The sequence below is a fragment of the Rosa chinensis genome, chromosome 4 (assembly GCF_002994745.2).
Source record: "Rosa chinensis cultivar Old Blush chromosome 4, RchiOBHm-V2, whole genome shotgun sequence".
NCBI classification, from domain to species: Eukaryota; Viridiplantae; Streptophyta; class Magnoliopsida; order Rosales; family Rosaceae; genus Rosa; species Rosa chinensis.
Window position 1 is genome coordinate 46169935 of NC_037091.1, and position 72089 is coordinate 46242023.

At 41.2% G+C, this 72089-nt stretch overlaps 3 protein-coding genes across 4 annotated transcripts in view; all 3 read right to left on the minus strand.

Moving 5' to 3' along the window:
- Positions 1-9659: 9659 nt before the first annotated feature.
- On the minus strand, positions 9660-10366 carry LOC112199854. The gene is made up of 2 exons (XM_024340827.2): positions 10130-10366; positions 9660-10039 (listed from the first exon to the last, which is right to left on the minus strand). The coding sequence occupies exons 1-2, from the start codon at positions 10275-10277 to the stop codon at positions 9903-9905; spliced, it is 285 nt and encodes a 94-aa protein (XP_024196595.1). The 5' UTR covers positions 10278-10366; the 3' UTR covers positions 9660-9902.
- An 8401-nt stretch (positions 10367-18767) lies between these two features.
- Positions 18768-21369, minus strand: LOC112195754 (cytochrome P450 71A1). Its single transcript, XM_024335945.2, has 2 exons — positions 20391-21369; positions 18768-19438 (listed from the first exon to the last, which is right to left on the minus strand). The coding sequence occupies exons 1-2, from the start codon at positions 21309-21311 to the stop codon at positions 18827-18829; spliced, it is 1533 nt and encodes a 510-aa protein (XP_024191713.1). The 5' UTR covers positions 21312-21369; the 3' UTR covers positions 18768-18826.
- Positions 21370-66774: 45405 nt separating this feature from the next.
- LOC112200526 (LEC14B homolog) overlaps positions 66775-72089 on the minus strand; it is a 5846-nt gene continuing 531 nt past the window's right edge. The window contains exons 2-10 of one of the 2 annotated variants that reach the window (XM_040518946.1): positions 71778-72089; positions 71518-71637; positions 70803-70880; positions 70170-70340; positions 69737-69814; positions 69125-69345; positions 68148-68303; positions 67611-67671; positions 66775-67222 (exon numbers count right to left, since the gene is read on the minus strand). The exon at positions 71778-72089 is cut by the window's right edge and continues 162 nt beyond it. In XM_040518946.1, the coding sequence (XP_040374880.1) occupies positions 67031-67222; positions 67611-67671; positions 68148-68303; positions 69125-69345; positions 69737-69814; positions 70170-70340; positions 70803-70880; positions 71518-71637; positions 71778-72089 (1389 nt within the window). In that variant the 3' untranslated portion in view covers positions 66775-67030. The remainder of the gene's footprint in view (positions 67223-67610; positions 67672-68147; positions 68304-69124; positions 69346-69736; positions 69815-70169; positions 70341-70802; positions 70881-71517; positions 71638-71777) is intronic. The other variant, XM_024341563.2, reaches the window with a different exon arrangement.

Here is a 72089-nt window from a genome sequence, read left to right on the forward strand (position 1 = left end):
AATTCATAACTAACTAAAATAGAAATAACTGATGCAGATTTATTTTAAAGGTAGCTATCTAAAATAACTTTTTAGCTATTTTGGCTAAAATTTGACTAAAAATGGCTAGCATTGTTATAGATGTTCTTCATAGTGCAAATTAGAATGGTTTACAGTTTTACACCATTGATTTTTATATAATTAAGTTATTTTGTCAACCAAAATAATAATAATAATAATGGTTTACACCCAAAGTTTCACCAAAATTTGAACTTCCAAAAATATCTACGAGAAAGATAAAAGTGTTTTAGGGAATCAGAAATTGAGAGATAATCGCTGTGTATTCTCATTGATAATAGGGGCATCTTTATATAGAGGATTACAATGAATAGAATCTCAATCATACAAGGAAAGTAATCGTACATTGATTAGGAATCTAGATCCTTCTAATTGAACCCTATTACCACTAGGTCAAGTAACCTAGAGTTTGGGCTAAACACAAATTAGGTTTTCCTTGAACACTTCCCCTTGTGTTGCCCAAACGCGGTGCTTCTCCCGTTGCCTCATTAAAAACCTTGCCGAGTAACAAAAACCCAGTGGGACAAAAATAACCTCGGTCGAAGGGGAAAAAGAGCACAACACACCCTTCACGTTTCGAGACCATACGTGTAGACATCTCCCCCTGATGACAACGGTCATGGGAGATCGGATAACTTCCGTAAACGATGCTACCAACACGTTTCTCGAAAGTGGAATCTAGGCAATGACTTAGTGAGCAAGTCTGCCATACTGTCCTCTAGTTCAAATTGATCTTGAGGAGATTCTGTTGTTGCTGATTATCCTTGGTGTTGTCGCTTTTGATGTAGCCTTGCTTCATTTGTTCAAAATGAACAGCATTATCCTAAATGCTTGGAGACTCATCTTGTGGTAGACTTCAAACCACAATTGTTCGAACATGCGTGATTATGGATCCAATCCATAAGTATTCACGAACCACTTCGTGAAGAGCAATAATCTCTGCATGGTTCGAAGATATAGCGACTAAGGTCTGCTCTGTAGACCTCCAAGATATCACGGACTTTTCCCATGGTGAACACTTAACCAGTTTGGGATTGACATTTGTATGGGTCAGAGAGATACCCAATATCAGCAAAACCTTCCAAAACACATGTCGTTTTGGGATGGGGATAGTGAACGCAGGCCAATGTGGGCGGCGATCCTAGTGTGTGATGGGTCTGAATCCATCATCTCTCTGTAGGGATAGAACAAGCCCATATCAATCGTACATCTCAAGTACTGAAAGATATCTTTTACACCAATCCAATGGCGTCGCGTTGGCGCAGAGCTACATCTAGCTAACAAGTTCACAACATATAAGATGTCCGGTCTTGTGCATTGGATAAGTACAATAATGCGCCTATTGTACTAAGTAAAGCACTTCTGCCTCTAGCACATCTTCGTCATCATCCTTTCGACGAAGAGGATCCTTTTCAGGATCAAGACTATGGACGATCATGGGGTGCTTGAAAGCTTGACCTTGTCAAAATGCCTAAGCATCTATCGACACGATGCTCAAGTTCTAAACCGAGACATAATCGTGTTTTCCCAAAATACTTCATCTCAAACTCGGATTTCAAGTGTTCAACGGTTTCCCTTAACTCTTTAAGGGCTTCTAATGAAGATCATGTCTAACATGAACCGCAATAGAATCTGAAACTTGTTATAGAAACGCGTGGGCATATCCCTTCCCAATCAAGTAGTCACATTAGTGAGCGTTTCAACCTTATTGTAAACGCGCTTCGTGGTCTAGAACCTCTTAACTTGGGTAAATGAAGTTCGCCATGAACCTTCATGTATATTCCGTATATAGATCCCTATAGAGATACGTAGTGACCACATTTGTAAGCTGCATGTTCAGTTTTTCAGAAACTACCAAATTGACAAGGTAGTGGAGTGCAATGACATCCATTACGAGAGAATATATCTCATCGTAGTCGATTCCAGGGCGTTTTGTGAGAAGCCTTGCACCATAAGGCGAGATTACCATCTCTTTTTCTCATCATGCTTTCTAACGAAGACCCATTAGTCAATAGGTTTTATGTCAGGAGGTGTTAGCATCTCTAGCTCAAAAACCTTCCTCTTCGTTAGAGAATCCATCTTAACCTGGATCGCATCTTTCCATTTAGGCCAAATCTCTCTACATTGGCATTCATTCATCAACGGAGCGTGGTTCGATATCATCTGACTCAACAAACTCATGCACAAAGAAATACGCAACTACATCACCAATTATGATGGAGTTTCTATCCCACGTCTCATGTACACTAGTGTAAGTTTCATAGAGCTCTATATTCTCAGGAATAGGTTCTGACGTTGAGGCGTCCCCAACGATAACCATAACCTAGAAGATTCTCATGAGGCGGATTTTGAGTGTCGATGATTCAAGGATTGGTTTGTGCCAATGTATCATTCGAACCCACGGGCCTCCCACGCATCCTAGCTGGCGCCATGGCCTGTAACGCCAGAGTGCCACTCTCTTTGGCATTGGCGCCATACCTACCTCCATGTAGGGTGGCGCTATGTCCTCTCGTAGGGACGTCCTTCCTTGCAGACATGTTTGCAGCATATTTGTGTGATCTCGTCACTTTAATAGGGATCAAGATGAGACATAGTGGGGACAGACCATGACAATTCCTGTCGTTCCTGTTGAACATCTATGTTCTTATCTCCCCCGAACGACGGGAAGACTGTTTCATCAAAGTGACATCCACAAATCTAGCGGTAAGGAGATCGCCTTGCAAGGGCATTAAGAGGCGGACGATTGTTGGAGTCTCAAATCCAACTGAGTTACCCATTCGTCTGTAAGGACCTATCATAGTGCATTGTGGCAGCGCAATGGGCACATAAATGGCTCACTCAAATGTGCGTAAGTATAAAATAGTTGTACCCAGTCACTAGCTGTAACGCAGGGGCACATTGAGTGGCGGTAGGTCGTAGACGAATTAGCATAGCTGCATGCGATATTGCATCACCTCAAGCGGATATTAGGAGAATGGTGCGCATTACCAATATCCAGACTATCATCGTAGTCGTTTCCGCGAGACCAATTGGGGTGTACATGGGAATATGATGTCCAACATCAATCCCAATGCAATAACCATCGAAAGTCTTCTATGTAAACTCTCCAGCATAGTCAAATCCAATTGACTGAATATGATGATTTGGGGAGTGAGCCCGTTGTCATATGATATGTGTTAGGAGTGTAGCATAAGCAGCATTACAAGTGGACAATGGCACGACACGTGACCAGCGTGTTTGCGTGTCAACCAACATCATGAGATATTTAAACGTCCGTAAGTTGGTTGAATCAGTCCATAGAATCCCCATGGATTTGATGTAAGAACAGAATGATTATTTTCATATCCTTTGCGTAGGACGGTCTCAGTCCTAATTTCCCGAATGAACTGGCTTTGCAAAATGAGCGAGAGGCTTTAGAAGCGACCAATGAGGATTTTGGTTAGGCCTGAGCGTCTGTAGCGCTATTAGAAGCAAAATGTGTGACTACATCTCCCATCATGGCGTTGGAGCCATGGAAATTAGCATGTATGGCGTCATGGCCACAAGGAGGAACAACCATGGCGTTATGCTCATGGTTGGCGCCTTTTATGGCGTCATCAGATTCTTGCTTCGTTTTGCTCAAAATGATGGATGTCCGAGTGAAGTCTTTAGTAGACGGATCATCATATCATGACCAGGATGACCTATCCTGTCGTGACAAAGCCAATATGTGTCTAAATCCAAGAGATCTTCTCTCATAACTTTATTGGATTTAATAGCTCGAATAGTGACATAGAGTCCACTAGAGAGACACATAAACTTCTCTAAGATGCGCCTTTGTTCGCAATCGTTAGACGTATTCGCAAAGGAACTCATCTCCATTCTACATGCGTTTTCGCATGGAATCCATTGGCTATTCATAGGGTAATTTGCCCTAAGAGCGTAGAGAGTGACAGTAATTAAGGTGCCATTTGGCAAGTGAAACTTGGGCTATTCCATGTCCTTGAATTAATATTGATGGCCCAGCCATCGCAGTCACAAAGTAATATGCTCAGAATCAAAATTGAGTCATAATGAAAAGAACTCGAAATTTTATTCATAAGCCAATCATTGTTTCTTTGATCAAAGAAAATCTAATCCAATAAACATGGCAATCGCCTACATCTCTTGAAAAATAAAAAGACTTAATCAAAATCGCCAGTTTCTGGGTCTTGATCCTTATAGTCTTCCACCCTTAGATCGAGATCGCCATCTTGATCTTCTTGTTCCATGTAATTTGCTTCCCTTGCTTCACGATACGTCTTGTATGCATTTGCAATATTCTGGGATGATGTACATGCTTTGGCCCAATGTTCAGTTGATCCACATCGAAAACAAACATTATTATGGTCAGGCGCCATTGGGGCGCGATTTGGACGACCAATGCTCTTGGTGGCGTTACCTCCATGGTCGGAGGCTCCTCCTCTCTCTCTCTTCACAAGTTGACCTCTACGGTTCCGTGCACGCCTCTCTTGGCGATTTCCTTCCTCTTTAGGGTGAACATATGAACCAGAATGTCCAGAATTGTCCCTACTCTTAGGGTTTCTCTTCTTGCGTCCTCTATTGGGGGCGCGACTATAGTTAGACTCCGGAATAGACTTAGTTTCCACGAGTCTAGCATTATAGTTCTTCACAAGAATATTGTCGTGCTTTTCAGCTACGTTCATGGCGCCAATGAGCTCATGAAACCTTGTGATACGTCCTGCATTTACATCAATCCGATAATTCTTTGAAATCATCAGTGCAGAGACGGGGAAGGTAGAGAGAGTCTTCTCGATCAACATCGTATCAGTTATGGCTTGGCCACAAAACTCCATCAGAGACTTGATACGAAGAGCTTCCGAGTTATAATCAAGCACGGACTTGAAATCACAAAAGCGGAGGCTATGCTATCGCATTTCTAAATCAGGAAGCAGGGAGTCACGAACGTTGCCAAATCGCTGCTCAAGTTCTACCCATAGCTTTCTTGGGTCTTCCTCATTGAGGTATTCATTTTGGAGCGCGTCATTCATGTGCCTTGTCATGAGAATTATGGTTTTAGCTTGTTTTGCTTCGAAAGCAGTAGCTTGCTCAATGGAGAGCACGTTCTGACCAGGCTCTTGGATGGCTCCCAGAAGTCCATCAGCCTTAAGATGTTGGCGCACATCTCGGACCCACCTATGGTATCCTGCGCCAGTTGTCTCTAGTTGAACGAAGTTCAACTTGTTCAAGTTACTCATCCTGAAAAACAACACAAGATTATGGTTAGTTTCAGAGCGAAAAGGCTACCACGAAAAACTATTAAATTTCTGAGCGTAGTCGCTTCCAAGAAATTAGGGATTTTCTGAGCGTAGTCGCTTCTAAGAAAATCCGATTCCAAGAGGGGTTTTGGATTAGATCGAAACAACGATGTATATGGTCGATCGTTTTCTTCTCAACAAACTCTAAGTTTGGAGGACTCTACAAACTCCAAGCTTGGAGTGAGCACGAACCCCCACAGTTCGGCTTTTGGTCTCCCCTATGAAGAAGAAAGGGGGGTAGGAGAAGGGATGATGGAAGTCTCCGAGAAAAGAAGAAGAAATTGAAAAACTTTAAAAACGGGAACTTTTAGAAAAGTTTACCTTGAAAAATTGCAGGAAATCTTGACCAAAAAGTTGGCCGGAAAAATGTCGACGGAAAGTTACTGTAGTTGCCGGAAGTTGGCCGGAAAAATGTCGTCGAAAAAGTTACTGTAAATGACCGGAAAAGTTGCCGGCGGTCGTTGACTGGAGGGTTGACCGGCGTTGACTGGAGTTGACCGGATAGTTGATGTGGCACTGGTGCTGACTGGCTATGACGTGGCAGTGCTGATGTGGACGATCTCTGTGCTGACCTGTGTGGGTCGAGGGCAGCGACTGTGGGCCTCAGGCCTGCTTCTGGGTCTAGGGCTGATCTGCTGGGTTGGGCTCTGCTTCTGCCCTTTTTTTTTCTTTTTCTGCCGGTTCGGTTGCAGTCCTTTCTGGTGGCAGGTTCAAGGTGTTCTAGGCCGGTTCCGGTGGTGAATTTTCGTCTCCGGTGATCTGGGGTCCGCCTACAGCTTCTGGTGAAGTTTGGTAGCAGTTGGCAGGGAGGAAAGCTTCGAACCGGGCAGAGGGACTTTCGCTACTTCCGGTGGCCGGTTCGGTTGTTTTCCGGCCTGTTCCTGGGGTGGGGCCGACGGTTCTGGACTCCTGGAGTTGGGATCTTCGAGGTGGGCGGCGGTGGTTTCTGGGATTTGTAGGTTACGAATTTAGGGTTTCAGGGTTAGAACTTCGTGCTGATAACGTGTTTTAGGGAATCAGAAATTGAGAGATAATCGCTGTGTATTCTCATTGATAATAGAGGCCTCTTTATATAGAGGATTACAATGAATAGAATCTCAATCATACAAGGAAAGTAATCGTACATTGATTAGGAATCTAGATCCTTCTAATTGAACCCTATTACCACTAGGTCAAGTAACCTAGAGTTTGGGCTAAACACAAATTAGGTTTTCCTTGAACAAAAAGGTAATTAACAAGAATATTATCTGAAATGATTAGTAGTATAATAGGGTGCTAACTATTTATTTTTTCAATAACACAAATTTTGTTTTCTTTAAAATTTCACATGTAACCCTCTAACAAATTTTTCTTCTTGTTGAATGTTCAAAGGCAAAATATATTAAGAATAAATGACAAAGACCAGAAATCTCTCGCATTCAAATCAGAACTGATTTGCGGTTTTTCATTCTCCCCCAGTCCCCCTCAACTCCTAGCTAGTTCTCTTTCTTAATTTTCAACTCCTATTTTTCTTTCATTTCAATCACACATGCACATCACAGTTTTTTTTTTTTTTTTTTTCGATAACAACATGCACATCACAGTTACTAGGACTAGTTTATAGAATAGAATATGGTCCATGTACAGAATGTGAGGCTGTAGTAAGATCTACAGACCGTTCCCAATGAAGAAGATCTGACATTGAAGAATTCAAACTCACAAATCAATGCATCTCCATCATCATAAATTCGTTTTGGTTTTTATACTTGCGTTTCAATTTTGTATACGAAACTAGGAGTTGCGAGTACACGTGCATATGAATGAATGGGAACGCAACGTCGCAACTTGTATGTGATCTTCATGAACAGGCAACATTGGTTGTTTCAATTTTCAAACTCTGTCTGCAGAAATGTCAACAAATCATGTTTTAGAGTGGCTTGTATACTAATCTCGGAACTGAAACATATATTTTAGATTAATCAATCCACTTGGGGGCTTTGTGCTTTCCAGTTTCCACTTGGGCAGTTAACAATGGGGATCCATTGCATATCCAACCCTCCTGTAACACACTGTAGTGTAATTCAACGGTCAAAATATCTCCAATTCTAGACTATTTAGGGTTCATAACTTCATATTAACAAACACCAGCTAAATTTGAGATTATTTGACCATTTAATATTACCAGCATTATATAAAATATGGTTTATTATAAGGATGATCTTTGAATTTTAAATGATGAATGATGGGATCTGACGTGTATATTATATGGAAAAAAAAAAAGTGTATTCAGTTGCGCAGTACTATTTGGTCTAGTGACATAATCTCTCATTCGTAAGTTGGAGATTATGAGTTCGACTCACGAAAAGCTAGTTATAGCATTTGAGTTGTTTATTTGGCTAAAAAAAAAAAAAAAACGTATTCAACTGCTTCCGAACATTTATAAAAATATTGATAGAATTTTACAGGATCCCTATACGTCCAAAACCAAGTGTTGTGCTTTGATAGGCAATGCCACAGGCATTTTGAAATTATGAATCATTAACGGGCTTAAACTCATGAGAAAGCCCACAACAAATGTGTATCACATGTCTTAAAGACACTCAAATGCCAGTTTACTCATATGAAATTATGAACCATCTTAACTAGTCTTTATAATCATTATCAATAAAGTATAAAACCATACTCATAGATAAGATGAACATCACACTTGGAACCAAATGATAAGCTCACACCTCCCTCCTCTTTGTCTAGTTGGTCTCATTCGCTTCATATATGAGCTCGATTCCTACGAGAGAATGATAACACAACAGATTTCAGGGGATGGTTTCTCCCAAGAGCTTTCTGCACAATGCTTGTCAAGCTCGTAACAGTGACCAGTAATGGTCAGGAGCGATAGTAATGGTCCATGGTTCCATTCCAAGATGATCAGTGATTCACACTAAACAAGTTCGCTACCTTACCCAAAATACCAAGTATATATCTGCCTTCTTCAACGCTGGGATTCACAGGCAGAAGGACCTATGTGAGGCCAGCAGACTTTAGAGTTATCAGATTTTGAGCTAGCTCCATATCATGCCTTCCATTCCGGAAAGATCAATTCTACTAGGTTAGGTAAATTGGGATGTAGGACAGTGTTGTGGCTCACTGTTCTCCATACAGCATGAACTCTATGACAAAATGTGCACTTCAAGCATTGAAATGAGAGTTTGTACTGCTAAAATACAACAAACGGGATATCCCTATTTGCTTCAAATGCGTGCTAATGGTAGTAGTGTTCTACTGTCAGGCGTTAACCACATGGGAAAGTGGAAACCATCATGTGATGAAATTTTAAGGTCACACATATGTTTCCTATACTCAGGAGAGGAACCGGGTCCAGAAAGCCCTCAGAAATAGGTAAGGGAGTTCTCACTGGCTTCCTCAGTTTCTTTAGAACCAATATATGTACAGACAATCTTGCAATACGTAACATTGCATAACTGCATTTGTACAGGGGGTTCACATTTTCCCGCTCTGCTTTACAAAATACACACACACACACACACAAAGGAAAGTACTCCAAGGACATCTCTGTAGCAGTGAGGTTCTTACCATCCGTGGTCTAGCAAGCACTTGCTCAAAGAGTCGATTTATTGCTCACAGAAGTGTCTAAGCCAAACCAAGGAATTTTTGAAGGGTAGGCTTAACATTATAGATGCTTGCATCACTAACATAGTAATGAACTTTTCATCTCAAACGCAATCATATGGCTATCAACCACGACTCATAGCAGCGTAAACAAGACTTCTAGATTTTAACGATGAACTTTGGTTCTGCATTCCTGTGACAGTAGAACCATACGAGGTTAATGACCATGACTACTGTCATGAAAGTTAAAACAACAATAATCACGCTGCCTCCCTCAAATTGAAAGGTACATTAAACTTCCCCCTAAACAATCTAGGAAATCAAATAGTTTTACAATTCTAATTGAAAGTAAGTTCTAAGAGGGCTGATCTCCCACTCATCACTAATCATGCAATTCTTGCTTATAAACTGTTGGGTAGAAATCCAACTGATGAGTTTGAGTATTCTTCACTTTTCAATGAAGTACGACCCCTAAGACAATCCGATGGTGGGTGATCCTGGATTAGTAACAGAGAATGTGAACTGCTTATTCTCATCCACAACATCAATGCAAAACAAGTTGATCAAACCAGTAATGACACTAACCACTTTTCAGGTTTGTGCATATAACTTCAGATTATTATACAAAGCCTACTGAAAATCAAAGGCAATAACTACCAAGGCGGCAATGCAAACAATTATAATCAAACCTTACACTCATACAACCATAACCAAACACGCATTGCATTTCTATATATATCAAGAACAGTACAATTACTACATTATCCAGCATTGCAGTTGTAAAAGTCTCTCTAACAACTAATCGCTTCATGAACAAGCATTTCATTTCTCATATATATTGATTTAAACATCATCAACCAAAATCAGATCTGAACAGACCCACTGTGCCACAACTGACATCATCGCATAGAAACCTCAAGCAGTGACTGGAGTAAAGGATCTTCATGAAACCTGACTGAACAGAAGCCTCCGGGTCGTGGCCACCTTCTTCCCGACCGGATCTTCGCGGGCACCCGAATCCGACTCGTCGTGATACCAACCAACAGTTCTCTGGGCTTCCAGCACAATCTGCGACAAACCTGAACCCAATTCCAGTACAGAATGAGAAACCCAGAAAAACCCAGAAGCAGAAAAAGTCAAAGTGAGAGAGAATGAATGAATGTAGCAACCTTGCTTAACGGTCTGTCTGTTTTCGCGGATCTCGTGGATGGTGGCTGAGATTTTCCAGTAGAGAGGACGACCCATGTAGAAGACGACCAGAAGAGCCAGAGCTAACATTACTACGCGGAACGTGATCCTTGCCGTGGGCGACGCCATTTTCTCTCTGCTTCACTCTCAGAGACGAGAGTGAACTTCTTCTTCTGGTAATAGATTTTGTTTGGTGTGAGATTTGGGGGTCCAGATCACATAGATTTTATAGTCGACACTGGGTTAATTTGGAAATTTCAGATATGCAAATCTGATATTTCATGAAAGTATCATTAATTTGGAATTTTAAGATTGTACCAAAAAAAGAAATAGACACTGATGGAAATAAAACTGTTGCTAGCACTTTAATTTTTGTTGAATTAGTGATGATGATTTACATTATAATTTTATATCGTAAGTGCATTCAGTATAATACTTGAAGTATAAGTGAATCGCTCAAAGTTTACATTAGACATAAAAGCAAAGGTAACTAACCGATGAGTAACATTATTTAACAATCTAGGTTTCGTGCTCAACTGCTCAAGAGATATTAAAGGGATAGCAATGAGACCAAGTGATAATTTGGACGATAAAATGATATAGATGCTGATGCGCAGGAGGAGTATCACATTACTCATGATCCGGTGCGTGAGTATATATGAAAATAGTAAGAACAACGGAGCTTAAAGTTTAATGGGTGATCGTAATACTGCTAATGATTTGTGAAGTTCATGGATTAGTGAAGGGACTTGTGTTGCCAAAACAATTGAAGAAAAAATGTTAGGACTTTACTGTGTTCGATGTTAAAGTGTTGATTTGAGTTTGGAACGATCGATAGATCGAGTTGTATGTTGGTGCCAAGGATTATTATTACTTTCCAATCCTATATGTTAGGACTTTGCACTGTTCCGAGTGTTATATAGTTGTTGGCACAAACTGACTCGGTTAGGACAAGATTGGTGAATTACAAGATTTGAGTCGTGTTAACTGTGCTTGGTGATGAAAACAATCAAGAAAGGTTTGACAGGTTGCCCGAGTAGAAAGTTGAAAGGGAACTTCAAAAGCTATACTTCAATTTATAGAAATTTGTTCAAAAAGAGGAGTGAGCTATGTTTGATGTGCATTGCAGTTTACTCTTTCTGGAGAGTAAGAGATGATAGGATCTTCGAGAATGAGTCCAAAGCCGCTATGCTGTTCCAGTGTTCCTTAATGCATAAGATGCGAGCTTATATCTTTAAACTCGAGTCTACTGCTCATCTGAATCTCCTTCTTGAATGGAGACCTTCCTTGTTACCTAGTGTAGGTATAAGGTTTGTACTATGTGTGTTGGCATTCCCATACAAAAGATTGAAGAAGCCTACAAACTGGTCTCGAAGAATATCAGGTAATTGCATCTCATGCATAAGCACAGGATTGCAACATGCATGTGTTGCAATCCCCGAGTCAGTCCTAGTTAACCCTACGTTTTTGGGAGTCTGATTTTGGAAAGTATTTTTTGGTTTTTAGATGTTATATTATAAAGATATTTTCCAACTGATAAAATCGTGCTTTTGAAATCTTAGGTGATTTAGAATTTATTTATTTTAATTGGATATCTTTTATTAAAAAATTTTTCCTAGTAGGAGTCCAATTAGGGTTAAGTCTTAATTGTTGAGCATTTGTTTTCTCCTCAATATATTCAGAAAAGCAGCGTTGATTTGGGGGTGATTTTGATGCAAGAATTATTGTGTGTCTTGCTTGCTTAGAAAGAGTTCCATAGGAGTCCATGAAACACTTATTCCGTGTCTAAGTGTTTCATTGTTCATTCACCTACATGCATTGATTCTCTCAAGACCAGTAGAGAAGTTGTGGATGCAAGAAGAGTGACAATTGAAGATCATTCAAGTGAAGAAGGCGTTCAAGGTTGAAGACAAACATCTCAATAGTTAAGTCTAGTGATTGTAGCCGAGCTAGTGCTACTTGAGTTTGTAAAGAACATATCCTTCATCATAAGTTAATAGTTCTTATTTTGGGTTCTCAAGAGTAAGAGCCCCGCAGTATTTTTAATCTCATATTTGAAGTTTTCACTGCGTGACCAAAAATCCTATGTTCTGTTTGAATTTTTGGTTTCTGCTCAGTAAGGATTGAAACGTGCCTATCAATTCCCGTTTTCCAGAAAACACGTTATGTTCTTGTATTTTCACTTGGTATCAGAGCGGGTTCTAAAGCTTTTTAGTTGATCCGAGGACAGGATGAAACGTGAACATGACAGAGCCTCTAGTTCCATAAATTGCCCCCCTTTGTTTGATGGTGAAGATTACTCACAATGGAAGATTATGATGAAGGCTTTTCTCTACTCTCAGAATGAAAACATGTGGAATACAGTTGAGACTGGATGGGAACACCTAATCAAGGCAGAAGACTCAAAGAAAGTAGAAGGGACATCTGCAAGAGTTCTTAAGCCTAGGAAGGAATGGACAGAAGAGGAGGTTCGGAATAGAAGTTGTGATTTCAAATCACGAAATTCCTTATTCACAGCTTTATCCAAGAAGGAGAGGATGAGAAGCAGCCACTGTGACACAGTTAAACAGGCATGAGATCTTCTTCATGTCATATATGAAGGCAACAAGAAGGTTAGAGGCTAGAAACTTCAGAGACTTGTCTTGGAGTTTGAAAACATGCAAATGGGGGAGGATGAATCAATAGATGAATTTCATGCTCATCTTCTAAATGTGACAAATCAGTGTCACAGTCTTGGTGATCCATTTGAAGAGCATCGGATTGTCAAGAAAATCATTAGGTCCCCTTCATCAAAGTTTCAATCCAAACAGACAGCTATAGAGGAGGCTCAAGACCTGGACACCTATTCTCTCGACGAACTGGTAGGTAATCTCAAAACCTTTGAGATGAGGATCAAGCCCGAGAAAAAGGTAAAAAATGTTGCTTTCTCTTCTGTTAAAAAGAAAGATGATGTTGATGATGACTATGTGGATTTATCGTTGTACATTGACAAAAGAGTTCAAAATATTTCTAAAAAACAAAAACTCCTTTGGAAATTCTTCGAAAATTTTTCCTAACAAACCTAAATGCTTTGAGTGCGGTGGTATGGGTCATCTTGCTGCTGACTGTGGCAACAAGAAATATAATTCTCGGAGTAACAGGGCATTGAAATCCACTTGGAGTGACAGCGATGAAGGCTCTCAATCTAAGAATGAAGAGGTAAATCTTGCTCTTACTTCCTTTCTTAATATTGATTTTTCTGATGATTCTGACTTGGAAGATGATACTCTTGATGAAGAAACAAATGAAAAGCATAAGCAATTGTATAATGCTTCAAAAATTGTTCTTCGAAAAAAAAACAAACTTGAAGAAGAAGTTGAATCTTTAAGAGTGGAAAAGATGAAAGTTGAGCAAAAATTTGATACTTCTTTAAAAGAATGGGAAGAAGAACGTACTGACCTTGTTGATAAGATTAAAGTTTTGCAGGGTGAGGTCAAATCTCAAGATTGGGACAAGGAGCATGATGAGCTTATTAACAAAATCAAAATTTTGCAGGTTGAAGTCAAGGCTCAGTCCACTCTAAATGTTTCACTAACCCTTGAAAATGAGAAATTGCAGGATGAGCTGTTTAAAGTCAAGAAAAGCTTCAACAAGTTTTCCATAGGGTCCGAAAAGGTCTCCAAGATGATTGGCTTTGGTAAAGCTCACGGCAACAAAGAAGGGTTAGGTTATGAAGGTGAGTCTTGCAAGCCTTTGACCTTTGTAAAAGGTGTAGAATGTGTAAATTCGTTGGGTTAGTCACAAGATTCAAATGACAACGATTTTGGTCCCAAGTTGGCCAAAAGATCATAAGCAAATTTAGCCTTGCAAACCCATCATAAAGTTACTCAGGTAAGTTCTGACAAGCACACGTCTGTGCATCAGCCCAGGTATATTCACAACTCCAAAAGTTTCACTCCCACTTATCATTATTGTGAAAAATTAGGACACATACGTCCTAGATGTAATATGCTTCGCCAGGTCACTCAAAATCAGAGGAAAGCATAAAAAGTTAGCCCAACTGCATTGCTACAAGCTGAGCTAAAAGAGCTTCTAAAGTTGATTAACAGGATTGCAGATATTATTGCAATCCCCAAAGAGCAGAATTTGAAGCAGAAGCAAATTTGGATTAAAAAAAGGTTCTACTAATTGTTTTTATGCTCATATGGATGATCTTGATAATATGCTTGAGCTTGTTGTTCGTACTGAACATCATTTGGCTGATTCGTTTACTAAGCCCTTAGACATAGCTCAATTTGAATCACTTAAAAGCACCATTGGTGGGGGCTCTAAGTATTGATACTCTCACTTCGCTTGATCCATTTTGCATGAATTCATAGTGTATGATATCATATTAGTATAGGTGCATCACTCTTTTTATTTCTGCTTTCTGGAAAATTAGGATTGCATGTGTGGTTTGTATCCCAATATGTCTGACAGATCAAATTGGACTTAGATTGACAAGTGTTTTGATATCTTCCTTGCATATGATTGTGATGAGTTGAATAACATGTTTTGAATTGGTTCTTGCATCACTCTGCTTAAGCATGAACAACATATTTTTCATCACTTTGTATTCTCACATGCACACATATACTCCTTGTGGTGGTACGTAATTCTCTTGGTTGATTTGATCTTAGTTCCCACGTATGAAGTGAGTGCTTGTAGTAATTGCTCCCTGGTAAAAAGGTACAATTATTTGGAGCAAGACCAGGCTATTCCCGAAGTAAACAGGCCTCGGTCGTGGTGAACGATATGAGGTTTGAGAAGAAAAGGGAATGGTTTGGTCACCCCAGTGGATTGTGAAACTATTGACTCAAGTTGATGTGTCCTTTGGGATGTCCTTGTTACATCTGGTACCCTAAAGTCAACTGACTTGGGAGTTGCTGGCATAAAACTTGCTACATGAGTCTTAGTTTTCTTCTGAATATATATATATATATATATATAATATATATATATATAGTGAAAATTTCATAATGTGTGAAAGGCAAAAAGAAAAAATATTGTGCCCACACGGTGTCATAAGGAGAGATTTGAGTTGATTGTGATTATTTTGTCACTTCTTATGTGTGTTCTATTTTCTTTGATTCTAAGATTCTTACAAACCCCACTTTGAGCTATGTTCACTTACACAACAAAGGTACAGAATACTCGATCATCTTCTTGGTTACTTTGTTGTTGTCAAAATCTCTTCACTCATATGACCTTAACTTATTACTTTCATGTTTGAGGATTGGTGCTAATACTCTTGTGTAAAAGGCTATGCGTTTGTCTCTGTCAATTATACAAGGATACAAACCAACTCATTGTGTGTTTGCATTTCATTCTTGCATCTTTCATAACATGATCACACTTTGGGGGAGTATTGATACTTAGACTACCTTCCTCTGCTTGATTCTCCTTGGGGTGGTTTCTATTGAGCAACATCTCCTGGTGATCCTCCTTCTGCATAGCTTCCACTACTCTTTTCAGTTGTCTTTGTCATTCCTAGACAAAAAGGGGAAGATATTTGTGAAATTGATCAACTTGTGCTTTGAATGTTTAACTTGCTTGACATTCCTATGCCTTATCTTTAACTGTTTTTTTTTTCAAAGTGTGTGTGTGATAAGTGTTTCAGGAATTGGAGGCTTCTTCCCAAGTAAGGATCCTCAAGTACTTGTTGAGGGGGAGTTTGCATTAATTAGATGTGTTTTGTATAGGAATGCCAAAAGGGGAGATTGTAGGTATAAGGTTTGTACTTAGTGTGTTGGCATTCCCATACAAAAGATTGAAGAAGCCTACAAACTGGTCTCGGAAAATATCAGGTAATTGCATCTCATGCATAAGCACGAGATTGCAACGTGTGTTGCAATCCCCGAGTCAGTCCTAGTCAACCCTATTGCAATCCCCGAGTCAGTCCGAGTCAGACCTAGTCAACCCTACATTTTTGGGAGTTTGATTTTGGAAAGTATCTTTTGGTTTTTAGATGTTATATTATAAATAAATTTTCTAATTGATAAAATCGTGCTTTTGAAATCCTAGGTGATTTAGGATTTATTTATTTTAATTGGATATCTTTTATTAAAAGATTTTTCCTCGTAGGAGTCCAATTAGGGTTAAGTCTTAATTGTTGAGCATTTGATTTCTCCTCAATATATTCAGAAAAGCAGCGTTGATTTTGGGGTGATTTTGATGCAAGAATTTTTGTGTGTCTTGCTTGCTAAGGAAAGAGTTCCATAGGAGTCCATGAATCACTTGTTCTGTGTTTAAGTGTTTCATTGTTCATTCACCTACATGCATTGATTCTCTCAAGACCAGTAGAGAAGTTGTTGATGCAAGAAGAGTGATAATTGAAGATCATTCAAGTGAAGAAGACGTTCAAGGTTGAAGACAAGCATCTCATTAGTTAAGTCTAGTGATTGTAGCCGAGCTAGTGCTACTTCAGTTTGTAAAGAACATATCCTTCATCATAAGTTAATAGTTCTTATTTTGGGTTCTCAAGAGTAAGAGCCCAGCAGTGTTTTTAATCTCATATTTGAGGTTTTCACTGTGTAACCAAAAATCCTGTGTTCTGTTTGAATTTTTGGTTTCTGCCCAGTAAGGATTGAAACATGCCTATCAATCCCCGTTTTCCATAAAACACGTTCTTTTCTTATATTTTCACCTAGCTAGCTTGGTCGTGGTTAGTTATGTGTTCTAGTTAGGGCTCCAGAGATTGAAGAATGTTTGATGTCCCGCTTTCCATTTGTCCAACCATCTAAAGCCATGCCATCACAAATCAAACATAGCACCACAAACGTATTTATGCATGTATGTGTACATAAAATCAACTTTGAAACTACTTAATTATGAGCAAATTAGCTTTTATTAATTAGGGGATTATCATATATAAAACCTAATTGCAGAACTAGCTACCTTATATGCCAAGTTTCAATTAGCACCTTTTCTAAATTATTGTACAGGACGATATTAACAGGCCTGAAGATGCAAAGCTTATATGCGTGTATGTGGAAAGGTTATTGATCAGACTTGATGCTGAACACCAGCAAAGGTAGCAAAATCAAAGGGGAATAAGATAAATCAACTTCAGTTACGTTAGTACAGATTTACTACTATAATCCAAATGCAACTTGATGGATTTCTCTGAACGCATTCAACAACTTTAACCTCTTAAGTAACTTCAGACTGCTTAAATCATACAACAAAATATTTTTACAAACTTACTTATGAGTTATAAATTCATAACACAAAAGATACCGAGATGAGTACTAATCAACAGTTCAACACCACCGAAAAGAAGTTGAAAAAAGATTATGGCTTTAATATCCTTCAAATTGTATACTTCAAGTTGTTTGGAATATCATAAGTCATAACCCATGTTTGCCGTTATGTGAGTCAGCTGCCATGTCAGATTGTATTCTTGACAACGGTCACAAACATACACTGTCAATTTACAGTAGCTTCAACTGATGAGCATGTCAATTCAGTTAAAAGGATATTGAGGTACCTGTAGGGTACATTATCCACTGGCTTGTTTTATTTACTTTTGCAAATGGTGTTCCATATATAAAGGCTTTTTGTAATGCTGATTGGGCTGGGGAAAGTAAATCATAGAAGATCAACAATAGGTTTTGTTGTTTTCCTTGGTTCCAATCCCATTTCATGGCAATCAAAGAAGCAGGGTTCAGTATCAAAATGTTCCACAAAGGCTGAGTATGTGTGACTTACCAACATAGCTGCTGAAGTTTCTTGGATAAGCCATTTGCTGTGTAATCTGCATATTTTTGTTCCTGAGCAACCTCTCTTTAAGTGTTATCCCTCTGGTCTTGCTTTCTTTTCTAATTAAGTTTTTCATTCAAGGAGAAAGCATTTGGATAATGATTTCTACTTTGTTCGAGAGTGAATCCAAAGGAGTGATCTGTTGCTAGAATATGCTCCTACTCAAGATCAGACTGCAAACATTACATAGTCCATGTTTTCAAGGACCATTGTTCCAATCTCAGGCTCTACCCCTGCTGAGATTGAGGGGCGGTGTTGAGTAAGGCTATGTGAGTCAGCTGCCATATCAGCTTGTATTCTTGACAAATGTCCACCACCAAAAGGGACTAGAGGTGGCAAACGGGCCGCTAGACACAAGCACGGCACGGACCCAAGACAGTTAAAACCGGCCCGGCACGGCCCGAGTACGTTATTCTAATGGGTTGGGTTGGGCTAAGGAATATTGGCCAATACTCGGCCCGAGCCTGTTATGGGCCCGACACGACATGAGCATGATGTATTATGGGCCAGTCCATCACAAATACAAAATTTCATTTTGTTTTTAAAAATATTAGAAAATTAAAATAATGAGATTTCAACATTAGACCTTTTTATTCAAAATCTCATGACAATTCCACCAATGTTATTTCATTAATGTTATCAAAGTAGTGAAATAAAACATTATATTCTTGTTTTGACATAAGTATTTTTTCTAAATATTAAATATATGTTTATTAACAAAGACTAATATCACAATAATCCAACTATAGAATGAAGAAAAAAAAAATGATACACATCTACTTATTGGAAGTCTTGGACCACTCCAGATCAAGAGGACATCCCAGTTGTTTTTTGTCTAAAGAAAAAAGATGCGCTTAAATATAATTCTGTTTTACATAGGAAACTTCTGGATGAGGGGATCAAGTGGAGAATGGAATGGGGACAAGACGAAGAGGAGCTTTCTTATAGAGAACGAGTCCATACACTTCACTCATGTCTACGGCCTCGACCGATACATTACCACTAGTCAACTTCCAATCAAACCAATACAGAAGATTGGCAACCATATATTCAGCTGCAGCCAGCGCAAAGGCCTGTCCGGGACACCCTCTTCTCCCACCACCAAATGGGACAAATTGGAAGTCCTGACCATTGAAGTGAATCAAGTTGTCCTCAAATCGATCCGGGAGGAATTCCTCTGGCTTGTCCCAGAATGTGGGGTCCCTTTGGATTGCAAATGTATTGACAAGTATTCTTGTTTTCGCGGGGATATAGTAACCTCCCAATGTTACAGCTCTGGTTGTTTCCCTATGTATAAGAGTGGTTGGGGGATGTAATCTTAGAGTTTCTTTGATGACACATTTTAAGTAGTCCATTTGATTGATATCATCCACATCTACTTTTGCCTTTTGTCCTACCACTCTTCTTACCTCTTGTTGGACTTTTTCCATCACATTTGGATTTCTGACAAGCTCTGCCATTAACCATTCCAAAGTTGTTGATGTTGTATCACTTCCTCCAATAAACATGTCCTAGAATGATTAAGAAGTCAAATATATATATATATATATATATATATATATTCAGTCATATGGATCGAAGTAGAAAAACACACAAACACACACACACATATATATATATATATATGTATATATATATATACAGGCCCGATCTACAGCGGACGTCCTCACTTCTCTAAAGTGCGGACATCGACTCTTCCACGGCGTTTCAGGCGGCGACTGCTGCTCGGGGCTTGCCGGGCGGAGGTTGGAGGCATCCTAGACAGTTCTGGGTAGCGATCCAGATCGGAGGAGGTCGAGTTTGTAGGTTCTAGGTAGCAACCTGACCTGCAGCGCTGCAACCCGACTGCAGACTAGTCCGTTCCACCCCTGGCCTCCGTCCGGTAACCGGCGCCACGCCGTCGAGACCTGAGTAGAGCTGTAGAGTCGACGTCGGCACTTTAGCAAAAATGCGGACGTCCGCTCTCGAACGGCTGCATATATATATATGTGTGTGTGTGTGTGTGTGTGTGTGTGTGTGTACATTCAGACTACGGTGAGGACGGTACGGATTTCCCGTTTCCCCCCACTTTCCGATCACATTTTCACATCTTAACCGTTCAGTTTTTAGGTCCTAATGTATAGATCACCTCTGCAAAATTTCAGCCAATTTGGTGATCTTTAAGGCATCCAAAACTGCAAATTACAACAATGTACACGAACAGTTCCGGTTCGACAGATTCGGTTCGTTCGTGTAAATTGCAGTTTGGATGCCTTAACGATCACCAAATTGGTTGAAATTTTGTAGAGATGATCTATACATTAGGACCTAAAAATTGAACGGTTAAGATCAAAATAGTGATCAGAAAGTGGGTAAAAACCGGAAATCCGTACCGAAATTTCGGTACGGACGTCCGCACCTGAGAAAAATCCTATATATATATATACATATATATACATATATATATATATAGGGTGAAATTACCTGTATGATTGCTTTTAAGTTATCTTGAGTGAGATCCAAGTTCAGCGCATCATTCTTTCCGTATTTGAGGAGTATATCCACAAAATCTCTTGTTTTGAGTTCACATTCTCTCTTTATAGCCTTGTGTTCTTCAATCAACTTATCAAAGAATCCATCTAATTCGGCAGAAGTTGCTTTCAAACGTGCAATGAATCCTCTAAGATTGTCAATCCATCTCAAACTAGGGAAGAAATCTCCAAAACTGAAATACATTAGTTGAACCATCAACCTTCTTGATGCCTCTCCAAACCAATTATCATTTTCCTCTGCAAACCTTTTTCCAATAACACAACTAGATAGTATGTTGTTGGACGTCTTTTTCAGCATGTCACTCAGATCAATAGGAGACTCACTGAGGCATTCTTTGCGTATCTTCTTGACCAATTTTGCAACTTCTTCTTCCCTTGCGTATTGAAATTGTTGCACTTTTTTCAAGCTCAAAAGTTCAACAACACAGAGTTTCCGAACTTGTCTCCAGTACTCTCCATAAGGAGAAAACGCTAGGTCTTTGCATCCATAGAGTAATATATTTGTAGCTGTAAATTGGGGACGGTTACAGCAAACACTGTCATGAGTCTTCTTTATTTCCTTGGCCATGTCTGCCGATGAAACTACTAGTGTTGGAAATTGGCCCAAGTGCAATAACATTAGAGGGCCATACTTCTTTGAGAGAGTGTGAAGAGAACGGTGTGGGAGTGTACCTAGCTGGTGGAGGTTTCCGATTATGGGTAACCTTCTTGGGGATGGCGGCGATTTTAGTTTCTCACCTGATCTTAAAATTGAAAAAAAATTGAAAATAGTAAGCAAGAGAACAGAAAGCAGGAAAAGATTGGAGAGAGTGCTCATATTTAGCTCATTAAGCAAGTTAGTAACAGGAGCCATTGTCCCAATATAGCTAGAATCCTAGGAGTTCTGTAGTTTGTAAGCATTCATTCATGCAGAATTTATATATAGACAAGTTAGGCGAAACAAAATTTGATTACGTGTGCTATTCCACGTTCATATCTTTTTTTGTTTTGTTTTTGTAATGAATTAAATCTCCTTTATAAATAATAGGGTGCAGTTATTGTCACCCTAGCTACCATTTTCTTTGTTCACCCTACTTGCTCATTACACCCTACTTTTTAATTTCAATTATTAAATTTACTTATCTAACCAATTTCTCTGTCGACAAATATACTTATATGAAATATTCAATGAAAAAAGAATTTAATTACAAGCTGCGATGCATGATTCCCTCGATCATTCAGAGCTGGGCTATCTCTTATATGACCTTTGAGAGGCCTTGCAGATAGCATCCTTTGCGCAGGTTCATGATGTGCGACGAGCAGCTATGGTGGCTCATACATTAGCACAAGAAGCTAAAAATGGATCTTTCTTTATGCATTTGTTTCCTGTACCACCTCCAACTGTGGTGGACCTTATATCCCTTGATAGTAATGACTTGTAAAGTCAATGAAACCTCTTTCATTTCCCTCAAAAAAAAAAAAGGATATGTATATAGTTTTTCTTACAGATTTTGATTTTAGAAAATTAGTACACCTAATAGTCATTTTGCACTTGGGTAATATAATCTTTCAATAATTCAAATATTTTAGGGTAAACTAAGAAAATAGAAGGTTGGCAATAGCCGCACCCAAATTATATCCTGCTTGGTGGTTACGGGTCTACCATATTCAGTTCTCTAGCTTTGCATAACATGTACAGCAGGAACCTTGATTAATAATCTTTTCAAAACATTATTAAGTTAGCAATTATTTATTGCTTTCAATTCTCCAAGTGTTGATGCAGGTTTGGTAATTAAAAGCCCTTACTTGAATTCCAATTAAATATATTATCCGAAAGTGATGCATGCCTAACTTTCATGGACCAGCTTTTTGTTGAACCTCATTGGCTAATTAGCCACTGTATGGCCAAAAAGTTAATAACGACCACTATTTTTTATTGCACGAATTAAGTTTCGTGGGCAAGAATGAATGAACAGTGTGAAATATTAGAAGAGGTTGTTCTATTCCAAGTCCAATTTGTCAAAAACATAAATATTTGTAAAATCTCATCATTGCAAAGTATGATCCAAACAAGTCATTTGTAAATTTCGTTACTTAAAATTTCTTCACGTTAAACTCCCATCACCTTAAAGTCCATTCACCTCAAAATCTCATCACCTTGAAGTTCCTTGGAATCTCTAAATCCTCTAATCAAACACTACCTAAATGTTGATAAGCAAGTTTTTTCAATGTTGACAAGCAAGTTCGGTAGCTTGTTCCTTTAAGTATTGATAGTCATCAAATTCCTTAAGTATTGATAATTAAGCAAGTTTGGTAGCTTGGTCCCTTGAGTGTTGATAATCATCAAATCCCTCAAGTGTCGAAAAGCAAGTTCAGTAGCTTGGTCCCTTTAGTGTTGATAATCACCAAATCCCTTCAGTATTGATAAGCAATTTTAGTAGCTTGGTCCCTTGAATATTGATAATCCTCAAGTGTTGATAAGCAAGTTCGGTAGCTTGGTCCTTTAAGTATTCATAATCATCAAATCCCTTCAGTGTTGATAAGCAATTTTAGTAGCTTGGTCCCTTGAGTGTGATAATCATCAAATCCCTTAAGTGTTGAAAAGCCAGTTTGGTAGTGTCACGCCCCTGATTTTACACACAAGAAAATCGATATATATAACCCCATAATTATATATGCGTGAATGTCCAGTCATCAATACAAAATACCTGGAATCTTTTTCCCTTTAACTTACACAGATATTGATGCACTGAACCCTCAAAGTTAATATACACTCGCTCCATAGAGTTATATATTACACAAGCTTACGAATTAAATTGTCAACTACAAGATAAAACGTAAATGCTCCTTAGAGTAACTATACAACGGAAGTCCTTATCAACGGTAAAGTCACAAAGATGGCTTCCTACCGTAAAGCTGCAAAAGCGCCACCTCAGCTTCAGCCACGATTTCCCTGACCTGCAGGATTAACCCCTACACCATTCCATTGAATAGTGCACCGGGTTTCCACACAACAAAACCCGGTAAGCTTATGAAGCTCGTATGAGTAACTCAAAACCAATTACACAAATTTCACAAAAGCCTCATGCTCATAACCTCAATCCTAGCATCCAATTACACAATTTTCGGTCAAACAAAACTTCCTCAAGCAATGTTTGACGCCATCCTAACGCACTACGGCGAATTCCAGCATCACACTCATTTCCCATTTCCCCCTAGGAACTTTTGTCATCAACATGACATCAAAGGTGAAAATCAATGAATCACCTTCCTATCCTCAACACAGAGTACAATTCGTCACCACTATAGCTCTTAAGATAAATCAAACCATCAATCAATAAAATCAAGAAGAAACAAGGCAATCACATATCAAAGCAAGCAAAACAAATCATAGTAACCCCTGCATATAATTTAGTTCAGGAGGTCACATTTAGTCAAGCAATTCAAGTCAAGGTAGTCATCGAAGTCCCACACTCTGACGTCTGTAGGTAGCCCCAACCATCACAGCAGTCCTCTCGATCTTTGTTAACTTAATAACATCTCAGCTCCGCTACCGAGCAATCATCACACTGATCATCACCTAGATTTCCACCGATCATCACCCAGATATTCATCGTCCAACTGATCATCACCTAGATTTCAAGGATCATCACATAGATTCACGCAGATATCGCCACTCATCACATAGATAGCGATCATCACATAGATTTCGTTGGTCATCACATAGATAGCGATCATCACATAGATTTCGCTGGTCATCACATAGATAGCGATCATCACATAGATTCACAATGAAGCCACTAATACATGAATATATATGTATATATATACATCCCATAATATATATATATATACACACATAGTCATCCATCCACACAGAAAACCACTAATACCAACTATAGTCATAGTTAACCTAATAACTCCAAGACGATAGGGTAATCATGCTCATAACAAATATCAACCATATTCATAACAAATATCGATCCTACTCATAACAAATATCGATCCTACTCATAACAAATATCGATCCTGCTCATAACACATATCGATCATACTCAACAAACGATAACGGAAATTCGTTCACTAATGAACCTTGTGAGATTACTCACCTTGAATCTCCCGCTGCGTCTTCAATACAAAACAAGGCAGCCAATCCACAAAATAGCCGTCCGAGGAGTACTACGTCACGTACCTAAGGAATTACAGCTCTCATTCAGTCAACGAATCACAAAGGATAACGTTCGAAACCCTAAATCGAACCAAAATTCCCAAGGTGACGCCAAATGAGGCGAAACCACATCCGAGACCTCCCAAAGTCCCCGGAATACGTCCACAATCGATGTGACCAAACCACAAGTCGATCGGACGCTCAAATCCTCACGGATAGCATAAATCGATCGGTATGAAACTGCAAAAATCCTAACAATTCCAAACGAACTCCAAAACTTGCATATTATATATCGAAACGCTCGTATCAACGAGTAGAACATATATAATAACAGAAATAGTTCCTTAAGTGGCCGGAACACCGCCGGAACGCCACCACAGACGGTGGTGCACCGCCGCCGGCCAAAAACTCCTTATTTCACAAAACTCCCAACATGAAAGTTCTTCATCTAAGCATGCTTGTGAATTCTCATAACTAGCACAAGCATAAGGGGTCGAAAACTACCTCACAAGCCGTGAACAGTAATCCCAACTGAGTTGATCGAAGTTTCATGTGAATCGATCCAAACAACCACCAAGGATCGATCAACGAGGCTGCTCTGAGCTCAACCAAGAAGACTTGAAGCCTCGCCGACGTCGGAACAAGGAATTCCGATCGGGTCCGAAATCCACAAACTGAACTGCCTTGCAGCGCCGCCGTGGAGGAGAATCGGCGCTAGAGGACACCAGAGGGACGACCAGACGGAGGAGACAATCCTATCTGGAAAGTTTCGTCGCCGGAGACGCCGCAGCTCGCCTGAAAAGTCGGGTCGGACCGTCCGGGTTCGGGTCGGGTCAGCCGGATAATTTCGATTCTGAAGGTAGCAGCCGAGAGAGAAGAGAGAGAGAAAGTAACTTCCAAAAATGGAAGAAATGAAAATAGTAAGTTTCCAACTTGGGAAACTTCTATTTATACCAAAATGGAAATTCCTTCCAATGGCCATAACTTTCTCATACGAACTCCGATTCTAGCGTTCCACATGTCCACGAACTCGTATCGACGCGCTCTACAACTTTCGTGAAGGAAGTTTTCGGAGAATCCCAACGAATAAAAAGTCAACCTTTGGCAACCCCCCCTAAAACCATATTCTTCAATTAATTATTCGCCCGAAACACTTCCGCTCCATCCACGAGTCACGAAACCGTCCAATAGTTATAAAATTAATTTCGTAAAATCCTCGGAAAATAATTACGAATTTCCGGGGCATCACAGGTAGCTTGGTCCCTTTAGTGTTGATAATCACCAAATCCCTTCAGTGTTGATAAGCAATTTTAGTAGCTTGGTCCCTTGAGTGTTGACAATCATCAAATCCCTTAAGAGTTGAAAAGCAAGTTCGGTAGCTTGGTCTCTTTAGTGTTGATAATCACCAAATCCCTTCAGTGTTGATTTGCAATTTTAGTAGCTTGGTCCCTTCAGTGTTGATAATCATCAATTCCCTTAAGTGTTGATAAGCAAGTTTGGTAGCTTGGTCCTTTGAGTATTAATAATCATGTAGATGTAGTACTGTGATTTGAAGATGAGGATTAATTTTGAGGAGGGCGCTGAGGATGACAGAGGAGAATATAGAATTTTGTTGGCGGGGAGTGAAAGGAAGGCTCTAATCTTCAACGACATGCAGCTTTATAGCCTCTCCTTCAAGTTATGTTGTTGCTAAACCCTTCTCTTTTAATATGCAAATTTAGTTTACTTATAGCTCAAGCTAATATATATAAATATATACATATATATTTTAGAAAGATATCTATGTTGTCCTGCTTAAATTGTAGTTTGATTAGGTCTTCTATTACTAGTTGGATTATGATGCTAATCCTAATGGACTTATATTGATCATCCATAGATTACGTGAAACTATTTCTAGTGTATATAGAAATGTGATGGAAGTTGAGCATCTTTTGAATTATCCTAGTGAAAATGATACTGTGATGTAATCATTTACTAATGAAGAGTTGTTGAGGGGGTAATGAATAGGTCCATAGAAGATAGATGATTAAGATCCAAATGACAGTTGTGTTCCACCAACTATTTCTCCAAAAGAGGCATTTCAAGCAGTAGTAACCTTAAATAGTTACTTGCTAAAAATGAAAAAATATACCAAATCTGGTGCATGCATTGCAAAAGTTTAGGTATGAAAAATCAATTCGGTTCAGAAACGAGGAGAATGCATATAACAACATATTTTGAGAAATAGCCAAATTGAGAAAATAATTTTTTTTATAAGTTTCTTAATTTTTATTAATGAAATATTTGGATTAAATACTTGTTACTCCTCAAACTTTTCCCTGAAAAACAGTTTAGTCCCTCGCCTTTCAAATTAGGGAAATTCGTCCAAACAGTGCCTGAATTTTTCCAGACTATTAATTTTCATACCTATACTTCAAAAAATATCAAAATGGTACCTGAGTGTTTGAGCCCGACCCAATTTTCGTACCTAGCAATAGTAAAATCGTCAACGCCGTTAAATTTTCAGGGGTAAAAGCGGTACTTCATGTATTTTGGTATAGTAAATCAATTTCAAAACAATGAAAATCCAAAATAATCCCCAAACTTGGACGTTGGGGAGACTCGAACCCATCCCAACACATATGGGAATGAAAGCCCTAACCACCAGAATGCTTGCCTATTGTTAGTTTGTGGTAAACAAAAATTATATATATCATTTAGTTTAAAAACACTTTTTCTTTGACCATTCTGTCATCTTCCTTCTGGTGTTGCAGCTTCTGCAAGTATCTCTCTCTCTCCTCCTTCATTCTAGATTCCCAGCCACAAAGTTTCTTACTATTAATTTTTCTTCTTAAGTTGCAAATACCACTAGCCCAAAATATCAATTGTTTCTTCTCCAATTCTTCTATTTCTTCTTTCTTTTCCTCTGTTTTCTTCATCTCCTTTCTTCTCCTCCATATTTGTTAATATATCTGGAGATCAAACCTTAAACTCGCCGGCTTTCATGGTGTATTTGCCTCGGTAGATGGTTTTGAACAAAATGCCTTGGTTTTGTGCCGAGGCCAGCCCTGACTCTCTCTCTTCTCTCTTTAGAAACTACATAGGAAAACCCGAGAAGCTTTCGGGCTTCACTCTGCCACCGTCGCCAGTCGTTTGGAGTAGGAGTCAAAACTCCAAGTCAGAAGAGACGACGCTCTGAACACTGCAACCCATTCCAGCCTGCATCCCAGCGTGCCCCGGAAATCATGGGCGAAAGATTAAGCAGTGTGGGCGGAAACGGCGTCGTCCACTGTTTTGTCGCCTCCTCTCATCGGCTCTGTGCCGCCATGGGCCTCCCCGTCGGCAAACACATCGTCCTCGACAAACCCCTCCCCATCAACGACGAGCTCGTCTGGGACAACGGCACGTCGTTTCCCCAACCCTGTATCAATCGCATCACCTACACCGACGGAAAATGCAGAGGCGAGGAGGTTGGAAATGTCGTCGTCGAAGTCGGAGGAGATAAGGCGGTCAACGATGAGGACTAGGGAGTCGGTGTGGGGGACGAGGGAGTTAAAGGGTTTCGAAATGGCGAGGCAGCGAATGAGGGTCTTGGTGTCTGAGACCAGGTCGAAGATCCGGAGGATCACGGGGTCCGGGAGCCGATCGAAGCTGTCTATTTCCATCCTCAGAGAGAGAGAGAGAGAGAGAGAGAGAGAGAGAGAGATTTGAGCGCAGAGGGTTTTAGCGAGAAATGGGAATGTCATGGTTTCGGTGGAGGAGAAGAAGAGGAAGTAGATGAGTGGTGAGAGAAGATAAATAGTAAAATGACGAAAATATCCTTCAAAAGTTGACGGAGTTAACGATTTTACAGTTGCTAGGTACGAAAATTGGGTTGGGCTCAAACACTCAGGTACCATTTTGATATTTTTTGAAGTATAGGTATGAAAATTAATAGTCTGGAAAAGTTCAGACACTGTTTGGACGAATTTCCCTTCAAATTAAACTGGATAGTCCTTATTCTTTCTAATTCTCACACAGCATATCCAAAACAGGTCTAAAATGATTATTCTACCCCAAGATCCTTTTTTTCTCTCTCTCTCTCTCTCTTTTTATTTATTTTTTCTGCTTTTCTCTCTCTCTAAAGTTCTGGACAGATCCTAAGGTATCGTCGCGGGACTCGACTTCGACGTCCGCGGCATTGCCGTCGTGGTTCTCGACGATTGCCCCTGCCTCTCTCCCAGCTCCAGAAGAACTCAGCTTTGGCTCGAAACTCTGCATCTTCTCTCTGTTTCTGCATAATTTGGCTCAAAACTCTTCGAAAATGCAATGCTCTGGCATGGGTCCCGACGCAAAGGGTAATACTGTCGTCGGAGTCCGAGGCACCGACACCATCATTCTCAGATCCCAACGGAAATGTTGCTGAGACAGCCCAGCCCAGCTGGAACTGGATTGCCTCTTGGATTCTGAAGATCTGTAGCGCCTACTCCAACGGTGTTATAGCCACGATTTTACTCTCTCTGATCTCTCCCAGGTATGGGTTTTTAGCCAATCATCCACCAAGTTACAGATCATGACAACTCTCGAAAATTCTCGAGTGGTAGTAACCTCCTTGGAACAGAGAAAGAGTTCAAGATTTTCATGGAGAAATATGGGAAGAAGTATCCAACTAGAAAGGAGTACATGCAGAGCCGCCGAGCACCAAGCTCTGGATCCGATGGCAGTCCATGACTTCAAAGAGTTCTCAAATCTGTCCGAAGAGGCGTTCGGCCAGGTGAGGTGGGTTCAGTTGGAGAGGTCCTGCGACGGGATCGTGACCGTCCATTTTGACGATCTCAGGCATGCAGAGAAGGCCTTGGCAGAGAAGAGGTGGCCAAGGTATGTTACTGTGTTTGGGTATGGGGTTACTCTTGGGTTTGGGAGTGTGAATTTGGAGAGGTGGAGGAATTTTGTGGGGAGGATTGGCTCTAGATTAAATTAAATTAAATTGGAATATGGAGTACAATAAGAAGGGGGGAAAAGAGTAGAGAAGAACAAAGAAAGAAGGAGAAATGAGGTGCTTGGTGGTAGAATAGTCTTGGAGAGAGAGAGAGAGAGCCAGAAAAAAAAAAAAAAAAAAAAAAAGAGAAGAGAAAAATTAGAAAAAGAGAGAGAAAAAAATAAAAAAAGGATCTTGGGGGTAGCTTAGTCATTTTAGACCTGTTTTGGACATGTTGTGTGAGAATTAGAAAGAATAAGGACTATCCAGTTTAATTTGAAAGGCGAGGGACTAAACTGTTTTTCAGAGAAAAGTTTGAGGAGTAACAATGAATTAATCCAAAATATTTTATTTGTTAGTTATTTTATGTAGGGTGGTGTTATGTTGGTAAACTGTGATTTGTTAGTAAGTTATAATTCCAATATTGTAAAGGTCATGTGTTCGATTCTCACAAACATATGTAAGGGTGTGGTGGGTTAAGGATTTAAGAAAAAAAATGTAGGGTGGTGTTATTGACACACCATTTTCTCTATTCACACACCCACTCTATTTTTATTACTTAATTGTTAAAGAAAAAACACATTATGTGCCTTCGTCAAAGCAACTGATGAGGAGGGAATCAAGGAATTACAATCACAGCTCAATCAACATTTAGTATCATTATTGTAATTGATATTTCAGTTGTAATTCTGTCCCTATATAAAAAGACTATGAAATGAGTAGACCAATTGTAATTCCAATTCACTTTTACACATTATCAGCACGTTTATTTCAATAGTGGTTTGATGAATTAGATTTCTGAACAAGACCTTGATTTGATTATCGTTGGCTTATTAATAAATTTCGGATTTTATTCTGAAGCATTGAATTTATTCGATTTTATTTACTACACATATTTACATAGTTCGAAATAGCACTATAAAGATGTAAAGCAATACATCTAGAAAAAGAAAAAATTATTAGAATGAAAAGATTGTCATTCTACCCAAATAGAAATACTCACCAAGAGCTAATGGAACCTTATTAAGTTTCAAAGATATTTGTGCCAACGGTTATCATGTAGAAACACACTGTGAGAATGGAACCGAATACCTTTATATTACCTCTAATGAATGTGGAAGGAAACGCATTTTAGAGAAACTAATTAGTCAATCTAGTGGACTGTACCTCACTACTATTCGGATTATTGAATCATATGATGTCACCAACAATGAAATGTGGGACACTGGCTTATACAGGCTTTGGCATGACCGCTTAGGGCACCCTGGTTGTGACATAATGATCCGTATTTTAAAGAACTCACACGGACATCCCTTCTTTCGAGTGAAAAATAAAATGGGAGAAAAATCCGCCACACTGCAAGGTGTCAGTCCTAGTACTACTCAAATGCAGCCATTGCCTTCTGAAGTACCAGAAGCACTACCTCTCCCATTATGCCTCATTGACTATTTCAAAGGCACATCACTCATTTTACAAAGCCTGCTATTTAGCAAAAACAGGATCGAGACCTTCCTATGCTAAAGACACAAAACAAAACATACCATTCTTACAAAGGATACAAGGAGATATCTATGGACCTATCCATCTAGAATGCGGACCATTCAAGTACTTTATGGTTCTGGTGGATGCTTCGACACGCTGGTCACATGTCACTTTATTGTCCACAAGAAATGCTGCATTTGCAAAACTCCTAGCACAGATTATACATTTAAGGGCTCACCACCCTGATCACCCTATCAAGTCTATAAGGCTTGATAACGCTGGAGAGTTTACATCAAAAGCATTTGATGATTATTGCATGTCTATTGGGATCGATGTAGAGCATTTTGTAACCCAAGTGCATACACAAAATGGTCTCACAGAAGCCACCATCAAAAGGCTACAGATGGTGGCTAGGGCGCTGGTTATGCGCTCCAAGCTGCCTATATCTGCCTGGGGTTATGCAATATTGCACGTAACTTTACTTATTTGTTTCAGACCCTCTGCTAGCCAACCATTTTCTGCGTACCAGTTGGTAACTGGATATGAGCCTGACATTTCACACTTACGCATATTTGGTTACGCAGTATATGTGCCTATTGTGCCCCCACAGCGCACCAAAATAGGTCCTCAGAGACGATTAGGTATTTATGTTGGATATGAATCTCCAACAATTATCCGCTATTTGAAACCCTTGACAGGCGATCTCTTTACCGCTAGATTTGTGGATTGTCACTTTGATGAGATAGTCTTCCAGTCGTTAGGGGGAGATAGGAAAAAGGATTTTCCAAGGGAACAACAGAAGTTGTCGTGGTTTGTCCCACTCTATCTCATTTTGATCCCCGCACTTCACAATGTGAAAGTGAAGTGAAAAGAATAATCGATTTTCAAAATGTAACAGATTTGATGCCTGATGCGTTTACTGATATCGCAAAAGAGACGAGATCACATATACCAGCTGCAAATGTGCCTGCAAGGTTAAAAGTCCCCAACAAGGGGCACGACGCCGCAGATAGAGGCGCTGCAACCATACTTAGTGGAGGTGTGGTTGAGGCTGTGGCTCCCCAAAAGAAGATGGGGAGGCCACTTAGTTCGATTGACACTCACCCAAGGAAGAAGAGGGGGAGTAAGACACAAACCGATCCATTAATCATTAATGTAGGGAATCCCTCTCATGAGATTGTCTCTGATTATAGTTATGTCCATGAATCAATACTGGAGGACGCTCCGATGTTTGAAACGATTCCAGAGAACAAAGAAATCTCAATGGATTATGAGAGTGCGTATGAGTTGATGGAAAGATCTTCCATACACATTGATGATATATTTGCATACACTATTGCTCAAGAAATCATAGAGCACAATGATATCGAACCACACTTTGTTGTAAAATGTCAACAAAGAGCAGATTGGCCTAAATGGAAAGAAGCAATTCAGGCAGAATTAGATTCTCTGGCAAAGAGACAGGTATTTGGTCCGGTAGTGCTAACCTCACCAAGTGTAAAGCCTGTAGTACATAAATGGGTCTTTGTCAGAAAGCGTAATAAGAAGAATGTAGTCCTGAGGTACAAGGCTCGCCTTGTGGAGCAAGGCTTCTCACAACGCCTTGGAATTGACTACAAGGAGACATACTCTCCCGTAATGGACGTTATAACATTCTGTTACTTAGTTAGCTTGGTAGTTTTCGAAGGACTGCAAATGTAGTTCATTGATGTGGTTACTGCATATCTCTATGGGGATCTTGATTCAGAGATATATATGAAAGTGTCTAATGGCCTTACATTACCCAAATCAAAGTACTCTAAACCACAGAGTGCGTTTGCAATTAGGTTGAAATGCTCACTTTACAGATTATAACAATCCGGGAGGATGTGGTATACCTGTCTAAGTGACTAATTGATTAGGAATGGATATAAGAACGATGAATTATGCCCCTGCGTATTCATAAAGAAAACAAGTTCCGAATTGGCAATTGTAGCTGTATATGTCGGTTATATGAACATAATAGGTACTCTTGATAAAATAAGAGAAACCGCGAGCTACTTGAAATCCGAATTTGAGATGAAGGATCTTGGAAAAACTCGATTCTTTCTAGGCCTCGAACTAGAACACCGAGTTTGTGGAATACTAATCCACAAGTCTGCATATGTCCAAAAGATACTCAGGCAATTTAACATGGACAAAGCGCATTCTGCTAGCACTCCCATGATCGGTCGAAGTTTGGATGCAAAGAAAGATCCATTTCGTCCAAAGGAAGATGACGAAGAGGTGTTGGGAGCTAAAATTCTCTATCTAAGTACAATAAGCGCATTATTGTACTTAGCCCAATGTACTCAACCAGACATTGCATTCTCAGTGAACTTGTTAACTAGATTTAGCTCAGCGCCAACGTAGCGTTACTGGAATGGTATCAAGAACATTTTTCGATACCTAAAAGGAACTGAGAGACAAGAGGGACTGCAGATGGAACTGCAATCCCTAAAGGAAATGTAGATGGCGAAAGCGCCACTCACTACACCGAAACCCTAAATGATATTTTGGTTGGTTTTGCTGATGTTGGGTACCTCTCTGACCCACATAAAGGTCGTTCCCAAACTAGTTATGTATTTACCATTGGGAATATGGCGATATCTTGGAGATCAACCAAGCAAACCCTTATGGCTACCTCCTGGAACCACTCAGAGATAATTGCTCTACATGAGGCAGTTCATGAGTGTATATGGTTAAGAACTATCATTACACATATTCGAGAGACTAATGGTTTGAGTTCTACCACTGAAGAGCCTACTTGCATTTATGAAGATAATGCGGCTTGCATCGAACAGATGAAGCTAGGTTATGTCAAGGGTGATAATACAAAACATATATTGCCAAAGTTTTTCTACAATCAGCAACAACAGGGTCTCCTCAAGATTCAAGTGAATCAAGTAAGGTCTGTGGAGAATGTGGCAGATTTGTTCACCAAATCATTGCCTAGGCCATATTTGAGAAACATGTGAAAAACATAGGAATGCGAAGACTTTCCAAGCTCCCTCGATTAATGTAAGGATCAGGGGGAGGTGTAGACTTCAAGGGGAGTCTAACACACACATGTCATCCTCAAATGTAATAGGTGCGTTGTGCTCTTTTCCTTCGACCAAGATGTATTTTTTGTCCCACATGGTTTTTATTGTTACTTGGTAAGGTTTTCATTGAGGCAACAACTCATACACCATTTCGTCCTTGACTTGGCACAAGGGGGATTGTTAAAGGAAAAACACATTATGTGCCTTCGTCAAAGCAACTGACGAGGAGGGAATCAAGGAATTACAATCATAGCTCAATCAGCATTTAGTATTATTATTGTAATTGATATTTCCATTGTAATTCTATCCCTATATAAACGGACTATGATGAAATGAGTAGACAAATTCCAATTCCAATTCACTTTAACATTAATTCTTTTTTTTTTTAACTAATTACCCTCCCTTGCAATTATGTTTATTTTTCCTTTTTCTATTTGGCAAATCAATCATCCATACCTTTTTTTTTTCTCATCATCATTCTATCTCTGTTCCTCAATGTGGGCTTGAACCCAAATACCATCATGTACCTCAAGCTCATTCCCGTCTACTTCATACACCCACATCTCTACACCTTATCAATCAAGCTCTTCGAGAAGGACTCGCACGCCTTCTTTAAATGCCAAGGCTAACGAGCCCACATCAAAATGAAGGAATAGATCACCGATATGAAAACTTCTTCACTTTGAAAAACAATGCCACACTGATGACATAGAAATAAAAATTGTGAATATAAAGAATGACGACGATGAATTGGGTGATCTCAGTGATTCCAAACCTTAGGGTTAGATTTTAACCAGAAGAGGATCCATCACTGAGTCTCTACTTGTACTTACATGAGCATTTGCAAGCATAATTAGCTATAATGAGCCACGCTCATGATACCGCCAACTGTATGACCTACGGAAACACAGCCAAGCAGGCTACTGCTTGAGCCCCGGCTCACCCCCAGATTACCGCTGACGCGCTGCCACGTGCCACGCCAAGATATCATCAGAAACTGGGAACTGAAGCACATCAGTCCCACATCGAAAACATGGAAGAGCTCGGCCTCTTCCCCACCTATAAAAGGTTCTTTCCTCTCTCCTCATTAATTATGCATTCACTACTTACCTATTGTTATTCTGTCAACATAAATACATTGACTAACTTAGGCATCAGAGAAGAGAAGACCGCCCAGCGTGGTCTCCCTCTGACGCCGCTTTGTATTTCACTCGACAGGTAGCGAAAGCTCTGAAAACATTGCAAGTAGCGGTATGCCCATCGGACCAGCGTTAACAAAGACTTGGGCCACCGCTCAATCTTAAACATTAACATTGGTGCAGTCTGTGGGAATCCTTGAACAAAAGGCCATCCCACCACAACAATCACCATGACTAACGGTAGCAGGGGAAACGCTGAGGAGCAAGCGGATCAATCTGCCAACCCCTATCCCACCAACCGCGGCTAACATTAACCCAACAGTTAACGTTAACCTAGCATTATTCAGCACTTCGGTCAACCCAAGTGCGGAACCGCAGGGCTCATCCCAGGTCCCGCTGACCCAGACTGCAGCAGTCGCCCACCAGGCCGGGATCTCGCCGCTATGTATGAGCTGGCATTGGCGGACCTCCACAAGGAGAATAGGGAGCACGAACAAGAGCACAGAGAGAAGGTCGAGGCCCAAAAGCAGGTGGCCACGCTGATGTCAAAATTTGATGAACTGAAAAAGGTGCTAGAGGCAAACGCTATCCCAGCGCAGAGCTAGCAATCGCGAAGCACCAGATGTAGTCAACCCAATACAGGCAGATTGGTACCCATACCAATCATACAGATGTTGGTACCGCAGAACTATTGGGAATGGGCCCACCTCCCATGCCCCGCCTAATGATGGAACAGGAAGTAGAGTCACAGCCGCACACCAACCACTCGGCAGCTAGGGCCAGGACTGAGGGCAATCCACCTGTCCCCAGGCGGGAGTTGGTTGATGCGGCTAAAATAGCCTCACAATTTAACCCTGCAAACTATAGTTGTCAGTATAGGATAAGCAAGGATCGTTCAGTCCGGGGATTGTAGGGTACACCTATACTAAAAGGTCAATTAACAAATAAAAGAATAAAAATGGGGGGTTTTGAAATTTGGTTCTAATCTACTTAAAATAAAAACAAACAAATAAAACTATTTACAATGATCGACTTCCCTAACCTAGACCACTACCACTCTGAAAATTATTAAGTATAAAAACAGAAAATTCATTTCAACATGCTACTAAAACGTGCCCATCTTAAATGCTAGATAAGAGCCCAAATGAAAAGCTTTCACGGTCCAATCCATTTATCTGATCCGTTCTTTGAATCAGCTCACACGTGCAAATTAACCATTACTCATAACAATTAACACGTAATTTCCAGAATCGTTTAATCATTAAAGCATGATTTTTACCACTCTTTAGAACTAATTACTACTTGTTTAACTCAGCGTCTTAACAAATAATAATTACTCTTGGCAAATTAAGCAAACACACATGAATACTCAGCGCGATTCTAGCATGCAAACTTATTAACCTAACTCTGAAAATTACCTAAACACCTAAAAGGGCACAAGATTATAACATGCATCATCAAAGAATTCTCGAAATTAACTCAATAATAAACTGAAAATCTCAAAAATATTAATAAAAATATTCTGAAAATCTCATGTCTCCAATTACACAACTCACAAATCTAAACACACAAAACCGAAACAATAATTATAAGTAGAGTCATAGTTACACTTTTGAAGCTTTCCTCAGCGGCTTAGCAACAAGGTGATGAACTCGTCTCTGCTATGGTGGTGGAGCATCCTTGACTCAGCGCCTAAGAACTCGTAGATTGATGGAACGATGATGGTCACGATCTTGTAGGTGATGGAGATTTGAGAAGTGAATTGAGCAGAGCTATGGAATAATTTTTTTAGCTAAGAAATGATAGGCCAGGAAATGATCTTGGTCAGGAAGTGATTTTTTGGAGTAGAGAATGGCTGCTATTTATAGTGGAATTCTCATCTCTTGTGATGCAATCATGGCCAATCATCTTGAGGTGATTTCTCCTCCAAATTTGCTTGATTTTCTCTTGACAAAGTCATGAATTTTCTGATTTCTTTTCCCCTTAATGGCTCATTGTATATGCCTTGAATAGCGACCAGATACATCCCTTATTCTTCTCCTTTGATTTGCACTAATTTCTTCCAAGAATTGTGCACACAATAAACTCCTACAATCAAGAAAAATCAGAATTTAATTAGAGTTTATAATCAATAAGAAATAAGATAATTAGGAATAAATATTGATTAACAACAATCCATTTAACTCCTCGAATTCTTCCTGATTAATCCTTCAATTTTTTCTTGATTTCATCACTCAAGAGTTTCTAATGGGATGGACCCTCATTAAAATAGGAAAATCAAAAATAGAAAAGTTCAAATGAAGAAAGTTTCCTAAAACAAAATAGGAAATATTTCCTAAAATGAAAGAGGAAAGTTTCTAAAATGACTTGTCCTTAATTTATGCTCATTTATGCTCTTTTTTACCTATTTTCACCATTTTCGACCATGAAGTAGCTAAAAACACAAACTATATTATAATTATTAATTTTAAGAGAATAACTTAGCCAAATGAGGAAAAATACATATTTAAAACGTCACACTTTGTGCTCCTATCATTGGTTCACCGGAATTCCAGGCAGGGCCCGCTGGCGACACAACCGCCCTAATCCTAGAGAGGATGCAGCAATTAGAGCAGAGGCTAATCCGGGCAGAGGCAGGCGCCCCAGCGCCAATCCCAAATCCGCTGTTTGCGTCCAGACTAGTACCATTCACCGTCAGGATCTTGCAAGCCGTCAAACCAGCATATGCAAAGACACCAAAGATGTCACATTACAACGGCATGACCGACCCCTTCGTCCACATGGACACCTTCAAAAAAGTCACTAACAATAAGGGCTTTGATGACGCCACCCTCTGCCACTTGTTCAGCGAAACATTGGATAGTGAGGTGATGAGTTGGTTCTTTGAGAGCCCACCGGGATCCATCGACTCATTCCAGGCACTATCAAATGCTTTCCTCTTCGGTTCATCCCGCTAGCCGTCGGACATCACAACACAAGTCAGTTGTTCAACGTCAAACAGGGCGCCGAGGAAACATTGAAGGCATTTGTCACCAGGTGGCGGGCGGCAGCATCTCAGTGCCGCAATCTTGACAAAACAATGGCGTTGGCAGCCTTCAAGCAAGGACTCCTCAAGGGGCCATTTCTCTACCACCTCAATTACAATCACCCAAATGCCACGTATAACCACGTCATGGGCGAGGCAGTCATCCATGCACAGGCAGAATTCATCACATATGGAGAAACCCCACCATCGACCCCAACACCGGCAAAGTCCGCTCAACCCTCCTCTAGCCATCATGAGACCGCTAACAAAACCTCTGCTACGCCGCCAACTGATAAGAAGAGAGAGTGGCAACATGGCAACTACCAGAGTAAGCTGCAGAAGGACCAGCACTACAACAAGGGCAACCGCTCATCCCACAGGAATAACAGTAACAAACATACAGATCCTCTCAGTGGTACGCAGTGTTTACAGTCCTCATAGCCTCATATGAGGAGATATACGACAAGTACAAGGACTAGATTCCGCCACCACCCCTAAGAAAATACCCAAGGGTGGGGAAGCCCAAGAACACCGGCAAGTGGTGCAAATACCACGAGGACAGCGGTCACAACACCAATAACTGTAATGCTCTCAAAACAGCTATTGAGACTCTGTACCGTGATGGTAAGATGGAACAATTCAAGGTGCGCCAACCGCCACCTGTGGTCGCCAACATCGAACCCATGCGCTGAATCAACACCATCGATGGCTGTGCTCCAATCGCCAACATGTCTCATAGGGAAAAAAGCGCTATACACGCTCTAACCACCCTAAAGAGGTTTGCAACATCCGCTATGAGAGATCCGCTAAACTCCCAAGATCTGGTTGGGAACCCATCACCTTCTCGGAAGAAGAGGAGCGCGGAGTACATTTGCCCCACGACGATCCATTTTTGATAGACGCCATAGTTGACAAATGGTCAGTGGGAAGGGTCCTTGTTGACAGCGGATCCGCTGTCAATGTCATCTTTAATGGTTGCTACAACCAACTCCATCGGAACAGAAAATTACTCCAAGATCATGAGCCGCGGCTCAGCTTCTCTGGTGATGTCACATAACCACTCGATTCTAACTACATGCGACTAGTTATCTGCGCTAGTCCACGCACAGCAGAGATACATACGGAGTTCATCGTCGTGGTCTGCTTCAGTTCCTCTAATGCCATCATCGGTCGACCGACACTCAACAAGCTAAAATGCATCATAGCCGGATACATGCTTCTCATGAAGTTCCCCACACCCAATGGGACGGGATGTGTGAAAGGAGGTCAGCAACTGGCACGAGAGTGCTACTCAACCACTGTGGCACGGTCTACGCACCACCATGAGATCCTAATGGTAGGAAACAGAGCACCGTCGGAAAGTATTTTCGAGGATCCTAGGGGCGAAGAGGAGAAGTATGTCAAAAAGAAGCCTGTCAACCCAGAAACATCCTTGAGGGTTATCAGCATCTCCAACGAACACCCTGAGCGAACAGTCCGCATCGGCGCTTAACTAGCCCCAGAGATAGCGACTGAAGTCACCCAGTTTCTACGTGACAACGCCATCGTCTTTGCATGGTCCTACGCAGATATGACGGGCATTTCCCCTGAGATTATCACACACAAGTTGAGCATAAAACCGTCCTTCTATCCTGTCAAGCAGCGGCGAAGGGCCTTCGATGAAGAGAGATATCGTGCAATAGGGGAAGAGGTCGCCAAACTTCAAAACATTGGGTTCATCTGCCAAGTTAATTACCTTCAGTGGATTTCCAACTTGGTTATGGTCAAGAAGCCCAGCGGAAAGTGGCAGATGTGTGTCGACTTCAAGGGTCTTAACAAGGCATGCCTAAAGGATAGCTTCTCGCTACCCCGCATTGATCAACTAGTCGATGCAACCGCTAGACACGAGCTGCTCAGCATGATGGATGCCTTCTCCTGCTATAATCAGATAAAGATGCACCCCAGCGACCAGGAATGCACCACCTTCACCACCGACAAGGGCCTATACTGCTACATTGTCATGCCTTTCGGTTTGAAGAATGTCGGTGCAACTTATCAGCGGTTTATGAATGCCATGTTCGCGGAGCATCTTGGCAAGATAATAGAGGTATACATGGACGGCATGTTAGTCAAAAGCATCAAGGCCAGCAGACACGTGGCAAACCTCAGAATCATATTCGCCATTCTCTTGGCTTATGGCATGCGCCTCAACCCAGAAAAATGTTTCTTTGGCGTCACCGCCAGCAAATTTCTGGGCTACATTGTCAGTGAACGGGGCATAGAGGCCAATCCTGACAAGGTGTAGGCCATCCTCAACATGAAGGCTTCGGAATGGAAGGTGCACGTTTAGAGCCTCCAAGGAAAACTAACCGCCCTCTCTCGGTTCATCTCCAGGCTCACTGACAGGTGCCTCCCACTTTTCAAAGTTCTGAAGAGGACCCACAAGAAGGTAATTGACTGGACACCAGATTGTGAGGCGACATTCCAGAGCTTGAAGGAATACTTGGCATCAGTCCCACTTCTTTCCATTCCTGTACTAGGGGAGGTACTGTACATCTACTTGGAGATATCCCCATCAGCGGTAAGCTGCGCCATTGTGCGACGAGAGGGCCAAGAGGAGCTGCCCGTATTCTACGTCGGCAGGGGCATGAATGGAGCAGAGACAAGATATACCCCCCTAGAGTAGCTCGCTCTCCGCTAGACGCCTCCGCCAATATTTTCAGGCCCACACCATTCACGTCTTAACAAACCAACCGCTGAAGCAGGTAATGCAAAACCCAGAACACTCTGGGCGCCTCAGCAAGTGGGCCATAGAGCTCAGAGAGTTCGTTATTGACTACAAGCCAAGGACCGCCATGAAAGGCCAGGCAGTGGCAGATTTCATCGCTAAGCTCACCGAGCGTCAGGATGAACCCAACCTAGGGGCACAAGAGGCCAGCATAGAAATGGTAACCGCTGAGGAACCAGCCCCCCAACAACAGTCAAATATGAACCTCCACGTAGACGGCTCCGCATGCGCCAAGGCCTGCGGCGCCGGAGTCATCTTGACTGGACCAGGGGGACTAAACGTGGAATACGCGTTAAAATTCAATTTCAAAGCCTCAAATAACATGGCGGAGTATGAAGCACTCATCGCCAACTTACTCCTCGCCATTGACTCAGGAGCTGACAGTATCAACATATTCAGCGACTCTGTCGTTAACCAGGTCAAGGACCAGCAATTAGCAACATACTTGGGGTACGTCAAGACACTACTAAAAAAATTCAAATTTCACACCATCACACAGATTCCCAGGGAAAAGAACGCCAAGGCTGACTCACTGGCAAGACTAGCAACCGCCCAACCACACCAAAGTCCAACGGACACAAGGGTGGAGTGCCTTGACAAGCCAAGCATCACCAAAACCTTGGCGGAAATCTTCAATATTGAGGTCAATCCCAGCTAGATGGATGAAATCATAGAGTACAAGCACAATGGAACACTGCCCACAGACAAGATCAAGTCAAGGCAACTTAAGCGGATGGCAACCCGCTATAAATCCAAAATAGCAAGCTTTACTGCCAAGGGTTCACCCATCCCAACCTCCAGTGTCTGACCCCAGAGGAGGGATAGGTCGTTCTTGCCATGATACATGCTGGGGAATGTGGAAACCACTCAGGTGCCAGGTCTCTAGCCAATCGCACAATGCGACAGGGCTATTTTTAGCCCACGCTCGGCGACGATGCCAGGAAGGTCTCCAGGTCCTGCCACAAGTGTTAACAATACGCTGACCTTCCCCATGCCCCGGCGGAGCCCCTGTCGATCATCATTGGCCCATGGATCCACTCCACGTGGGGCCTGGACTTGATTGGGAAATTCCCAACCACCAAGGGCCTGTTCAAGTACATCATTGTTGCCATCGACTACAACAGTAAATGGATTGAGGCGGAACCGCTAATGGCAATAACTACCTCCAAGGTAACTCACTTCCTCTGGAAGAACATCTACTGCCGCTACGGGGGACTGGGTAATAAAGGAAGTCATTCCACCGCCAACTGCACTCCGCCCAACTTGGGAAGGACCATACAAAATAGTAGAAGTTGTTAGCCCCAGCACCTTCTACTTAATGGACAAGGATGGCGTCACAATGACCCACCCTTGGAATACCGAACGCCTTCGGTATTACTACAAATAGTCATGCCGCTACCCAAGAGCATCTTGACTTAGCTAAATTTTTGTTCAATATTTAGCTAAGGGAAACTACCTAATGGGTACAACCCCGCTTTTGTAAACGCTGATCTGTCAGCTATCAATGAAATGAGGAATTATTCAAACCATTGTCTCCAAGTCCAAGCACAAGAGTTAACTGGCAACGCCAACAATATTCGGTAGACCACGTCTGCTACATCGTGCACTTGGAACAATTTTAATTCCTTTAATGTTTCGTTGACTAATAAAAGCACAAGTCAAAACTCTAGCAGTAAAACAACATTCAAACAACAATCATCGAAAGGAATCCCACACTTGGAATATTTCAAAGGCAAATACTTTATATATTCAGGGTCGGGACTCCCCGGCCAAAAGTAGTCACATTACAAAAAATATAGAAGCCTCAGCGGCATTACAAAAGTTACGGAGCATTCATCACTAGGTCTCGGGACCAGCGGCGACCTCTTCATTAATCCCCAGCGGCTGTTGGGAGCCCATGCGGCTCGTCTGGTCAGATCCAGGAGTGGTGGGTCTCGGTGTCACCATGGTGCCATCCGATCGGGTGTGGGTGGCCATGAAGTTAGCACGGGAGACTTCAGATTGGGTAGGAGGTGGAGTCCGCTGAGAATTGTCCGTCGGAGGCTCACTACTCTCTCCACTACCTGAGCGGGCACCCTCTGCTTGTGTAGGAACCACACTACTCGCAGGCTCCCGCTGACCAGATGACCCGGCGGGTTGGGACGCTTTCACCAAGTCGATGGCGTCCTTCTGCTTCAGCATGTCCAAATTGGAAGCAGCACCAGCCTCCGCCGTCTCCATCATGGCTTGCTTATACTCTGCAGATTGTTTGAACGCCTCCACGGCAGCAGCCTCAGAGCGGCTCTTCTCAGCCTCCAGCCGGGCAACCTCGCCCTCCAACCTTTTCACCTCCGCAGATTTGGCTGTAGACTCCCGCTGAAGAATCTCAACTTTCATAGCCTTTGCCACCACTTGATCCTTCAGCAGAGCTATGTCCTGCTCTAGTTTGGGGACGTGGTCGTTTCGCTGGAGGTCCCGCTCAATGGCGACATTCAGCTTGCAGTGGGCATCCATAGAGTCGCACTCTGCCTTGGTCAGGCACCGCTCAACATCCGCCAGCTTATCTTTGGTCTCCTGCAGCTGCCTTTAGAGACCCTCGATTTCCTAATCCTTGCCGCTCAACTTGAGGTTGGTGTGACACCGCCAAGAACAACTCATGGAGCCCCACTGGCAGATGCCCGAAGGCCGAACTGAAAGCTGACGGGTGGACGGCCATCGGACGCATGGTCCCATCCAGTTCGCCGAACCTGCGCCTTTCGCAAAGGTGGAACAAGAACTCCCGCTCAGAGTCAGTCAGAAACTCTGCATAGGACGCGAAGAAGTCTAGACCGCTCACTTGCACCTCCCCGACAGCGGCCACTGTCCCCTTCGGCGGGGCCTGTTTTGCCCTCTTCTGCTGACGGGCCCCGATGGTCTCCGCGTCGTCTTCCTCCTCTTCTTCATCGGCGTCGTTCTATCACCGCTTCCTCTATAGAACAGCCCGTGTGGCACCGGCGACGACAGGCCTCGAGGACACCTGCGGCTCCAAGACCGCAGCGGTAACGGGTTCCCTCTCCGCTACCACTCGGTCCCTTTGGGGACCACTGCGGGTAGCGGTCGCTCTCCCCCTCACCTTCTCGGGAGCGGCCTGTACCCTGCTCCAGCCGGCAGCACCGTGATCCCAGCCAGTACCTGCCTGAACCACGGGAGAACCATCGGCGCCGAGATGAGAGTGATGCGGCATCGGTAGCACCACAGGAGTCTCAGACTGGCTCACCGCCAGTGTCTGAGGGTCAACGACGCTTTGTTGGGCCGCCAGTCCAGCGACGTACATACTCTCCAAAAAAATGTTCATCTCTGCGCGGTCCATGGCTTTGGCAAACGCGTCGCGGCTCGGTTTGTTACCCGGCGGATAATCTACACTAAAGGCAACAGGTTAGCCTGATACAAACTGAATTAGGGCACAGAACATCGAAAGTTACTTACCAAGGGCGCAAGTCAACTGTTGATCGACCAACAGCTCCCAACCAGTGAGAAGATGGAGGTCAAGCAGGCTACGATTCTACCAACAACCTTTAATCCTTGCCAGGCGACACTCTTCCTCGCGCATCAGGTTATAACGCAAGACCACTACAAAAAAAATGAAGTACTCGTTAGAACAAAATGGAGGAAGTATCGTACAAACAAGATCGCCAACTTTATGCAGCGGAGTCCAGCAACAACCCCGCATTGGTTGGAACTCCGACTTAATCCTAAATGTCGGCACCCCCTCGTTTGTCCCCGCTTGATATTGCCACCCCGAAGTAGCAATACAGAAGGTTCCCCGCCAGGGGGACATGGAATCCTTCAGATTCTCGATTAGCTTCGGCACCCCCTGGCGGCGGCTCAAGTTCACATGCCTGCTGCAACCTTGGCGCTTCATATACACCAGCTCGTAGAAGTGAAGTACTTCCGCCACGGTAGGCCCTTCATAGCCCGACAGGCACCAGAGGGAGTTCAACGCCATCAGCAACTGCCACATGTTGGGGCAAACCTACCCAAAGGCGAGGTCAAACTCACACACCAGGATCTAGAGATTGGGGAGTAGCGGAAAGGTGACACCTTGTCAGAAGATGGCCTCGTGAACGGCGGCATACCCCGCCGGCAGAATGGAAGCCTTCTCATCAGCGGTTGGCTAGCGCAACTTCACCACTCTAGGTAGGCTGACTCTATTTCTTCGCCGCCAACCTCGCCCCCGTCAGTCGAACCGCTAGAGGCGCTATTGCTCGCTAGCCTCTCCTCACGCCTTTTGCGGGCGGCAACATCTTCCCTTGCCTTAGAACTTTTTGGACGACCGGCATGACCCATTGCAACTTCCCAGGGTATGGTCTGTAGTGGTTCGATGTCTAGCAGTTCGGATAGTGAGGTTCCTGCAGGGCAGACGGACGCAACGAGTCAATAAACATCCTATCCGCCACGCTAAGTGACACGTCAGACCCGAAATCCTCACTGCTCGAGATCTTTACGACGCTAGCCATCACAAACCCTAAAACCTAGGTCAGTTAGTTCCAAAACCGATCTAAACTATACCTATGTCAGATTTTAGCCTAGAACATCAAGCACAACCAAACCCAGAAAACCTAGAAAATGCCAAAACAAGAACACAACGCATACATATCCAAAACACAAATTTGACAACCTTGTTCATCCATAAACCCCAACCCCTTGTTAAACAATTTCACCCATCCCCAGAACCCATTCTAGACCCTCAAAACACATCGGGGAATAACAGAACTCACTCCAAATACCAAAAACAGAAATTGGCAGAAACAAACAAAAACCAAATAAAGCAGGGACGAGATTCAGGTTACCAACCTCAAAGATGGCAACTCTGGTGCGCTTAAGGGTGCTCGTCTCTGCTTCAAGAGGTCTTCGCCCTCCAAAGATCAATAACTTCACGGAATTACAGAATCTTCTTGGCTCTCAGATACAAAGCTTGAACACGACGACTCAGAGTTTGAAGTGAGGAAGATGACAAAACCACTGTTATTTCCCTCTCTTTTATGTCAACATCAAACCAATCCAGGTCGTCCACTGAAAAACGACATCGCACGACAGCCGTACACGTGCCCCAGGATCGAACTCTGATTAACCGAGGCATCAAATCAATAATTACTAGCATTAATGGTGAGGACGCGGGCGTGCTGCGGGGACGTTATTCCACACGCTATCCCAATACATGTTGGCCACGTGTTGGACGCCGTCAGATGAAGCGTCTAGTTGAAGTAACCATCAAGGGTTACCAATCCTCGAAAGTCTCCACTAAGACACCGCTAGCGGAACTTCTCCCTTCATCTTGCAAGAAGTCTCCGCTAAGCACCACACTGCTAGCGGAACTTCTCCCTTCATCTTGCAAGAAGTCTCCGCTAAGCGCCACACTGCTAGCTGAACTTCTCAATTCATCTTGCAAGCCGAAGTCTCCGCTAAACGCCACACCGCTAGCGGAACTTCTCCCTTCATCTTGCAAGAAGTCTCCGCTAAGTGCCACACCACTAGCGAAACTTCTCAATTCATCTTTCAAGTAGAAGTCTCCGCTAAACGCCACACCACTAGCGGAACTTCTCCCTTCATCTTGCAAGAAGTCTCCGCTAAGCGCCACACCGCTAGCGGAACTTCTCAATTCATCTTGCAAGCGGACGTCTCCGCTAAACGCCACACCGCTAATGGAACTTTTCCTTTCATCTTGCAAGAAGTCTCCGCTAAACGCCACACCGCTAGTGGAACTTTTCCTTTCATCTTGCAAGAAGTCTCCCCTAAGCGCCACACCGCTAGCGGAACTTCTAAATTCAACTTGCAAGCGGAAGTCTCCGCTAAACGCCACACCGCTAGCGGAACTTCTCCCTTCATCTTGCAAGTAGTCTCCGCTAAACGCCACACCGCTAGCTGAACTTCTCCCTTCATCTCGCAAGGCAGTTTCCGCTGAGTGCAACCCCGCTCACTAGTCTACCACCAAGAAAGTCCCTGTGACACCACTTGCCGCTTACTATCAGCGGAGAGATTTCTACCACTGCGATTCCCGAGGCAACTCCTCGTCATGATGACGACTGCCACGTGGCGTTACAGTCAGGCTACGTCCCTCAGGGACACATCAACAGTCTACGACGACCCTAATTAGGCACATTGACTCCCGCCATTCGGGTACCAAAGATTGGGCTCACTACCCAACACCCTCTGCTCAGTGCAGCTCCCCTCAACAAACAATATACCGACCAAATGGAGGTCTATCTTAGCCGGGGAGTGGGGGACTCCCTGGGGGTCTAGCAGGGGCCCACCCAAAAGGGTACAAAGCGTTTGCTCAGTAAGTCCATGGTTGACAAGGCACTGACGCTAATTATGCTTTTGCAAGTCTAGCGGAAGTAACGCTTCGAACCACTAGGCAACTCCCCAACCAAGATTGCCCTCCTTGACTGGGGACTTGGGGGACTTGTACTTACATGAGCATTTGCAAGCATAATTAGCTATAATGAGCCACGCTTATGATACCGCTAGCGGTACCAACTACCGCCAGCTGTGTGACCTACGGAAACACAGCCAAGCAGGCTACCGCCTGAGCCCCGACTCACCCCCAGATCACCGCTGACGCGCCGCTACGCGCCGCTCCAAGATAGCATCAGAAGCTCCAAAAGCTGGGAATTGAAGCACATCAGTCCCACATCGAAAACATGGAAGAGCTCGGCCTCTTCCCCACCTATAAAAGGTTCTCTCGTCTCTCCTAATTAATTACACATTCACTACTTTACCTACTGTTATTCTGTCAACATAAATACATTGACTAATTTAGGTATCGGAGAAGAGAAGACAACCCAGCGCGGTCTCCCTCTGACGCCGCTTTGTATTTCACTCGACAGGTAGCGGAAGCTCTGAAAACATTGCAAGTAGCAGTCTGCCCATCGGACCAGCGTTAACAAAGACTTGGGCCACCGCTCAATCTTAAATATTAACACTACCCAATTGAAATTTCCATACATTGTTTTTTTTCCATACATTGTTTTTGTGGCTTTGTTTGCTTCTCACTGTTAGTTTTAGCCTTTCGATTTTTCTTATACCGGTGATGAGGTTTTGAGGTGAACTGGTGAGTCGACACACGATGGAGAGGGGCTATCCCCACCTGGAAATTAACTCTGCAGATTGTGTTGGATGATTGACTTGCAGAATAGAAAAAAAGAAAAAGAAACATAATTGCAAGGAGGGTAGTTACGGTAATTTATAATAAAAAATTAAAAAAAATAAAGTAATAAAAAAATAGAGGAGGTGTGTGAATAGAGAAAAATGGTGTGTTAATAAGATCACCCTTTATGTATTTAATCAATTATTAATTCATATATTTGTTGGGTCCTAAAATATTTTCAAAAATATTATTATCTATGCATTTAGTGAGGTTATTAGGACCAGAAAAATTATTATTTAGCTGAGCTTATTGTTTGAGGAAAACTGAATTGAGAGAGAATGAGTTGTATCTTTCATTGATAATAGAGGTCTCTTTATATAGAAGATTACAAGCAAAGAATCTGCGTCTTATAAGGTAACTGAATCATACAATAATTAAAATATCTTCGTAGATATCGGTAAGACTAACCCTATTACAACTCAAACAAGTAATTAGAGTTTGGGCTAGACACACAAAATATGTGTCCTTAAACACTCCCCCTTGTGTCGCCCAAACGTAGTGCTCATCTCGTTGCCTAGTCAAAAACCTTGCCGAGTAATAAAAACCTAGTGGGACAAAAATAACCTCGGTCGAAGGAGAAAAAGAGTACAACACACCCTTCATGTTTCTAGACCAAACATGTAGACATCTCCCCCTGGTGTCTGCATCTCACCCTGATGACTACGATCATGGGAGTTCATATAACTTTCGTAAACTGATGCTTACAACATGTTTCTCGAACGTGGATTTAGGAAATGACTTAGTAAACAAGTTGCCACATTGTCCTCAGATCGAACCTGGTTCACTCTGATCTTGAGGAGAGTCTGTTGTTGCTAATTATGCTTGGTGTTGTCGTTTTCTATGTAGCCTTGCTTCATTTGTTCAAAGCAAGCAGCATTATCCTCATAAATGCACGTAGGCTCATCTGTGGTAGACTTCAAAACACAATTGCTTCGAACATGCGTAATTATGGATCCAATCCACATACATTCACGAACCGCCTCATGAAGAGCAATAATCTCTGCATGGTTCGAAGATATAGTGGCTAGGGTCTATTTTGTAGACCTCTAAGATATCGCAGTCTTACCCATGATGAACACTTCAATAGTTTGGGAACGATCTTTGTGTGGGTCAAAGAGGTACCCAGAATCAACAAAACCTTCCAAAACACTAATATCGTTTTGGGATGGGAATAGAGGACGCAGGCCAGTGTTGGTGGCGTTCCTGGTATATGATGGGTCCGAATCTAACAAGCTCATATCAATTGTACATCTCAAGTATCGAAAGACATCTTTTACACCAGGTTGGTACAGAGCTATGTCTAGCTAACAATTCACTGCAAATAAGATGTCAGGTCTTGTGCATTGAGCTAAGTACAATAATGCGCCTATTGTACTCAAGTAGGGCACTTCTGCCTCTTAGCACATCTTCGTCATCATCCTTCAGACGAAGAGGATCCTTTTTAGGATCAAGACTGCGGACGATCATAGGTGTGCTTGAAGGCTTCACCTTGTCAAAACGCCTAAGCATCCATCAACACGATGCTAAAGTTTCAAACCGAGATAAAATCGTGTTCTCCCAAGATCTTTCATGTCAAACTCAGATTTCAAGTGTTCAACGGTTTCTCTTAACTCTTTAAGGGCTTCCAAAGAAGATCATGTCACCAACATGAACGGTGATAGAATCCGGAACTTGTCATAGAAATGCGCGGGCATAGTTCATCATTGACATATCCCTTCCCAATCAAGTAGTCACTTTAGTGAGCGTTTCAACCTCTTTACAAACGCGCTCCGTGGTCTAGAGCCACTTGGCTTGGGTAAATGAAGTTCACCATGAACCTTCATATATATTCCATATCTAGATCCCCATAAAGATATGTAGTGACCACATTTGTAAGCTGCATATTCAGTTATTCGGAAACTACCAAATTAACAGGGTATTGGAGTGCAATGGCATCCTTGAGGGAGAATATGTCTCCTCGTAGTCGATTCCATGGCGTTTTGTGAGAAACCTTACGTCATAAGGCGAGATTACCATAATTTTTTCTCATCACGCTTTCTAACGAATACCCATTAGTCAACATGGTTTATGTTAGGAGGTGTTGGCATTACTGGCTCGAATAACCTTCCTTTTTATTAGAGAATCCAACTTAACCTGGATCGCATCTTTCCATATAGGCAAATTTTCTCTACGTTAGCATTCATTCGTCAACGGAGTATGGTTCGATATCATCAGACTCAACGAGCTCATGAGCAATGAAATTTGCAAATACATCATCAATCATGATGAAGTTTTTATCCCACGTCTCATATACACTAGTGTAATCTTCGGAAAGCTCTATATTCTCAAGAATAGATTCTGACGTTAAGGCGTCCCCCAACGATAACCTTAATCCGGAACATTCTCATGAGACGAATTTTGAGTGTCGATGATCCAAGGATTGAGTTGTGCCAAATTATCCTTCGAACGCACGGGCCTCTCACACATCCTAGCTGGGGCCATGGCCTGTAACGCCAGAGAGCCACTCTCTATGGCGCTGGTGCCATGCCTACCTCCATGTAGGGTGGCACTACGTCCTTTCGTAGGGACGTCCATCCTTGCAGGCATGTTTGCAACAGATATGTGTGATCTCGTCACTTTAGCAGGGATCGAGATGAGACATAGTGGGGACAAACTATAACAATTCCTGTCATTCATGTTGAACATCCGTGTTCTGATCTCCCTCTAATGACGGGAAGATTGTCTCCTCAAAGTAACAATCCAAAAATCTAGAGGTAAAGAGACCGCCTAGCAAGGGCATTAAGTGGCAGACGATTGTTGGAGTCTCATATCCAATGTACTTGCCCATTCTTCTATGATGGTGCAATTGACACATCAATGACGGAATCAAATATGCATAAGTACGAGATACTTATACCCAATCACTAGCTGTAACGCAGAGATAGATTGAGTGGCAGTGGGACGTAAATGAATCAGCATAGCTGCATGCAATATTGCATAACCTCAAGCGGATATTAGGAGATTGTTGCGCATTACCAATTTTCGGGCTACCATTGTAGTAGAGGTGGCAAACGGGCCGGCTCGGCCCGACCCGGCCCATTTTAAGCGGGCCTAGTCATGCTTCGTGCTGTGCTTGGGTCGGCCCATTTATTATCGTGCCGGGCTCGTGCCGGCCCATTTACTTAAACATTAAGCCCGGTCCGGCCCATGGCCCGAGCCCATATCGTACCGGACCGTGCTCGTGCCGGGTCAATAAACGGGCCGTGCTCGTGCCTACCCACTATAAAGCACGATTTTAAAATCTTAATTTGAATAAATAAAAATTAATTTTATTTAACTATTTAGAAAATTAAAATAAATTAAGTTCTACAATATTTTTCTTAATCTTAGCTTTTTAAGATTAGTTTTCTAATATTTTTTTTATATTCCACTACAAGAAAGAAAGAAAAAAAAAACTCAAAATATATTGCTTGTAGTATATTATTGTGAGATTAATCTTTATTAATATAATGATAAAGATTTAGTATCATATTATTCTTTTCTTCATTCTATAGTTGTATAATTATGAGATTAGAAAAAATACTTTATGTCAAAACAAGGATATAATGTTTTATTTCACTATTTTGACAATATAAAGAAATAGCATTAGTGGAATTGTCATGAGATTTTAAATAAAGAGGTCTAATATTCAAATCTCATCATTGTGGTTTTTAAATATTTTTAAAAACAAAATGAAATTTTGTGTTTGTAACGGGCCGGTCCACAATATGTCGTGCTCGGGCCGTGCCGGGCCCATTACGGGCTCGGGCCGGGCCGGGCCAATGGGCCAATATTCCTAGGCCCAACCCGGCCCGTTATTCTAACGTGCCGGGCCACTAATGGGCTTGGGCCGTGCCGGGCCTCTTTTAAACGTGCCGGGCCCGTGCCGTGCTCGTGCTTAGCGGCCCGTTTGCCACCTCTACATTGTAGTCATTTCCCCGAGACCATTTCAGTGTGTATATGGGAATATGATGTCCAACATCAGTCACAGTGATATGCAATAATCATCAAAAGTCTTCGATGTAAACTCTCTAGCATTGTCAAGTATAATTGACTTAATGGGATTATCCGGGGAGTGAGCTCATTGCCATATGATCTGTGCTAGGAGTGTAATATAAGCAGCATTATAAGTGGACAATGACACAACACGTAACCAGCGTGTTTGCATATCAACCAACATCATGAAATATTTAAACGTCCGCAAGTTGGTTGAATCAGTCCACTGAATCCCCTTGGACTCTATGTAAGAACAGAATGAGTATTCTCGTATCTTTTGTATAGGACAGTCTCAGTTCTAATTTCCCTAAGCAACAGGCTTTGTAGAACGAGCGAAAGGCCTTAAAAGCAACCAATAAGGATTTTAGTTAGGCCAGAGCGTCTGAAACACTGTTGGAAGCAAAGTTGATGGCTACAACATCACCATGATGGATGTCATCCATGGCATCATGTATAGGGATTGCACCCTGGCTGTGGACGGCAGCGGCGGCGACGCTAGAGGCAACTGTGGCGGTCACACTTAGTCTAGGAATCAACCTTTGATTCTTGCTTCGTTCGCTCGAAAGAATAGATGTCCATGTGAAGTCTTTAGTAGACGGATCATCATATCATGACTAAGATGACCTATCCTGTCGTGACAAAGCCAATATGTGTCTAAATCCAAGAGATCTTCTCTCATAACTTTATTGGATTAATAGCTCGAATAGTGGTGACATAAACTCCACTGGAGAGACACATAAATTTCTCTAAGATGCGTCTTTGTTTGCAATCATTAGCGAAAATGAAAAGGAATTCTTTTCCGTCCTCTATATGCATTTTCACATGGAATTCGTTGGCTAGAATAGCTCAATAGGGTTCGATTCGCCTAGGAGCGTAGAGAGTTTCTGTGACAGTAATCAAGGTGCCATTTGGCAAGAGAAATTTGGGCCATTCCATGTCCTTGAACTAATCTTGATGGCCCAACCATTGTAGTCACAAAGGAATATGCTTAGAATTAAAATGGAGTCATAATGAACAGAACTCAAAATTTTATTCATAAGCCAAAGGTATACATCATTGTTTCTTTGACCAAAAGCAAATCTAATCCGAATACTAGCTAATGCAAAATAAAGGTAGTCGTTTAACTTCTTTTGGTAACATATGACCAGGTGAGTAGAGAGATGTCGATGGACCAAAGCTCGCTTTAGTACCACTTATCTCAAAACCTTCCTAGACATCATACTCATTTTGGATGAACCTACTTGAAGAGAAACTTAACCAATGACATCCACTAATAATACTGTGGCAATTGCCATATTACATCTCTTGGAAAAATAAAGACTTAAGCAAAATCGGTGATCTATTGGTCCCAGCCAGATTTGAAGTCTGCAACCCTTAGTTCAAGATCACCTTCTTGATTTTCTTGTTCCACATAGTGAGCTTCTCTTGCTTCACAATATACTTTGTAAGTGGTGGCAATATTCTTACGAGCTCTACAAATGTGTGCCCAATTACCGGATACTCCACATCGAGAACATACATCTTTGTACTCAGACTCACATGATTGAGGCACTTTGAAAACGTCATTAGGATGGCTCTTAGTGTTGGTGGCGCCACCAACATGGCCAGAGGCATTGCCTCACTCTCTCTTTCCACGTTGACCTCTTCGGTTTTGTGTCCACCTATTGTGGCTGTTACCTTCCTCATTTGAGTGAGAATATGGACCAAAACGTCCAAAATTTTCCCTAGATTTAGGGTTTTGCTCTTGGCTCCCCTAGGGGCGCGACTATAATTGGACTCCGGAATAGACTTTGTTCTCACGGGTCTCGAATTATAGTTCTTCACAAGGAGTTGTCATGCTTTTCAGCGATATTTATGGCTCCAATGAGCTCATGAAACCTTGTGATCCGTCCTGCAGTAACATCGATTCAATAGCTCTTAGCAACCATCAAGGTAGAGGCGGGAAAGGTAGAGAGAGTCTTCTCAATCAACATCGCATATGTGATATCTTTTTCACAGAATTCTATTAAGGATTTACTGTGAAGTGCTTCTGAGCTATAGTAAAAAACTGACTTGAAATCACAGAAGCAGAGATTATGCCATCTCAGTTCTAGGTCAGGTAGCCAGGAGTCACGGATGTTGCCAAAGCTTTCTTCGAATGAGACTGTACTTACATGAGCATTTGCAAGCATAATTAGCTATAATGAGCCACGCTCATGATACCGCCAGCGGTACCAACTACCGTCAACAGTGTCAATGTATTTATGTTGACAGAATAATAGTAGGTAAGTAGTGAATGCGTAATTAATGAGGAGAGAGGAGAGAACCTTTTATAGGTGGGGAAGAGGCCGAGCCCAGGCTTCTGATGCTATCTTGGCGCGGCGCGTGGTGGTGCGTCAGCGGTGATCTGGGGGTAAGCCGGGGCTCGGCCTCTTCCCCACCTATAAAAGGTTCTCTCCTCTCTCCTCATTAATTACGCATTCACTACTTACCTACTATTATTCTGTCAACATAAATACATTGACTAACTTAGGCATTGGAGAAGAAAAGACCGCCCAGCGCGGTCTCCCTCTGACGTCGCTTTGTATTTCACCTGACAGGTAGCGGAAGCTCTGAGAACATTGCAAGTAGTTGTCCGCCCATCGGACCAGCGTTAACAAAGACTTGGGCCACCGCTTAATCTTAAACATTAACATTAGCGCCGTCTGTGGGAACCCTTGAACAAAAGGCCATCCCACCTAGGCCTCATCAAAAAGCCCGCGGATCAAGTGGGCCGATGGAGGCCCGTTAAAAAGCCCGCCTCGGTGGGTAGTGGGCCGGCCCGCCAAAAGCCCACAAAAATCCGGCCCGGCCCGCTAGGCCTAGCCTGTAAAAGCCCGTAAAATATTTTATATATATATATATATCTGTGTGTGTGTGTGTGTGTGTGTGTGTGTTTATATATATATATATATATATATATATATATATATATAGATATTTGTGTGTGTGTTTATAAATATAAATATATATACACACACACACACATATAGATTTATATTTGTGTGTGTGTGTTTATATATATATATACATATATATATATATGTATGTGTGTGTATCTGTGTGTGTGTGTTTATATATATATATATATATATATATATATATATATATATATATATACAAATCCTATCCAGAGCGAGGCATCGCTTTGAAATTTCAGAGCGAGGTTAGGGTTTAGGGTCACTTTTCGGTCGCATATCCACATCTCAACCGTTCAGTTTTTAGGTACTAATGTATAGATCATCTCTGCAAAATTTCAACGAAATTGATGGTCTTTAAGGTATCTAACTCGCTTAAACCAATGGATGAACTGAATCTGTCCAACCTGAACCGTACTAGCTTTAAGGCAGTTATCAATGCCTTAACGACCATTAATTTGGCTGAAATTTTGCAGAGATGATCTATACATTAGTACCTAGAAACTGAACGGTTGAGATGTGGATATGCGACCGAAAAGTGACCCTAAACCCTAACCTCGCTCTGAAATTTCAAAGCGATGCCTCGCTCTGGATAGGATCTGTATATATATATATATATATATATATATATATATATATATATATATATATAAATATGTGTGTGTGTGGAAGTTCTTATACTTCTATATAGAATATGTGCATTAGTGCATACATATATTCTACATATCGGTTGACCAATTCAATCGGATTCGAAAATATGGTGAAATTGGCTAAATTTTTTACCACACTCATAATTTATTGTAATAAACTCATCCAACGGTCGGTTTTTCCATTTTCTTTGAATTGATAGAGGTTGCTCTTTGGAGTGTATGATATATAAATATAGGTTTATAAGAGTAACTAAGTTTGACCTAGTGGATCGAATTCGAAACGAGAACCAAATTGGCTGAATTTTCTACAACCACCATAAAAAATTACAATCTCTCCATCGAGCGGTTAGTTTCTCCGAATTCATTTTCCACTTCATGGTTGCTTTAGAATGAACCTCAACAATTTAAATGTAATGTATAATTCATCCAACTTTAGGAGGAAAATTGGTATAGGCCAATGTGTTTGTAATTAAAATTAATTTTTTTTTATCTCATGTCCACACACATCCATCGATGGAATATTTACAAACGTGATGTGAAAAAATAAGCTCGTTTCGCGGTCGTCATGCCATCGGTCAACCAAGAAAACATACAAGTAACGACGGTTGACCAATTTGATCGGATTCGAAAATATGATGAAATTGGCTAAATTTTTTACCACACTCATAATTTATTGTAATAATCTCATCCAACGGTCCATTTTTCCATTTTCTTTGAATTGATAGGGGTTACTCTTTGGAGTGTATGATATATAGATATAGGTTTATAAGAGTAACTAAATTTGACCTAGTTGATCGAATTCGAAATGAGAATCAAATTAGCTGAATTTTTTACAATCACCATAAAACATTACAATATCTCAATCGAGCGGTTGATTTCTCTAAATTCATTTTCCACTTCATGGTTGCTTTAGAATGAACCTCAAAATTTAAAAGCAATATACAAGTCATACAACTTTAGGAGGCAAATTAATATAGGCCAACATCCTTGTAATTAAAATTGAAATTTTTATCTTATGTCCAGGCACATCCATCGATGAAATATTTACAGACATGATGTGAAAAAATAAGCACGTTTCGCAGTCGTTATGCCATTGGTCAACCAAGAAAACATACAAGTGACAACGGTTGACCAATTCGATCGGATTCGAAAATATGGTGAAATTGGCTAAATTTTTTACCATACTCATAATTTATTGTAATAATCTCATCCAACGATCCATTTTTCCATTTTCTTTGAATTGATAGGGGTTGCTCTTTGGAGTGTATGATATATAGATATAGGTTTATAAGAGTAACTAAATTTGACCTAATTGATCGAATTCGAAACGAGAATCAAATTAGCTGAATTTTTTACAATCACCATAAAATATTACAATCTCTCAATCGAGCGGTTGATTTCTCTAAATTCATTTTCCACTTCATGGTTGCTTTAGAATGAACCTCAACAATTTAAATGCAATATACAAGTCATACGACTTTAGGAGGCAAATTGATATAGGCCAACATCTTTGCAATTAAAATTGAAATTTTTATCTTATGTCCACGCACATCCATCGATGGAATATTTACAGACATGATGTGAAAAAATAAGCACGTTTCGCGGTCGTCATGCTATCGGTCAACCAAGAAAACATACAAGTAACGACGGTTGACCAATTCGATCTGATTCGAAAATATGGTGAAATTGGCTAAATTTTTTACCACACTCATAATTTATTATAATAATCTCATCCAACGGTCCATTTTTCCATTTTATTTAAATTGATAGAGGTTTCTCTTTGGAGTGTATGATATATAAATATAAGTTTATAAAAAATATTATCTTTAAAGATTTATTTGTAAATAAAGCCCGCAAGGCCCACCCCGAAAAAGCCCGCAAGGCTTAGCCCGGCCCCGCCTGAAAAAGCCCGCGAGGCCCGCATTAAATGGATGGGCTTGGATCCTTCAATTTACAATAAAACCCAGCCCGGCCCCGCCCGCCGGCCCAGCCTAAGCCCGCTACCAATGGGCCCTGCCCGGCCCGTTGATGAGGCCTAATCCCACCACAACAATCACCATGACTAACGGTAGCGGGGGAAACACTGAGGAGCAAGCGGATCAATCTGCCAACCCCCATCCCACCAACCTCGCGGCTAACATTAACCTAGCGGTTAACATTAATCGAGCACTATTCAGTACTTCGGTGAACCCTAGCGTGGAACCCCAGGGCTCATCCCAGGTCTTGCTGACCCAAACTGCAGTGGAGGCACAATCGACACAGTCGCCCACCGAGCCAGGATCTCGCGGCTATGTATGAGCTGGCAATGGTGGACCTCCACAAGGCAAATAGGGAGAGCGAACAAGCGTGCAGAGAGAAGGCCGAGGCCCAAAAACAGGTGGCCACGCTAACGTCAAAATAAAATGAACTGAAAAAGGCGCTGGAGGCAAACGCTAACCCAGCGCAGAGCGAGCAGTCGCGGAGCACCAGACGTAGTCGACCCAAAATCGGCGGATTAGTACCGTACCAATCATACAGATGCAGGTACCGCCGGATCCACCAGAACTATTGGGAATGGGCCTACCTCCCCTGCCCCGCCTAATGATGGAACAGGAAGCGGAGTCACAACCGCACACCAACTGCTCGGCAGCTAGGGCCAGGACTGAGGGCAATCCACCTGTCCCCAGGTGGGAGCTGGTTTAGCGGAATCTCCAGGCAGGGCCCGCTGGCGACACAACCTCAATTAGAGCAAAGGCTAATCTGGGCAGAGGTAGGCGCCCCAGCGCCAATCCCAAATCCTCTCTTTGCGTCCAAACCAGGACCATTCACCGCCAAGATCTTGCTAATCCATAAACCCCAACCTCTTGTCAAACAATTGCACCCATCCCCAGAACCCATTCTAGATCCTCAAACACACCGGGGAATAACAGAACTCGCTCAAATACCAAAAACAGAAACTGGCAGAAACAAACAAACAAAAACCAAATAAAGCAGGGACGAGATTCAGGTTACCATCCTCAAAGATGGAAACTCTGGTGCGCTTAAGGGTGCTCGTCTCCGCTTCAAGAGGTCTTCGTCCTCCAAAGATCGATAACTTCACGGAATTGCAGAATCTTCTTCTCGGCTCTCAGAAACAAAGCTTGAACACGACGACTCAGAGTTTGAAGTGAAGAAGATGTCAAAACCACTGTTGTTTCCCTCTCTTTTATGTCAACAACAAACCAATCCAGGTCGTCCGCTGAAAAACAACATCGGTACACGTGCCCCACGATCGCACTCGGATTAACAGAGGCGTCGCCTCGGTTACAAAATCAACAATTACTCGCAATAATGGCGAAGACGCGGGAGTGCTGCTGGGACGTTATTCCACACGCTATCCCAATACATGTTGGCCACGTGTCAGATGCCGTCAGACGAAGCGTCTAGCTGAAGTAACCATCAAGGGTCACCAATCCTCGAAAGTGTCCGTTAAGCGCCACACCGCTAGCGGAACTTCTCAATTCATCTTGCAAGCGGAAGTCTCCGCTAAGCGCCACACCGCTAGCGGAACTTCTCCCTTCATCTTGCAAGCGGAAGTTTTCGCTAAACGCCACACCGCTAGCGAAACTTCTCCCTTCATCTCGCAACCGAAGGTCTCCGCTAAGCTCCACACTGCTAGCGAAACTTCTCTCCATCTTGCAAACGGTCTCCGCTAAGCGTCACACCACTAGAGGAACCTCACCCTCCACCTTACAAGCAAGGCAGTTTCCGCTGAGCGCAACACCGCTCACTGGTCTACAACCAAGCAGGTCCCTGCGACCCCGCTTGCCGCTTACTATCAGTGGAGAGATTTCCGCCAATGGAGTTTCCTGAGGCAACGCCTCATCCTTACGATGACAGCCACGCGGTGTTATAGTCAGGCTACGTCCCTCCGGGACATGGGGACACCTCAACAGTCTATGACGGCCCTGATCAGGCACGTTGACCCCCACTACTCAGGTACCAAAGATTGGGCTCGCTACCCAATACCCTCTGCTCAGTGCAGCTCCCCTAAACAAATAATATACTGACCAGACGGAGGTCTATCTTAGCTGGGGAGTGGGGGACTCCCTGGGGGGCCTAGTAGGGGCCCACCTGAAAGGGTACAAAGCGTTTGCTCAGTAAGTCCATGGTTGACAAGGCACTGACGCTAATTATGCTTTTGCAAGTATAGCGGAAGTAACGCTTCTAACCGCTAGGCAATTGCCCTCCTTGACTGGGGACTTGGGGGACTTGTACTTACATGAGCATTTGCAAGCATAATTAGTTATAATGAGCCACGCTCATGATACGCCAGCGGTACCAACTACCGCCAACTATGTGACCTACGGAAACACAGCCAAGCAGGCTACCGCCTGAGCCCCGACTCACCCCTAGATCACCGCTGACGCGCCGCCACGTGCAGCGTCAAGATAGCATCAGAAGCTCCAGAAGCTGGGAATTGAAGCACATCAGTCCCACATCGAAAACATGGAAGAGCTCGGCCTCTTCCCCACCTATAAAAGGTTCTCTCCTCATTAATTACGCATTCACTACTTACTTACTGTTATTCTGTCAATATAAATACATTGAGTAACTTAGGCATCAGAGAAGAGAAGACCGCCCAACGCGGTCTCCCTCTGACGCCGCTTTGTATTTCACTTGACAGGTAGCGGAAACTTTGAGAACATTGCAAGTAGCGGTCCGCCCATCGGACCAGCGTTAACAAAGATTTGGGTCACCGCTCAATCTTAAACATTAACAGAGACCCATAGCCTTTTGGGGTCTTCTTCATTCAGATACTCGTACTAGAGCGAATCGTCCATATGACAAGTCATTAGGATGACGGCTTTCGCCTTATTTTTTTCCAAGGCTGATCTATCTGCTTCCAAAGCTTGAGCTTGCTCAACAGTTAGCACGTCCGGGCTAGGCTCAAGAATCTTATCTAGGATTCCTTAGGCCTTGAGATGCTGGCGGACATAATGAACCCACTTGTGATATCTAGAGCAAGTTGTTCCCAATGGAGCAAAGTCCAGTTTGTTCAGGTTACTCTTCCTAAAAAAGAACAAGAAAAATGGTTAGTTTTGGAGCGGAAAAAGCTACCAAGAAAACAATAGAAATTTCTGAGCGTAATCGCTCCCAAGAAATTAGAAATTTCTGAGCGTAGTTGCTCCCAAGAAATTTGATTCCAAGTATTAGATTAGATCGAAACAATGATGTGTGTGGTCGATCGTATATTCTTAACAAACTCTAAGTTTGGAGATCTCAACAAGCTCCAAGTTTGGAGATAGCACGAACTCCCACAGTTCGGCTTAGGTCTCCCCACGAAAGAAGAAAGGGAGGTAGAAGAAGAGAGGTTGCAATCCCAAGAAAAAGAAAAGGAATTGAAATCTTAAAGAAAAGTATACAAAAGCGGGAACTTTAATGAAAAATTACCTTGAAAAGGACAAAAGGGGGTCACCAGAACTTTTGGCCGAAAAAAGATGCTATTGGTCGATGGTTGGCCGGAAAAAGATGCTTATGGTCGGTGGTGGCCGAAATTGGTCGGAACTGCCCTAAATAGCTTCTGTCTAGTTTTTCTGCCTGCGGTTCAGTGACTTTAAGGCCTGTTCAGTCACTTTCAGGCCGGTTCTTGAGGTTCTGCTTTCGATTCCTTAATCTTGGCGTCGAGGCACTGCTGGTGACCGAGTTTGGTGACTGTAGATGGTCTGGAAGGCGGCGAACCAGTGGAGAATTTCTTCTGCTTCCAGTGCCCAGTTTGGTACTTTTCAGGCCGGTTCTTGGGATTTCATCGGCGGTTCCGGGCTCCTGGGATCGACGGCTACAAGGTATGCTGTGGAGGAAGATAGGGTTTCAAGATTTCATATTTCAATTTACGGTTTTGGCTATTTGTTTCAGGGTTTGGCTACTTGTTTCAGGATTAGGGCTTCGTGCTGATAACGTGTTTTAGGAAAACTGAATTGGGAGAGAATGAGTTGTATGTTTCTTTGATAATAGGGGCCTCTTTATATAAAGGATTACAAGCAAAGAATCTGCATCTTACAAGGTAACTGAATCATCATATAATAATTGAATTATCTTCATAGATATCGGTAAGACTAACTCTATTACAACTCAGACAAGTAATCATAGTTTGGGCCAGACACACAAAGGGTGTGTATTCATTTAAGAGTCTACAAGATTTTTTTTGTATTTTGAAAGTCTATGGGCATTCAATTGAGATTTTAAATAATCATTTAAAATCTTAATGTATTCAATTAAGATTTAGAACTATCCATTCAAAGCTGCAGATATTCAAAAGTATAAGAATTTTTAAGGATTTCATTAAATGCTGGATTTTGGAGGATTTTATAGTGTTTTTTATACATATCAAACTCAAAGACAATCCAACCACTTCCCAAGAGATTTTGATGGATTCTTTCTCACTCAAAAAATGAAGAAGCTCTTCACAAAAAAAAAAAACAGCTCTCAATAGGTGACACTCATCCATTTTGTCTTAAACCTATCTTCCCACTATCCTCCTCTGCCTCTGCCTCTGCTTTCATCTAATAATTTTTTTATTTTTATCACTATACCTTTGGAAGCCTTAATCCTTCTGGCTAATTAAGCGCGCTTTCAGTGGTATTGTTAAGATGATACATACACACATGTTTCTTTTGTAAATTAGATATGAAATAAATTATGTCATTAGTTTACTACTTTAGTTTTTGTGTAACATTTTGGCTGATTAGTTTTCTCTTATTATTCATATTTCATTACACACAACATAAAAAATGGTAAATTGCCATACACACACACACACACACTTTTTTATCATTGATATAGCATTATAGTTGAATCCATACATCCATTGCTTTTAAAGAAGAAAGCGACTCTGCCCTTCTGGTTGCTGCACTTCAGAGTGGGGAGGAAAATTTCTAGGAGGTAAGTCAAATTTTAGATGATTGTAAAGATTATTTGACTTCTTTTCAATCAATTAGGATTCGGCTTTCCGTGAAGCAAATGGTGTTGCAAATAGACTTGCACACCTTGCTAGCCTGTTTTATATTGATGATGTTTGGTTAGATGAGACTCCTGCTATTATTGCGGATGTTCTCTACGAGGATTATTGTAATATTTCTTATGTAGCACGGGGTTCAGGATTTATGTCCCCCCCCCCCCTGTTGCATATTTCTATTCAATAAATGGAACCGGGCGTGGGGCTGAGCCTCCCAGCTAGGCTGGGTTCCAAACCCCTATTCAAAAAAAAAAAGTAGCTTTCTTACCAAAAATATCATAAGGACTTGTAAAATCAAAATAAATACCAGTAAATCAATCCATTAGAATCAATCAGAGTCCATATAGAATTTATAGAAAATTACAAACAAGTGTCACTTTGAGACTTATATTAGTCATAAGGCCACCTAAATTGTTTTGTGCACATAAGGCCACTTGCCTCTTTAAATTATTTTTTCTCTGCCCATTTTACCCTTCTACCTAAGAAAACTAACCGCCTGGTATCAGATTAACCACTCTCCCTCTCTCTCTGCGACTCTCCCAAGGAAGCCCTCTCTCTTCCTCTTTGTCCTCCGACGAAACTCGTCGCTTTTGTTTTTCTGGTTTCGGCAACGGTGGCCAAGACGACTATAGCCTTCATCAAAGCAGAACCAACGACCTAAGGTACGACCTGAACGACGAGAGGTCTCAGCGTTCCAAGCATAGCGAAGGCGCTTGTTGAATTGAAGCATCTCGATGTCCCTCTCACGTCGCCGGCGACCGATTCTCCGGTAGTGATGAGGAAGAAGAGCCGAAATGGTTGGGCTGTGCTTTATACTCTATCTGTAGGATTTCGCCGTCACCGACTTAGCGCAAATTGGAGTCTCTCGGAGATCGGATAGGCCTGTGCTTCATCTTCAAAAATCTGATTACCTCCTCTGATCGTATTCCCATCACCGTCATCGACACATCATCCAGGGTAGTTGTACTTATCGATTTTTGATGTAAACCCCTATGCAACTGGAAACGGAGCTCCGTTTGATTTTGATTTTATGGATGTGTGAATTGTTAGCATGGAGACTAGTATTAAGCGCAGCGAAGAACTAAAGCGAGTGGATGCTTTACATTGATTCTTGTGTTTGGTTCATGTTCAGATTTGCTTCTTGGAAATTGATCACTTTTTTTGTTACGAACAGATCCATCCATATGTTGTTACTTTGATTCTCCCGCTTCTGCTTCTTGTTAAATTGTAGGGCTTTGTGATATTTGAATCATCAAGATGAATTCTTGTTAGATTTTCAGGGTTTTATCTTTCATTTGGAAGATTATTAATGAGTTGTGTTATTAAGAATTTGTATTGGTTAGTGACAAACACTAGGATGAAGATGTACAACCTATTGAGCTTGATATGCTATTTGATGTTGCTCTAGAAAGGTAAATTCATTAATTACACCTTATTTATTAGTTTGATGTGGTATACATTGTGTTGGATTTCATAGGTAGTTCCGTTGTCTTCCAGACCCCTAGGGAAAAAATCAATAAATGGGTACCAGCGTATAATGTAGCTTGTGCTAGATGATAGAAGGCTCCTACGTACATTTCGTGGTGGTCTTATTAGTCGCATAGCTGGAAGGTCATGACCCCGAGTTTTCCAGCCCTTCGCAGGGACCAACCAAGACTAACCATTCTGTTTTCTATACCAATTGCCTCCAATTGTGGTGAATCATGTAACTACCATTAGAGCAGCTGATGCTCAAACATATTTGTTAAAATCTCTTTTATCAACCAGTGGAATTTTGTATTCAGCCATTGGTAAATATGGACTACATGTGACTTCAAGACAGTAATAGTAGTTTTTTATGCCTATGTTAGTATCTTTTCAAGCTGATGTCAGTAGGTTTTCTGTTTTTGTTTTAATTGATTTCAAGTCAGTAGCTTGCTATAACTGTTACAATGGTTTTTCAACACAGTGATAGTAGCTTTCTATCTCTATGTTAGTATCTTTTCAATCTAATGTCAGTAGCTTCTTTGTTTTCATTTTGATTGATTTTAAGTAGTTTTTTGTCAATAGCTTATCAAAATGAAAAAGCATGATCCTGAATGAAATTCAATTTTCTTATTGTTGTGATTTCATATTTCAAGCATTTCTTATTTGAAATTTGTGATACACTATCAACATGTATAATTAGCTGGTTTGTGTGATCAATATTTATGTCAATAGCTTTTTTATTACTAGTCTAGTAGCTTTGTACATGTGTTATAATAGCTTTATATATCAAAATTAGTATCTTTTTATTAATGGTCCAGTAGCTTTGTACAAGTTTTATAGTAGTTTTTTGTACCTATGTTAGTAGCTTTTTGTTACTGATTTAGTAGCTTTGTACGTGTGTTATAGTAGCATTCTGTATTTATGACAGTAACTTTTTAGATTGCTTATTTTTTATCTAGTTGATAAAGAGTGTCACGTTTGTAGCGCAGCGGTACATTGTTGTTTTAGCTTTCATTTCAAATACTAATATTTTGTTGTATCTTTGTTCTTGCAGAGTTCTTCTCCTTTGCATTTGTAGTAGTAGATTTAGAAAATCATGTGAATTTGGATATTGAAGCCTCCATTGACCAAGAGATCATTCGGCCAACCAAGAAATGTTGAAATGAAGTTTCGTGCAAAGTTGGCAAATGATGCCTATGGGTTTAGAGCATCACCATTGAAAAATGATAGTAGCATTACAACATTGACAATAGCTTTATACAACTATTGTAATAGATTTTCACAACTATGGTAGTGGCTTTTTACAAGTATGGAAGTAGCTTTTTATATAGTTACATTATTGTTGAACCTAGCATACGTTTTGTAACATTGAATATGTTTTCTTTTCTCGATTCCAGTAGCATTTTATTTTTGTTGTATCCTTTATATTGTCATAGTTTTCTTAGTCTCTGAGAATAGTTTTCTCAGTCTCCGAAAGTAGCTTTTGTTCTACTTGATTATTGCTTTTGGCGTTGATGAAAGTAAGTTTTGGTGATGCGAGAGTAGATTTTCTTACTGGTGAGTGTAGCTTTCTGGTGTTGGTGACGGTACCGTTTATTGCTGGTGAGCGTAGCTTTTGGTGTTGGTGACAGTAACTTTTGTGACATAGCTAGAAATCTCACCGGAGTAGCTTTTGTTGCTAGTGACAGTAGATTTTGTTGGTAATAGTAGCTTTTGTTGCTGGCGACAGTAGCTTTTGTGACCTCGCCGGAGATTGTCAGAAATCTCACCACAGTAGCTTTTGTTGCTGGCGACACTAGCTTTTGGTGTTAGTGACAGTAGCTTTTGTGGTCACCGAAAGTTGGCCGGAGTTAGCCGGAAATCTGCTGGAGACCGGCCTGAAGTTGGCCAGAGACCCACCGGAGTTGGCCGGAGGTCGACCGAAGACCTGCCGGAGTTGGCCGGAGACCTAACCGGAGAGGAGAGAGGATGATTGTTAACTTTTTATTCTAGTGGCATATATTAATTTTTATATTCAAAATTTAACACATTTTTTATTCTAGTGGCCTTATGAGGGAAAAAAAATATAGTTGGTGGCCTTATGGCTAAAAGAACATTCAAATATGCACTTATATGTAATTAAACTTATTTAAACAATCCATGGATTAAGTAAATCCATAAATTATAAAAACTCAAACAAAATCTTTTAAAATCTGAATTAAATACACCCCCTTAAGTGTCCTTAAACACTTATCAATTTATTAAATATATATTCATTTATTGAGATTTTACTGTATAAAGATTTCATTGTCCCCAGCTTAGTCAAAGGAGCCGCAATCTTATTTTTATGTTAAACCCTAAGCAAGACTCTTCCATTGTCAAACTCAGTTTTCTCGGATGACTCGTTGGTCCTGACATTTTAGAGGCCTCAAGGCTCAAGTGAACAATTAAAATGTTGCCTCAATTAAAAAATCATATCAGTCGAATAAATTTTTTTTCCTATGTAGAAACTTCATACATCTATATTGCTCTTGCAAGTATGATTATGGCAACCTCATCGAAAAAAAAAAGTACGATTATGGCAAACATGTATGAATACTAAGAACAAATCATTTGGACGTTGTTTATGCACTTTATACACCATATGGATTTTGAGCATATATATACATTTGTATAGCCATTACACAGCTGTGAAGAAAGACCTATAACTTCCCTGTACTGAGTTAACTGACTGCACCTTTACTACAGAGCATAATATTTCAAATTTGAGAACTATTTAAAAAATTTAAAATCAAGAACATCTTGTAATGTGCAAAGCAATGAGCCATCCTCAGTAGAAAGCTCTCCTCCGCCTTACTCTTGGCTTGACCAGGGTAGGAACTTGATCATCTCCCGGAAACTCCCATCTCACGATACTCCCATCCCAGGAAGAACTGACCAACATGGGATATGTAGGATGCCAACTACAATCTCTTACAGGTCCATCATGATGGAAGAGTTTCGCAACTTGAGCTCCAGTCACCTTTATAGAGTGGACAAATAAGTAAAAATTGAGCACCACATTCTTGTAGAATGAAAAGATTAGAAATTCGAACACCCATGTTCGCTTTAAGTGAACAAGATAGAGGCAAAGTTAGGAGAAATTTTCATGGTAGTGTTCTGTCATTAGAGAATAGAGAGAGAAAAACAGAAGGAAACAACTGTGATTCTTCCTTAGCAACAAATTCCATGATGCTAAAATCATGTTCATTTTATCCTAACTAAACTCAAAGATCAGAAGCCAAATTGTATATGTGCATGAGTGTGCAGATGAATACTAAAAGATGACAGTTACCACTTCTCATTCCATTAGCTATTTCACAGAAATTACATGCAAAAGACACATCTTGATAGTGAGAAATATTACGTACCAGATCATAAATATAGACCGAATGATCACTAGATCCAGTGTAGATGTACTTTTGTCCAGTGCTGCAATAAGCAGGATTAAAAGTAAGAAACTTATCCAACATGGCCAAATATTGTCCACAGGGCAAACTAAGTATTGCATATCATTAGATGAAATGATGCCCTATAACCAAAACAAGGGCGAACAAGACTGTGGGTAAAGGAAAGCTAGCTGTTTTACTCAGCCAACTTCCCAGGACCTGACATAATAAACAATGGACTAGGTAGAATCAATAATGTAACAGAAAACCAAAACCAGAATACTGCATCTGGAACATGACATGAAGCATACATATACTGCTGCAGCTCATTAATCATTACCTCAGAGCTCGGTGCTCAGTGACATTATGAACTAGTAAAGCCTTAGCACACTCAACTCTGTATTTACAAGGTCTATTGTATTGCACAGAATCAAGCCAGTATCACTTTGCATTTTGGGATTCACACACATTCTAAGCCAAATTCAAAATATAGGACTAGAACACAGCACTTAAAATTACCTATATGCTGGAGAAAAGTAACAGCGAATTAAAGTGCGCAGGACTGAATGGTCTCTATATGTAGCCAACGACTGATCCAAGGGATGTCTCGAAGTTCTTGCATGAGCTGGGTACTCCATCCACCTGTAATCCCAGTCACAATCTGTAATCCTTGGACTGTGCAAGAATTGAAATATTAGTGCGACAAAAATGTACATGTAGGACAAGGGAGAGACATAAATTAAAAAATAAAGATGCACGCAACCACATCCCCACACCACAGGAACACACAAGCAGGCACACAAAAATTAACTTGAGATATGTGAACTGCGTGCTTTATTATGGCATAAACACAATAACAGACAAAAATTATAATAGCAATATAATGTAAATATATATTGTGTGTGTGTATTTGTTACCAAGGAAAGTAAAAAAAAGTTTCCACCATGCTTATAATAACAACCTGACAAGCTTAATCTTACAAATGATCCTCTTTCCCCACATGTTTTTCCATTATAGAAAGACAAGCATGAAGCCTTCTTACTGACCTTGTTGTTCTTGGACCAAATTATAAAATTTGATTCCACATTACAAAACAATGCGAGGGTAAACTGAAACAACACCCTTATAGGCAAGGTGAGAAGAGGATGAGCAATTGTACCTAAACCTTAGGTAGGACTGCTTTAAAATTGAAAACTACTCAGAAAATATTCAATGTTCTCTTCTTTATCAGCAGTGCAGCACTTATAAATCATTATTTCCAGACCATATATCGTCTTCTTTATACTACTCACATAAGCTAATACATATTATTATAGGTCCAGTAATTAACTAAGACTGTCATAACTCATAACATGTCAAAAGCAGATATTAGTATGAGAAGACTGTAAAATTAAGTCAATACATCTGATGCCAATAAGACTAACTCTCAAATTTCTGTACCACCAAAGTTGAACGTGAATAATTTGAAATGAGCAGGAACAAGTAACATCACATACTACATATTTCTAGAAGACATCTTCCGTATATCCCAAAGTTTGGTAGTCTGATCCTTCCCATTTGATATTAAGTAACGTCCATCTCCCCGACTATCAATAAACGTTATGCCTTGAAGATGTCCCATGAGAACCCCAGCTGCTTGCCCTTTCGTGATAAAGCAGCGTCTATCCCACACCTGTAAAAGCATATCGATGATGCTAAAGTTTCTGTCACTGAAGATCTGATAAAGCAATTAAGCAGAGATCAGAAGCATTGTCTATGTCCATTTCAACAAGTAGCAACCTCCCCTCCTAAATACTAAAAAAGCATCAAAATGAAAATTGTGCTACAGTTATTACTGCATAACTTTTTAATAACTTCGTCGCCAGTTCCCAATAATGGTAAAGTAAAAGGTGCAAGATTTTGGAATTTGGGGTCAAGCATTGATTTAAAATTGAAGCAACTCTTGCAACGAGCATTACATTCAATAAGCATGCAAGAGTATAACACTTAAGTGACTACAATGAGAAATGCAGTTCTAGAAAGATTCAAAAGAGTACCAACAGTTTAGAGATAGTATCAGTTCTGGGTTTCTGTATCTAATCTTTATAAGTAATGGGCATCACCCTTACCTTACAGAGGTTATCATCACTGCCGGAAAATATGAGATGGCCAGTCTCATCTGCAAAACACACTGTGTTTACATCTGACTGCCAAAGGGGAAAAAAAAAAGGTTTAGTTGATGCCTTTAAGTACCGTTGAGTCGGTCGCCAAAGCAAGAAACAGGAACAAGAAACAGTCTCAATACGAAAAGCAGTCAAATATTTTCTTACAAACCAATTTGATTATTTCTATTTTTAAAGCCTTTAATGTGGCTCAAACACATTTCTTTGTTGTTGAACATTGATAGATCATAGATGAGAGATAGAAAAAGAGGAATTATAGCAGGTGCTATTATTATTAATACTTTTGAGGAATATTGCCACAAATAATGAAATAATGATTAAGAGAGATGACTGCTGACGATAAAAAATATAAAAAAATAAAAAATAAAAAAAACCATACCGTATGCGCTGGTATTTTGAGGCTAACTTTGTTTGCTTGGAGATCATAAACATGTATTGAAGCATCACTACTTCCAGCCACAAGCTCTCGCCCATCAGTTGAAAATTTAACAGAGAATATTCCAAATTCTTCATCATAATCAACAGAAAAATCCAGAGCTTCATGTATTTCCTGAACAAAAAGGTAATTGTTTTCAAATGTCAAACAAACAGAAGAAAGATACAAATGTGACCGGAAAGTGATCCTATGATGCACAACATTATAATAATAAAATCAGCAAACTGATTGACTTCATTTACCACAAGACTCCATAAATGAAAATTAACAGCCCTTCTCTTTTCATCAATTATAGTATCACTGTTGATAGATCATCCAATATAATTATAACCTTATAGCTAGCTCACCACAGATATCCAAACTAGCAAGTAATCTGCCAACTCCTATTTTGGTAAAATTGATACAAGTTCCTACTCAGAATATGATAATAACGTTTCAAACCAAATAGGCAGAAAACTTAACTAATAATAAGGAAAAGCTTAGCAATGTTATTGATGAAACGAGATCAACAGACAAATCATCTAAGCTGGTATTCTACAAGCTATTTCATATTAAAGTGAAAAGATTGGCATTTACCGTAATGTTTGCAAGTGACTCTGTTGTAGAAGATCCAGCATTGACAATATGGACAATAGGTGACATGCTAGCATATGCCTGCAAATTTTATATTGAAAATAAGTGTGATTAATAAAATGAAGAGACATATGCAGAAAATCACTACACAAGAAGATAGATTAAATATGAAATTTAGAATTTCATTAGCATTCCATATACAACAATACTCTGTAATTTGTATGGTTTCATTAGTATAAATTTCCTTGCACTATTTGCATTTATGTGTCAGTAGGTCTTCAAGCTTAGATCCTAACTGTTCACCAAACAGCCAAACGAAAAATGCAATAAATCTTATACATCGACTTTATCATCATAGACACAACAAGTAAAAGTATTCTTGAATGGTAGTTCAGATGAATAACTACTATACTAACATGGCACCAAAAATCCAATAAATCTAGATAGGTTATCTTTTTTCATCCTAGATACAAGACCTAAAAGTGTACTGACGAGAGGAGAAAACACTACATCTGTACAAGCTAAGAGACTTGTGCAAAGTTGAAAAAGTTAAACAATACACACATGGGTTGATTTCGGATTTGCTATTTAAAGAATTGGTTCATATTCGAATAAACAAAATACTCAGCATACATTCATTAACCAAGACAACCTACGATTAATAGTCGTAGTAAGATATCCAAGTTCCCTGCTGTTCAGTAAATCATCACAAACTCACAAGAAATCGTTGATCTGGTGATAGAGATGTATCGGTAATTGTCCATCTCAAGCTTTTGGTTAGAATGTCCTTCTGAACTGTCCATCCCTTTTCAACATTATATATTCTAATATGACCTCCCTGTTTCATTGAAAAAGATGAAAAATTAATACCACCAAACTGCAAGCATGTAGAGTGCAAACTGAGGCTTTAGCACATCAACTGAAAATCACGACATGAACAAATGAGTGATATCATCAAGCTAATACAATCCACAATACCTGAAATCCAGCAACAAAAAACAAGCCATCATTTGAGAACTGAGAAACATATGCAGGGCTATTCAACTGGTCCACCCCCCATGGACCATTAATGGGCAGATACCGGCTTAAAACATGACAAGCATCTGCTGACGAAAACCTCCCTCGCCCCGAATAATTACCTTCACGGCCCATCAACATTTTCAGTGTTGACACCGGAAACCTCAACTTTCCGGGCAAGACCCCCCTCAAATGCTGATGGGGTCTTGATCTAAGCTTAGTGAGGTGAGCCACTTCATGATCAAGGCTCTTTGATGCTTCATTGGCTTCTTC

What these genes read in the sequence shown, in the direction of transcription:
- LOC112195754 (XM_024335945.2), bottom strand. Translation starts at nt 21,311, where the DNA reads ATGGCTCCTGTTACTAACTTGCTTAATGAGCTAAATATGAGCACTCTC. An exon ending in ACTTAAAAGCAATCATACAG is followed by an intron (nt 19,439 to 20,390) that starts GTAATTTCACCC and finishes TAATCATTCTAG; the next exon opens with GACATGTTTATTGGAGGAAG.
- LOC112199854 (XM_024340827.2), bottom strand. Translation starts at nt 10,277, where the DNA reads ATGGCGTCGCCCACGGCAAGGATCACGTTCCGCGTAGTAATGTTAGCT. An exon ending in CAGACAGACCGTTAAGCAAG is followed by an intron (nt 10,040 to 10,129) that starts GTTGCTACATTC and finishes AATTGGGTTCAG; the next exon opens with GTTTGTCGCAGATTGTGCTG.